Source organism: Anguilla anguilla, chromosome 2, assembly GCF_013347855.1.
Source record: "Anguilla anguilla isolate fAngAng1 chromosome 2, fAngAng1.pri, whole genome shotgun sequence".
NCBI classification, from domain to species: domain Eukaryota; kingdom Metazoa; phylum Chordata; class Actinopteri; order Anguilliformes; family Anguillidae; genus Anguilla; species Anguilla anguilla.
In genome coordinates this window covers 8,421,204-8,491,583 of record NC_049202.1, presented here as the reverse complement: position 1 = coordinate 8,491,583, position 70,380 = coordinate 8,421,204, and the positions used below count along the sequence as shown (strand labels likewise).

At 46.6% G+C, this 70,380-nt stretch overlaps 4 protein-coding genes and 1 long non-coding RNA gene across 13 annotated transcripts in view; 4 read left to right on the top strand and 1 right to left on the bottom strand.

The window, feature by feature from the left end:
* LOC118221095 (heterogeneous nuclear ribonucleoprotein L-like) overlaps positions 1–4,097 on the top strand; it is a 22,813-nt gene extending 18,716 nt beyond the window's left edge. For both annotated transcript variants that reach the window (XM_035405792.1, XM_035405793.1), the window contains one exon: positions 3,463–4,097. In XM_035405792.1, coding sequence (XP_035261683.1) covers positions 3,463–3,518 — 56 coding nt within the window. In that variant the 3' untranslated portion in view covers positions 3,519–4,097. The remainder of the gene's footprint in view (positions 1–3,462) is intronic.
* A 20,946-nt stretch (positions 4,098–25,043) lies between these two features.
* LOC118220992 (atlastin-2-like) lies at positions 25,044–55,358 on the top strand. Of its 4 annotated transcripts, none has more exons than XM_035405524.1 (15): positions 25,044–25,176; positions 37,736–38,025; positions 45,909–46,043; positions 46,598–46,702; positions 47,412–47,462; positions 47,790–47,846; positions 48,309–48,401; positions 49,861–49,999; positions 51,028–51,155; positions 51,247–51,303; positions 51,499–51,570; positions 52,101–52,532; positions 53,447–53,461; positions 53,599–53,864; positions 54,232–54,352. In XM_035405524.1, the coding sequence occupies exons 1-14, from the start codon at positions 25,104–25,106 to the stop codon at positions 53,707–53,709; spliced, it is 1,758 nt and encodes a 585-aa protein (XP_035261415.1). In that variant the 5' UTR covers positions 25,044–25,103; the 3' UTR covers positions 53,710–53,864; positions 54,232–54,352. The 4 variants fall into 4 exon arrangements, with proteins under 4 accessions (XP_035261415.1, XP_035261417.1, XP_035261416.1 ...); XM_035405527.1 differs by lacking the exon at positions 25,044–25,176 and adding an exon at positions 25,889–25,907; XM_035405526.1 differs by lacking the exon at positions 53,447–53,461.
* Positions 55,359–59,962: 4,604 nt separating this feature from the next.
* Positions 59,963–64,852, bottom strand: eif4a3 (eukaryotic translation initiation factor 4A3). Its single transcript, XM_035398642.1, has 12 exons — positions 64,588–64,852; positions 63,817–63,889; positions 63,654–63,720; positions 63,289–63,351; positions 62,894–63,026; positions 62,668–62,748; positions 62,434–62,575; positions 62,138–62,276; positions 61,629–61,744; positions 60,911–61,018; positions 60,632–60,759; positions 59,963–60,198 (listed from the first exon to the last, which is right to left on the bottom strand). Exons 1-12 carry the CDS (start codon positions 64,739–64,741, stop codon positions 60,182–60,184), a joined length of 1,221 nt encoding a protein of 406 aa, XP_035254533.1. The 5' UTR covers positions 64,742–64,852; the 3' UTR covers positions 59,963–60,181.
* LOC118216968 lies at positions 63,876–65,930 on the top strand. Its single transcript, XR_004763108.1, has 3 exons — positions 63,876–64,122; positions 65,538–65,610; positions 65,700–65,930. It is a non-coding gene; the product is annotated as an uncharacterized LOC118216968 (long non-coding RNA).
* Positions 65,931–67,145: 1,215 nt separating this feature from the next.
* Positions 67,146–70,380, top strand: part of LOC118219558 (kinesin light chain 1-like) — a 57,329-nt gene continuing 54,094 nt past the window's right edge. For 2 of the 5 annotated variants that reach the window (XM_035402790.1, XM_035402789.1), the window contains exon 1: positions 67,150–67,544. The gene's annotated coding sequence lies outside the window, so the exon portion shown is untranslated. Of the gene's footprint in view, positions 67,545–70,380 lie in introns of all 5 variants that reach the window. The other 3 variants (XM_035402788.1, XM_035402786.1, XM_035402791.1) reach the window with 3 other exon arrangements.

Here is a 70,380-nt window from a genome sequence, read left to right as displayed (position 1 = left end):
AACTACAAACTCAATTCAACAACAGAGTCGTTGAGTCTGCTGAACTGGTAACGTTTTCATGTGTAGTGCGTTTTCGACAGAGTAATTACTACATGTGAAGAAGAGCGTTTGTGTAGATGGAGTCTCTTCCCTGCACTGTGGTGTACAGGAGGGGGTCTGTGTCCTCATGGGGAAGAAATAAAAAGAAACCACAAATCCCAGGGTGCAGTGCAGCCCTGAGGAGCACTTGGGAAGGGAGAAAACAAACTCCACATTTCAGTGTGATTTTAGTGCTTCTGGCCCCACTGTGCCACAGGTAACTGGTGTTCCATTAGATGTGCGGATAGCATTTTGACACAGAATAGCTACTATGCATTACCTTCAGGGATGTGAAGAGCTGTATAAATGCAACCTGTGATTATTGTTATCATTATGAAATAGCGCACACCGAGCCAATGGGGAGTTCCTAGCATGTTTCAGCTCCTCAATGCAGAACTTAAGAGATTGAGTGGCTAACGAATCCGCCAACCTTGTTTCCAAGGTGATTAATTCGCTGCCGAATAGAAGAAATCCACAGAAATCTGCACATGCTGCGGATCTCCTGTGGCTGGAGTTTAAGACCCGTCCTCCACTCCTTACCTTGCGTTCAGTATTAGGCTGTTTTCTCCGGTAGTCTTACCTGGCGAATATTAAACACTTACACAGCGCTCGCTGGATCTTCACATTAAGAGCAGACTCTTTGGAGAGAAAAGGCAGGAAGTTCAAACCTGAAGGCTTAGCCGGTGGATGCGAGCAGACACTGAGCTCTTTTCCTTTTTCCTTTTCACTCTTTCTTCCTTCAGCTGCCATTCATTTTCTTTTTCTTTTTTTATTTTGAAAGCACCCTGTCTGTTTGTTTTGTCTGTAGGATGATCGGTGCGTGGTGTGGAAAAAGACGAGCGGCTTTCAGCTCTTGTTTGGCCTAAAACGCTCTCGTTACCTGGGCCTCCTCCTACACCAGGGGGGCCTAATTGCGGTCCTGGAGGGCCGGTGTGTGCACGCAGGTTTTTGTTTCCACCAATTACCCTGGCCGAATGAACTAATTGGCTGTATACACCAACAGTGGTTCACTTGTAGATCACAGTAAAACGTTTCATATGGGCCAGAAGAACAATCTAGGGCTGTTGTAGTTGTACTTGTAGCTAAAATATCAGATGGCACAAATGTTTGGGCTAATTTATTAATTAAGGCCAGAAGTTGGAATGGAAACCAGGAACAGATATGGCCCTCCTTGCCAACCTCTGCTCTTCCCCTCTGCTCTACAACCCTTCAGGACTGCAGTTTGAGATCTCTGCTATAGACTCTGCACAGTCTGGTATCTGTTAAGGCACTGTTCCAGTGTGTGGATGGGCCCCACAGTCTGGTACCTGTTAAGGCACTGTTCCAGTGTGTGGATGGGCCCCCTGGTCTGGTACCTGTTAAGGTACTGTTCCAGTGTGTGGATGGGCCCCATAGTCTGGTACCATGGGCATAAGAACATAAACACACACACGTTTATGAAACAGGGGTAGAAGTTTAGTAAAGATGAGTAACTTCTCTAATCCTCTACAGCACAGGAAGGGCAGTCAGTCATTTGTTAGTGAATGGGAGACACAGCTGTGGCTCCATCTTGCAAAGCCGTTTATGAAAGTGCTTCTGGTTACAGTGTCACCGTTAAACCGTTTTGCTGCCCGTAATTCGTACCGACGCCTCGTGACAGAGCGTCAAGAGCGATGAAACATAAATCAGATCAAAGTAATGTGGTTACACGTGAAGACATGTGTTGATCCCTGAAATGTAGTCCTCGTGCTGACTTGTGAGAAAACAGCGTTTGATAATGAGGAGAGGTCCTTCGGCCCATCCCGAACCTGCCACATCTGTTTCCCCTCTGCAGTCGCTAAGCTCATTTATGCCGCACGCGACTGCTTTTAATTACACTGCCAGGGTCGTGTCATTGGAACGTGGGAATCACCTGTGCAGGTAAATGATACACTGTATGATCCAAAGTACCTGGGGCTGTTTTTCATGGTTTGGGCTAGGCCCCTTAGTTCCAGTAAAGGCAAATAGTAATGCTGCAGCATACAATCACATTATAGACAATTCTGTACTTCCCCAACAGTTGGGGAAGGCTCTTTCCTGTTTCAGCATGACAATGCCCCCGGGCACACTGCGCGGTCCATATAGAAATGGTTTTGTCGAGATTGGTGTGGAAGGACTTGACTGGACTGCACAGAGCCCTGACCTCAACCCTGTCCAACACCTTTGGGATCAGTTGGAGAACCAACTGTGAGCCAGGCCTAATCGTCCAATCAGTGCTCGACCTCTCTCATACTCTTCTGTCCGAATGGAAGCAAATCCCTGCTGCAATGCTCCAAACTCTAGTATAAAGCCTTTCTAGAAGGGTGGAGGTTGTTATAGAAGCAAAGGTTCGACCAACTCCATATTAATGCCCATAATTTTGCATGAGATGTTGGGTGTTAGATGTCCACATACTTTTAGCCATGGATTGTTGTGTTTTAAACAGCTCCTAGACAGAAAAAAATTCATTTATTAAGATTTTTTGTTCACTGTTTTACTGATCACAAGTGACATAGAAACAGAACAGAGACAAAGACACAGAAAATGCTTTTGTGTGGGGGCTGGCCAACCCCCCAGAACTCTGGAGCCTGTGAAGTTTGGGAACCCATGGGAGACACACCAAGCCCAAGGGTGCACACGTCTGATTTAATCTACGTGTGCCCAGTGATATTAAACTCCCAGGAATTTATATTTCGAGATCAACAGGGCCACACGCTTACAAATCATCCTTGAGCGAGTTTCTGCTTGTAATATCCTGTGAATCAACATTCCTTCCAATTTTCTAACATCAGCTTGATTTCAACTGCATGTTTCAAGGAATGTTTTATTCAAAGAACATACCGGTGTCGTCTTTGAGAGATTCTGCGTCTGTGCACATACACCCTAACTGCCTTCAAGGGTGGTTTCAAGTGGAGTCTAAAGACACGTCTCGAATAGTTGAGTGGGTGTGATTGTCAGTGGTTGACGGGGGTGTTGGGGAGCGGAGGCGTGACTTGGTTATGCAGTGTGTGTAAGGTTTGTCTGTGGGGGACCAGTTGTCCTTTCACATGGTTTTTTTCTGTTTTTTTGTGGGTGATAAGTTGGCAGTGTTATCTTAAGATTCAAAGCAGCTGATGGTTTTGACTTGTAACTCGCTCACTTGCTCACTCTCTCATTCACTCTCTCACTCACTCACTCTGTCTCACGCTAACTCCCTCATTTACTCACTCACTCATTCACTCATTCACTCACTCACTCACTCACTCACTCACCGCTCACTCTCTCACTCACTCACTCACTCTCACACTCATTCCCTCACGTTTAGCAGGCTGAAGATTTCACACTAGGGGGAGCTATTAGCACTCACGCTGCTGCGCATCGATGACAGTGTGTCCTTGTTTTTTCTAGATGGTTCCAACCCCTACACCCTGAAGCTGTGCTTCTCCACCTCCTCACACCTCTGATACTGGGGCTGCAGCGCCACCTGCAGGCTTCGTGTGAAGATGGTGGAGCCCCCAGAGAGAACAGGGAACTGCCCCGAGAGGAAGGGCAGATGGACAGAAGGAAAGACGGAAGGATGGAGAGAGAGAGGCCTTCATCCTCAAATGGAGGAGAGAACATACGCACATAAGTCTAAAACACTGAAGCGTTGTTTTTTTTTTTTTTTTTTTTAAATACTGTTTTTTTTTTTCATTCGTTCAGTCAAAATCTAGGAGGGGCCAAAAAAAACAAAACTGGTGACTGATGGAAAAATCCCACCCCCCCTTCCCTACCCAACCTGAATCCCCATTATTTCCCAGTGGCCCTTGAGACTGGTGACTGAGATGACAACTCAGACCGAATGGAACTTGGCTTTGTTGTGACTTTAGACTGCGGTCTCCTGGGGTAGCCCACTTGGGGGTGAGCGGTCGGGGGGGCGGGGGGGGGGGGGGCAGGTCTCCCAGACGGTCACCGATGATGACTGACCATTGAACTGACCTCTTGCCAGCCATGTAAAAAAAAAAAAAAAGCAAAAGTAATAACAAAATAACAATCAGTGGACGTGAAGCCTAACTCATTCAGTACTTCTTAAGAACAAACATGTTTATAGACTGTAAAGTTTAGATCACACTGTAATATATAAATGTGTATAGTATTTGAATTGGGGTTGGGTCAGGGTGAGAGGGTGTAATTTAAGACCTGGTGTCTAAGCTAACTGAAGATTGAGGCCTTGTGCGGTTGGGAATGGGGGGGGGGGGAGGGTGTTGGGTGGGAGGTTGCGGGGGGGGGGGGGGGGGGGGGGGGGGGGGGGGGGTTGCGTTTTAGCCACTGTGTTTGTAGCTACGATGTTCACGCGGAGAAGTCCACGGTCTGTGCAGTCGGTGTTTCCTGTTCGCTGTTTCAGTGTTCGTTTCCTTGGCGCGTCGCCGCACCTTGAATTCTCTCACTACGCGCATGAAAGCCATTAAAACATTCGCCAGTCAGCGCTTTCTTTGTGTCGTGTGCTCCTTTCGTTCGATTCGTTCGATTCGTTCGTTTCGTTCCTTTCGTTCGTTCCGTGGATCGGAAATCTCATCACTGTTTTCAAAAGCCCGGGCGTGGTATTCATAAAACTTCTCGGAGTTAGGAGTACTCGTTCCAGAGCACATCCTCTGTCCAAATCGTAACCTTCTCCATTATGAACTAAAAGACCAAGCTGGTCGTAGATTAGGCGTCTGTATTCTTGAAGCAGTTTTATCTGAAATTTCTCTGATTTTGATTTCAAAAGCCTGGGCACCGTATTCATAAAACATTATGAATATAAATTATGAGTGCGAGTGCTAATTTGGGATCTGTATTCCCCTGTCAATATCCTAACCTTATTACTCTGATGCTTTTATGAATGCTGACTTTCCTTTATGAATACTGACTCTGCTTTATGAATACTGACTCTGGTCTTGTTGGCTTTTTTCAGCTGAGCTTAGATCCAAGAGCACTGAACGCAGGTTGCATGCTCTATAGAAAAGTCATGTCTTTGGAAATAGAAATAAATATTTTATCAATATATTGAAGAACAATATATTGCCAAATATAAAAAAATGATTCCCACTCAAATAATGTAGGATACTACACTGCTGAGAAATTATCAGCAAATATTTTCCAACGGGTCCACATACTTGCAGTGTTTAATATATAAAATTCAATGCATAAAATATATTGCAAGAGACCAGCGGGACCTCAAAATTTGCAATTGGAGACTGAGCTAAGTTCATGCCCAAAAACCACATGAAAAGTCTTCTTGCTGAATTCCTTTTCCTTGCTATCTCTGACCTTTATTGCTGACATTACCTTAAATTATTTACCATCCTGTACACTGGAGGTAATCATTATGTGCCAATGCACCTGGAGCTTCACCGAGGGCTCATTAGTAGTTTACATTTCATTCAGCGATCAACTTCTTGTACGTTCAGTCGGGGCGGCGTTCGAGTGAGCTGGCTAATTAATATTAATTCCATGTACACAGAATGAAGGTACGTCCGAGCAAACACTTTTTTTTTTCTGAGTTAGTTATTTTCTGTTCGTAGAAGCAGAAGTGCCTGAGGGTTTTTTTTTTTTTTAAAGCAGATGTGAAAATGAGGTGCCAGTCCAGTTGGGCGATTTAAGCGGCATGGACACAAAAGCACCACTAAGACTGACTCAGCTCGCGGGTGGTTCACTGCAGACCTGGATCACACGCATATTTCACATACTTTTAACTCTTTAGCTGCCAGTGAAATGGAGAGAAAGAAAAACCACTTCTGCAGATCCCTGAGAACCTTCAGTGAGTCCCCCTAGCCAAAATGTACAAGGGTATGAAAGAGAAGTTCTGTTCTCAATGTCTGAATGTGAGCATGGTCCGCTCCTTTTTTTTTTTTTAAATGGCAAGTAAACTGCAGGACCTTCACTGGTGTCTACAGGGAGGTAACAGAGTTACCTTTAACACACAGAACAGCATTTTGCTGAGGCTGACTTGTGTTATGGAAATCAGTTTATTCATTTATTTATCCTTAACTCTTTAGATGGTGGTACCATTTTAAAGCAGGTCTGCAGATCCTTGATTTAATTTTAAGGGAGCGTCACTAGTGAAAAATGTGCAGTCATATGGGTCTGCAGATCCCTGGTTTCATTTTAAGGGAGCGTCACTAGTGAAAAACGTACAGTCATGCAGGCCTGCTGATCCCTGTTTTAATTTTAACGGAACGATGCGTATGAAAGGATTTGAGTGACAGGGGGTCAGGAAGGTGGGCTGCTCTTCAGGTGCGCGTGGCTGTCCGCCAGCAGGAAGAGGCCAGGAGTCTCTGGAACCGCCAGAACCGGCAGCCAGCCGACACCGCGGAAGGGGTTGCCAAAAATCAAATCACCACGGCGATCACCTGACGCCCTGGCAGGTAAGTCAAGAATGGCGGGAGGTGTAAATCCCCCCCCCCAAACACTACAACGCATCAGCCAATGGCAGTACGCTGAATGATTTATTCGCCTGGTACAATGACCTCATCACATCTGCTGTCACATCCTCCTGTGCTGGGTGTTTACCAAAGCAAGCTGGGGGTCACTCTGAGACTGAACCGCTATTCCCCGATAGCTTGCTCCCGACTGGATGTGTGTGTTGCGTGTGAAGTAATTCAAAGCAGGAAGCGAAGTCGTAAGTCATAGTTTCACGAGTAAGTTTACAGTGGAGTGCAAGTGTATGTGTGAAAGCGGTTGTATTTATGATCGAGTGGCCAATTGTGAAGCCGTCTCTGAATGAAATGGACGGATCTTATTTGTGTTCATGATTAATATTTTATACCCTCGGGGGTAACAGAAAAGGTCCAGTCCAGATTTATTTGTATTGTTGCGCTAGAGACTTGAATCCTTGTGGAGTTTGTCATGTTAAAAAAAATAGATTCAGAGCCTTATACAAGCACATACACACACTCACAATCAGCCACAATTAAGCACACAATCACTCACTATTACAATCACGCACATACACTCACTCAAAATCACACTTACACTCACTCACTCACAGGCGCACACACACACTTATACACACAATACAATCACATACACTTGCAGACACTCTCAATCACATACACACATTCACAATCACTTGCACTTACCCACAAACTGACAATCAGACACTTGCATACTCATCCACAATCATACACACACTTAAACAAACACACTCTAACACTCTCATTCCCATATCCCTGAGCATCCCTGCGTGTCACAGAGTATCTGAGCACGTGCAAGCCTCCTTGTCGCTGAGTATCTCTGTTCCTGCAGCTCTCCAGCCTATGAAACAGGACTCTGTTTTTTTCCCCCCAAACCCCAGATCTGATCTGCACAGTGGGGTCGCTGTGAGGCTGGCTGAAAGTATTAGTAACAGCACTACCCTCCTGTCCGCTTCATTAAGCTGTGCTTTATGTACAGTGTGGCTTCCTGACCGCAGTCTCAGGAACAGTTAGTCTTTTTTAAAGTCTCCCTGGACAGGTACATTTTTTTTAAATTCGATCTCCAGCTTGGGGACTTGTAAAAGGGGGTGGGGTGGGGGGGGTTCTCCACTGTGCGCCCATCCACCCCCCCCCCCCCCCCCCCCCCCCCACCCCAGTGCTGTCCCCTCACGCAGTTTAATAAGATTTATAGGGCTGTCTGGCTGCTGGGGGAACTGCAGACCTGTGGGACAGGAGGCCCGTGAGCATGGCTATGTGCTGCTGTCTCAAAATACATTAGTGCTGATATGACATCTAAACTGGGCCAGGCAGTGTTCCTGCTCTGGGAACAGCATCCCCGAGAGCTTCTACCCGTAGAGCGATACCTAGCGCTCGGCTCGTAGCCAGAGAGAGATACCGACCACTGGGGTCATAGCTGGAGAGAGATACTGAGCACTGGGCTCATAGCCGGAGAGAGATACTGAGCACTGGGCTCATAGCCGGAGAGAGATACTGAGCACTGGGCTCATAGCCGGAGAGAGATACTGAGCACTGGGGTCAGCCAGAGAGAGATACTGAGCACTGGGCTCATAGCCGGAGAGATACGAACACTGGGCTCATAGCCGGAGAGAGATACTGAGCCCTGGGGTCAGCCAGAGAGAGATACTGAGCACTGGGCTCATAGCCGGAGAGAGATACTGAGCCCTGGGGTCAGCCAGAGAGAGATACTGAGCCCTGGGGTCATAGCCGGAGAGAGATACAGAGCACTGGGCTCATAGCCGGAGAGAGATACTGAGCGCTGGGCTCATAGCCGGAGAGAGATACAGAGCACTGGGCTCAGCCAGAGAGAGAGATACAGAGCACTGGGCTCATAGCCGGAGAGAGATACAGAGCACTGGGCTCATAGCCGGAGAGAGATACAGAGCACTGGGCTCAGCCGGAGAGAGATACTGAGCACTGGGCTCATAGCCGGAGAGATACTGAGCACTGGGCTCATAGCCGGAGAGAGATACTGAGCACTGGGCTCATAGCCGGAGAGAGATACTGAGCCCTGGGGTCATAGCCGGAGAGATACTGAGCACTGGGCTCATAGCCGGAGAGATACTGAGCACTGGGCTCATAGCCGGAGAGAGATACGAACACTGGGGTCATAGCCGGAGAGAGATACAGAGCACTGGGCTCATAGCCGGAGAGAGATACAGAGCACTGGGCTCATAGCCGGAGAGAGATACAGAGCACTGGGCTCATAGCCAGAGAGAGATACCTAGCGCTCGGCTCATAGCCAGAGAGCGATACCTAGCGCTCGGCTCATAGCCGGGGAGCGATACTGAGCACTGGGGTCATAGCCGGAGAGAGATACCCAGCACTGGGCTCATAGCCGGAGAGAGATACAGAGCACTGGGCTCATAGCCGGAGAGATACGAACACTGGGCTCATAGCCGGAGAGAGATACAGAGCACTGGGCTCATAGCCGGAGAGAGATACTGAGCACTGCGCTCATAGCCGGAGAGAGATACCTAGTGCTCGGCTCGTAGCCGGAGAGAGATACCGAGCGATCGGCTCATAGCCGGAGAGATACGAACACTGGGCTCATAGCCGGAGAGAGATACAGAGCACTGGACTCATAGCCGGAGAAAGATCGAGCAAACTCACATGGACCACCACTGATGTGCATATCACCCAATAGATGGATTAAGTGCAATAATAAGATGACTTTTCTTATCTGAAATGACTCGTGAGGTCTTTGTGGAGTTGACATTTCTGACAGGCTGGTATTTGTTAGCTAGACGTGCAGAAATTGAGTCGGTCAAACAATGGTGAGGGAATCGATGGATCGCACGCTGCTGGGCTGTTTGTGGCTGAAAAATATTTTGGTGGAGCGGCATTATTTCCGATTGTTTAATAAACTGCCCCTGACCCCGCTGCCCCCCCAGAAAACACCTGTTTTCTTTTAATCTGCAGCCCTCCTGCCTGTAACCATGGAAATGCCCGTGGCTTGTTCTGCTCCCCGGAGTTGCCTGGTTATAAAAACAGAGCAGGTGTACACGGCTTTTACCTGCAATTTGGACGGAGAGAAATACAGGATGCGCTCCAGCACTAATGGGTTTCAGCCAGTGAAGAATGAGTGGGAAGGAATAGCTGCAGTTTTTTCTCACCACTTTCCAGCAGTTTGTAAGCTCATTTTTTATTCTAGGATTTTTCAATTTCCGAATAACAATCACAGAAATGGTGAAGTGGGGGGCGTAAATAAAATGAGGAAGGGGGGGTCCTTGCGGAAATGGAATATATTGAATTTGCCAGTGCTTCCTGCAAGAAATTTAAAATGAGCATGCCCATTAGTAACAGTTGCTATCATGTTAAAGGCAACAGGACTGAAAATGTAATATCTGTTGTGGGTTTGCTGATTTTCGTCTGTGGCAACACAGCTAATTCATTCTCTACTATGATGTCACAGCTGAGGCTTACTCACTTTTTTCTGAAGTATCTGCTGAGGTCTCATTCGTTTTGTGATGTCACAGCTGAGGCTCCCATTCTCTTCTGTGATGTCATGGCTGAGGCTCTCATTCTCATCTGTGATAACATAATGACGAGAACAGGCCATTCAGCCCAACAATGCTCACCATTTTCATGAATAAATTGTACCTAGAGCTCTGGTTACCTACAGACTAGAAATGATTTAATATTCATGCTTTATTATTTTATTTAGTCATAATATTAGCTAATGTTAATTCTGTCATCGCATTTTTTGTATTAAACTGCAAACTAGTCTTGTGAGTGTTTTTAATACCTGTTCTGTCAGTTGTTCTGCTCCTGAGAGTTGCTGCTATATAAGGAAATAGTAACACTAGCAGCAGCAAAGCCCTGAACTAAAATGGAAGGTATTTCAAAAGAGAAGTCACCTGACCCTCTATGCGTATCCATCTGTGCTTAAGCAACAGTGCTTTTTCTGAAGTAATAAGGGCAAAACGTTCATACTTAAGGGACCCCTGTGACCAATTAGACACTTTTAATCCTCTTGGGCAAATAACGGGAGTCATGTGACCTTTGCCCTGGTGCCATGGCTGGTCCTCTCCAGGCCCCCGGCCTGGGGTAACACAGGCATGTCGGTGCCGTGGACTCTGACCAGTTACCCAGGCAACAGACAAGGGCTCAGTTATGCACTGACCCCCCCCCCCCCCCACCGCCTCCCATTTTCAACAGCTGTGGGACGCCGCTGCTCCAAACCTTTCCCAACAGGAGGCTTGGGTTGTTAGGCCCCTCCAGACCCCCATTTTGAAATTCAAGCTGCGACATTTCCGTGATGTCCCCAGCACCCCCTCCCCCCTCCCCCCAGCATTTCTGGTCCCCTTCGGACGGAACAGCTGTTTAGGGGGTTCACACAAACTCAGGACGGGGTGGCGTCCCGTCCAGAGGCTTATCTCAAAAGTGCCTTAGCCTGGCGCAGTCTCGCTGCATTGCATGCTGGGAGTTGTTTGCTGTCTAGGCAAAAAAAAAAAAAAAAAAAACATTGGCCTTTTCAGTAACGGTCTGTGAACTAGAAGCCTACCCCATAGGCATGACATACCACCTGTCATAGTCAGCCGTGACAGCAAATTACAACTTATGACATAAGGCTATCATATATGCATGACGCTGAGAAACAATTAGGAGGTGACTGTTACAATGTTCACCGTGGACATTACAACAGTGTTATGACATCCGCTACTAGCTGAAACGCGCTGTCACGCTTGGTCATGACAGGCGCTGTGCCATGCGGATGACGCTGCGCCGCGTTCTTTATGTCATACAGCGTAAGTGTTACCGCCGTTCGAAAGGTCCTGTGCGTCTAAAAGCGGATCGAGTGCCGTTCGTGGGCACGCCGCCAAACAAGAGCCCGGTGTGGGACTTTAGTTCGGTTTCGCCGTTACCGTCATTCAATACAGACCGACTGCCGCAGCGGATGCGCGCTCGCGCCAGGCTGCGCGTAACTGTATACACTGCAAATGCATATAATCACCATGGAGGAGATCAGCGCAGGCAGGATCTATGGGAATTGCAGTTTGAGCTGATTAAAATGTTGGTCGTTTGGTAAGAGGCATCTTCGCACTCTGTAAACAACAGCCCTGTGGCCTGAGGAGATGGCTAATCCTCTGGGCCGCCGCTGCTATTTGAGAAACAAAGCGTGTGGTTCCCTTGTGCTTCCCCTACACACAGATACACACACATTTACATTCACACACAAACACACACACACGCATTTACCTTCACACATGCCAACATGTAAACTCATATACACACACACACACCCCTCACGCACGTACACACACCTCACATACACGCACACACCGCTCACACGCACGCACACACACACACACACACATGCACATACTGCTCATTCACACACACACCCCTCCCGCACACACACACACCCCTCCCACACACACACACACACACACACACACACTCTCACACACACAATCACACTCCCACACACACACACACACACACACACACACACACACTCTCACACACACAATCTCACTCCCACACACACACACCTCCTCGTCAGACTCCAGCGCGAGAGCTCGGGTGACCCTGTGCTAAATTTACCAGGGTGTGCTGCTGCTGTCGGAGCCTCATATTTCACTGAGCCCCACACATGAGACTGGCTAAGATTAGAAGTGCTGTGGTGCAAATTAACTGGGCTACCTCAGGTCCCCCCCCCCCCCCCCCATACCTTTTATTTCCCTCATTTTTTATTTTTAGAGGCTGACACGCCTTTATTTTGGATTTTGGAAGGGAGCGGGGGGGGGGGGGGGGGGGGGGGGGGGGGGGGGGGGGGCAGAGAGGGGGGTTACAGGTTAGATAATTTACATACAAAGTACGCGCCCGCCTTGTTTATTTACAGTTCGCAGTCACGCTCCGTCACCATCGTGTAAATCACTTTATTGGGGCTGACTTATGACGGGTGTGTGGGTCCGTTCCCTTGTGTGTGTGCGAATAACGTGTTTCGCCTGTTAATGCGGGCGGCAGCACGGGCCCACGTGCACAAACATCTCCCACCCTGGAGAATGTGTGAACTCTAACATGCTGATGCGTTCTGAAATAACCCAAACCCGGTTTAATGCGATTTAATGCACCCATTTCAATAAGTGTATGTAATAAAAAACGGTACATGTTCTATTTAAATTGGTTTCGGCGGAACAGAAGTGGAATTCGCGCACACATTCCAGAAATGTAGTTCCTGCCACTCGCTGACACCGATCACAGCTCTGCCTCTCTCTCTCTCTGCCTCAGAGCCCCGTGGCCTACTTTTTTTTTTCCCCCGCGGGGAATTCTCAGGGCTCGGAGATTTGCGCCGAGCGCACTGACAGCGATCGCCTCGGCTCTCGGCCCGTCTCCGGACGCCCAGTACACGCGGCGCTTCGCTTCCTAAGCGCGCCGCTCTGTCCTCCAACCCGCATTCGCTCGCCGCTGCTCCCAGAATTCAGCGAGAAAAGGAGCTTTCCGAATGCTCAATCTCCCGCCATTTTGTATTAATAAAAGTTACCCGCAGTTGAAGGTCAAACAAACAGCGAGGACAAGGGCCAAAATGCTAAGCGCTGAATTTCACAACAAAAGCTCATTGTGCTGCTGCCGTCCGGCTCAGACGGATTCTCTTCCCGTCGGTGCGGCTCCAACCTGGAAAAGCACTGAAGCATGTCACACACGACGACAGTGCGCTTTCGGGAATATTAGAATTCTACCGTTAATCCCGGAACGCCAGTGGTCGGCCTCCTGGTTGCATTTTACCGGACTTTATCCCTTTATCGTTGTCAGTGACACCCCCCCCCCCCCCCCCTCTGAAACTGAATAACCTTGACATTTTTTCGGAATACAAAGCCCTGGTTCTCGAGGATGAGGTCATAATGGGCAGTCTGAGAGGGCCTTCCTCAGCCAATCAGGGGACAGGGTGCAGAGATGGCTGCACTTCCTTGTTTGTTGTTGTGGAGGTTGGGTGGGTCAGGGCCACAGAACAGTATCTGAGTTCTGTGGTGGGGGCCACACTTTTTTGGCACTGCTAATGCTAACGCCCTGTGTGTCTGCTTAAGGATTTAACTGTGGAAGTTGGCAACGCTGCTAAAAGCTAGTTAGTTTCATCATGCAGTCCTTGTTAGAGCCGAAAAAAAAGCTAAAACCAGTCACAGTCCATTGTGCCTTTGGTTGGTACTTAGACCTTTAACCATAATGCTAGCAAACTAGAAGTAGCTAAAGGGTCTTAAAATGGTCCTTTGAACGTATCAGCTTATCATGTCAGTAAGTGGGCTGGTGTTCTCATAATAAACCAATAACAACTCTTTTTTTTGCTCCAAGGCCAAGGCTATCCCATCATATTCTCTGTTAGTGAGAGGTGCCCCCCCCCCCCCACACACACACACACACACACAAACACTATGTCAGCCAATCAGCATGCCCTGACCAGTTTTTTTTTTTTTGCAGGAGGCTGATATTGCAGTTTAAAGTGGGCTTCTGCGAGAGCGACAGAACAGTAGCAGGCCAGTAACTGATTAGCTATGCTAAGTACGCTGCTCTAGCTCCCAGGCTGACTGTGACCTCGCATTAGAGAGAAAGCCCACAGCTGATCACACAAACCCGCTGCTCTGCCAATGTTGGGAAATAAGCCTGGTGGCCTTATGATCACACAGATCAGAATGGACTTACGGGGTCCCTCCAGGCTGTTCTCTGCAACACCATTAGTAGTTTATGCTAAGAAAAAAAAAAAAAAAAAAACCTCATTTACTGCGAATATTATGCAACCGTTTTTTGCCCTTGTGATTTCCATCACCCATAATGTATGCAGTACACATCACAAGAAAGCGATAAAAATCCACTGAACACGGATGCAGTCATGATGATCTTTTCATTTCTTCAAAATTATACAAAACAGAAAGCGTTCTTTGTTTTTTTTTGTTTTTGTTTTTTTTTTTGCTATTGGCTGCTCTCCCAACCAGAATCACATAATTTTTTTTTTAATATTAATGAATCAAATCAGCAACTCTATTAAGATTTAGCATCTGGCCAACTTGATGCTACAGCCTTTTAGGTACACTTTTAGTTATCCCGACAGCAGCGGTATCTCGTGGCTACCGATCCAGGAAAAAAAAAATGCTTCCAGATGTTCTCAAAATTAGAGGCACTTCAGTGATCTTATTTTTAGGTTCCCCTTCTGGAATTATTACCCCTGAGTAATACGCGCTCCTTCTGTGCCGGTCCTCATAATCCGCCCATCGACTTCTCTCTTTATTTTTATCACGCGCTCGTGCGCGTTCGGTTCCGCCGGTGTCCACAGTGATACTCGTCTCTCTTGACTCGGTTCCTTTGAAGAGATAATCGGACGGTGACGGCACTCACGCACACTTCCTGGGTAACACGCCAGCCTTTAGCTGTAGTTCATGGCGCACAGCGCGAAACAAAATGGCAGCGTAGACGTGGTTTTGCTGAGCTCGTCAAGGTCACACGAGACTCTAGAATGTGCTGAAAATGGCATAGTGTACTGTACTATAACACCTGTTTTTAGCTAATCAATGTGAAGCTTGGAACAACCCCCCCCCCCCCCCCCCACCTTCTACCCCTGCAAAAAAAATGGTGTAGCTGGGTGTGTGGAACATTTAAGGCTTTTTTTTTAAATTAAGGGAATTCCTGCTAACCACCTTCTTGTGAGTCAGAAGACATTGGTTCTCTGTTCATCCGATGGAGGAAAACATCCTGTCTCTGGGGGGAGAATGATTGACAGGGCACTGCATAGAAACACCATCCTCTTGCAAGCCTCTAACAGTTTTCCCCCTGAGTGCCATTTCTTACCTAGGTAATAGCATCGGTGATGTTTGACGGTGGCTGGGTTGGGAGACGGCAAAGTCAGTCCTCCATTACCAAACAAATCAACATGAAATGGGAGAACTGGGTGGAGCTCCAAAAGGGGCGGGCCTACCATATGTTATAACTGGCCCACTAACTAATTTGAACCAATCATGCTGTTGTGCAGTAAAGATCACAGCTGTTTTTGATTGGACCAGACAAGTCAGTGATTGGCAGCCCATTGATAGGCTGCCCATTACTGAGCTACTGACACCTCTCTCCAGTCAACTCAACACGGAACTGAAATGCAGAACAGAATGCGGACGATTTGTGGCTGACAGGTGTAGACGTTAGAGAATGAGGAGGGACACGCAATCTCACCGCCTTAAAGAAGAAAAAAAAACTAAAACCTTTGAGCGATACCGGCAAACTTAGCCAGGAGCGGCCTCATTCGCCACTGTAACAGGAGCAATCTTTTTTTTTTTACAGTTTTACAGCCGTGCAATCGGCAGTTCAAACCCTCGGATACTTCAGGGGGGAGCGCCTTGCTCGGTCTCGTTGGTTTGAAGCTGTTTGCCTCTAACAGTTTTATCAGGCTTGGCTGAGTGCTGTGTGCTGTCCTCAGTACAACCGAATGATTGGCTGGCAAGCCCTTTATCTCCCAATGGGCTGACTTTCTGAGTCTAACCTTGGGAGTCGTGTTACTAAAACTGTCCTGTTGGTAAAGTCCATGTAGCTGTTAATTGACAGGCCCACTCACGGAGGATTGACCTTTGACCTCAACACCTCCGCTTAAAGGATTTCCCTTCGCAGAACGACCTTGGCTCGACTTTCAGATCAGATCCTTCTGTAACCAGTCCAAGTTTCCACCCCGCCACATTATTCACGTTCACATGTCCTTTTGGACGCACATTCGAATTTAATTGCTCTTGGAAAGTTGGAAGAACTTACGGTCTTTGCTATGTTGTAATCTCAGTTTTGACAAAATGGAGGAGGGGAAGGGAGCTTCGCTTATCTCTTTAACGCATTGGACGGAATTAAATGGTTAGCAAGTGCAGTATTATAATATTGGATTTAAGCAGAGCGGGCGTTTCGACTGAAGCATCCAGCCTGGTGCTCATTAACAGGCGCAATCAATATGGCTCTTAAAAACGAGTGTACGAGTCTGAAGGAGCATGAGATTTCGCGAGGGTTCCATCACTGAAACATGGGTAGTATTGATCATCTAACAATCCCCGCAACATTGACATCATAAATCACCATATAATGAACTCCTTCACGAGCGAAAGGTGAGATCAATTCTGGTACTGCTGTCTGTTTTCACATCCTGGCCAATATTAAGAGGGATAATTAATTAAACATTATTAGTGCAAAAAAAACTGAGGGCCAAGCCCTTCATAAAGAACTAAGGGCTGCTAAGATTATGTTTCTTTACAGTAGTCAGTGCTAGTGCCGATGAAGTTAATATTGTAGCGTCCTCGCTAAAAATGACCAGGCGAACTGAACTGTACAGTTCCTCAGATCCTCGGTTTATTTAGAAACAGCTACTGTGGGCCGTAGTGCACGCCAGATTGGAACATCGAAAACACAGGTACCACAGCCACAGAAAACCACAAAAAAATACGGCAAAAGTCAATGGGGGTAAATGCATTACAAATAAATAAATATGTAAGGCACATTTTTAACCAAAATGTACAATCATGTGAAAGGAAAACGAGTTTGAATATTGGTGAAAATGCTTTTTTTTTAAATTGTGAGGTAATTGAAATAGTTTTAGCAGGTGTCTAAAAGGCTGAAGTCTTTAAAGTTAGGTGGCACTTTACTGTAATGGTTCGGGGAATGAGGCTTGGTATGCAAAGGCCTTTGGCTCAGTTCCAGCCGGGCTGCCGCTGTTTTACCCTTGAGCAAAGGTACTTAACCTGAACCGCTGCAGTACAAAAATATCCCGCTGGGTAAATGGACGGTGTGCGGCCTGTTTATTTCCCTCTGGAAGCGCGTATCTGTTTGGTGCCAGAAATATTTTTTTAATCAAAGCATTCAAATGGGCGTTTGACCCACGTTTGCATATTGAGGGGCGGTGTTCTCGTCCTCCGCTCATGGTCGGCTGTTAGGGATAAGCGAAGGCGGTGAGCGTCATTTGTCCTCATATGGACTGTAATCACACGAATCTCATTAAAAAAATACGGTGCCATTTAGTGGATTGTCCGACCTCTCATAAACTGATTTGCCTGACAGGGTGCCTTTGATGTATGCATTAGCATTTCGAAGGAAACAGATTGATCCAGATGGATTAATGAGGGACCAGTGTTAACATGATGTGCCCTGCTGAATTACTGCCTGCGGCAACAACAACAACAAAAAAATAAAATAAAGTAAAATTAATAAATGTCCTCTTTGTCAATTCCTCAATTACCTCTGGAATTGATTTGGAGAGGGTGGCTTGTGACTTCTCCCAGCTAAACAGCGCTTGTAAATACCACTTGTGTTTATTGGGTGCCGGAGCATCTTGGCATCTCACGCCGTGATTGGACGGTCCCGTGGTGATGTCACCCTCATTCCCTCGGGGCAAGAGTGTGGCTTCAGTCGGCCCACACCAAACTGGCACCGAGGCAAAGTTCTCCCTACTTTTTATTGTTTTTTTTTTTTCCTATTTTATTTTTGTTTTGGTCGTTTTGGCCTTTTTCCTGACGGGAGGAGTGTTTGGCTGGGATGTTGAGTGTTGAGGGAGCGGGTTTGGGAGAAGTGAGAAATGTTGTTGAAGTGAAGGCGGGGGGTTACATAACATTACATTCACTAGGCAGATGCTCTTATCCAAAGTGGCAAGCAAAAGCGGAAAACGTCAGCAGTACTCTAAGGAACACAAAAGTGTGACATCACCAAGAAGGCCCAGAACGCCTCACCTTACCAGCAGGAAGCCGAAGGCAACACTTGTGTGCGTGTAAACCATAATTGCGCCGGTGAGGTGCATCTCCTGTTTGCAGCGAAAGGACAAGCGCGCGGCACAGATTCAGCAGGCTGCTTGTTGGCTCCTTCATTGATTGAGGCGTTGATTGATTTGCTGTCTGCGGGGCCAGACGGCTGAAGTTGAAGCGCCTGGTCTCTGTGGCCCACGTGTTCTGAGTGCACACCACAAGCCCTCAGCAGTCAGACGCTGAGACGTGCACAAAGGTCCATTTCAAAACATCCCCATGTGGTGGTGTCATAGTGCACTGGGTAGGGAACTGGGCCTTTTAAATGAGAGGTTGCAGGTTTAATTCCCTGGGGCACTGCTCTACCCTTAAGCAAGCTGCTTAATTTGAAGTTATTCGATAAAATATCCAGAGAGCTGTAGAATGGACTGTATGTGAAGGAGGGGGAGGGGGAGAGGGGGAGGGGGGGCGTGTAAGCCCTGTAAGTCACTTTGGTTAAGAACAGCTGCTGCTGGGGTTTTTTTTTTTTTTTCAGCGCTCCTGTCGAGAATGCTTGCGCTCGATGAAGGCATAATTGTATGAAGATGGTGAAAACACCTGGCTGGCCTATATATTTGCACAGGGGGGAAAAAATGCTTGAGAATTATGTCCCCGTGCGAGACACAATAGCATTTTGGCCTCATTATAAATCTCTCAAGGAATGAAGACTGTCTCAGTGGCGATGCATGTTCTCAAGGCCCAGGGAACTCAGTTCTTGAAGGATTGAAAGACACACTCAAACATTAATGTTCTTATACATGGCCTCTAACATTGATGCCATCGCAGGTTGGGGGTGGTACTCCATGGGGGTAGTGCTACTTAAAAAGCTGACCAGAGCACAGTATTGCAAACTAGGCAACTTTCTTCCCAGATTTAGCAAGACTCCTCAGCAACTTTAGTTGTCAAAAGAGACTAATTACTTTTCAGGATTGTCACTGTTGTGTAGACAAGGGAAAATCCACCCTTGTCTAATAACGAAGAGGCAATCCAGTCAGGAAAACACTTCCAACTAGATCCAATAATAAGGGTTTTATTAGTGAACTCTGTACTAAAAAAGAATGATTTACAGTGATCCTTTATACCCGTCCAGAGAGGCTGAGCAACTGTGTGTCAGTACCAAGGACACCCACCTCATTAGACAGAAAAGTTTCCCACCATCCAGCTGCATAGTCCCTTCTTGCTTTTTGCTCAAGGCCTGTAGGAATTGTGGGACATATTGGCACCTGACTCACAGTTACTAAGCCAGTCTTTATTGGATCGAAAATAACAAGCAATGTTGAATAGGACAGAAAACAACAATAATAATAACAATAAAAATAATATAGATTAAAATATGTTAACTCTTCATCCGAGGCCATTGAGATTTTTAATGCATTTAGCGATTATAGGCATTATGAATGAGCGGAAAGTAGTGAGTGAAAGCTGTCAGTGGTGGTTGCCTAGCAAACAGCCCCTGCCAGGCAACCAGCGTTTGCCCCATGTGCCCCTCCCCTCCCGTCCCCCCCCTCAAGGGGCGGCACACAGTTGCAAGCTGTGACTGCTTTTCTCCCAGAACACCTGCTGCTGATAGTTTTCACTCAATCCAGTCCACCTATTCACTGCTTATTCAGTGCTCGCTAAACGCACTGAAGATCTCCATTGTGACGACAACATCACCAGAGGTGGGTAACCCGGCTTCAAAGAGTAAGAAGACTGACCATGTATTTGCTCCACCACCATGCACTAAACCAGCTGATTCTAATTATCACGACTCTACAGCATGATAGGAGAACTAATTATTGTAATCAGCTGGTTTAGTGCATGTTGGTGGAGCAAATACATTTTTACTCTTTGGAGCCGGGTTACCCACCTCTGAACATCACTGATAGCTAGCCAGTACATGCACACACTCCCTGATACACACTGCTTCTATCTTGTTTGGACTTAAATTGTCTGTAAATTGTTTGTCTAAATCAGTCTACATGCCATCCAGCTCCAATCTCATAAATAATAACAATGTAATAAGCAGTGGACAGATATGCAAATTAATGTGAAGATGTCACTCAAACATGCAAATTATCACATGCCCTCATGTGCCTGCCAACACTACCTAATGCAAGCATGACCTTTCACCAGATAATCTTTTTAAAGTCACAAACCCTGGGCCTCCTAACTGCAACTAGCTGGCCACACCATAGTCATTCAAACACTAATAAATAAAAAAATACGTACATGTAAAAATACTTAAGCCCCAAATAATACACTGTACGTAATAAGCATGTAATGACGTGTACATATTTGCGTACACTTTTGTACCTGTAGATTTAAAAACACCGTTATTTCCATGTGACTCTTTCGCTCTTCGCCATGCATTTATTACCTGTTTACCTTTTTCACAAGGAAAGCGAGAGAATCCCGTTCAGTCCTCTCAGTGTTTGTCTAACTGGCGGCAGAGGTCAAGCGCACATCCGAGTGGATTATTCACTTTTTACTGCCTGTAAGCAGATGGAGATAAGGATGTTTGCGCGCGCTGCCTGTTTTACGAGCCCCTCTCCAGGGTGTAGATAAACGTCATCATCCACACAGCCGCTGTCATCATTTTTTGTTGCAGTGCAGCGGGGTTAGGTGAAAGTGGAGAGAAGCGGCGCGTTGCTGCGGCGAGCCACGTGCGGCCTCTCCAGCCCTGGCAGCTGCTCATGTGACTCCCCCAGTTGTCTGAAAAACCAGGCAGCTTTAGCTACTGCTCCAGTGCTCCGGGGCTCAGACTCTAGCCACAGGCTGCTACGACGAACCAGATAGGCCTACGCCGTTCTGCATTCTCTCTCAACGGCATCCGAAAGTGTCCGTGCCACTCAAGCAGAACAGGCGCCTGTGTGATGCGTCTTCTGAGAATTCATTAGGGCGCGTGACTGAGCGCGGTGCCGCGGCGATGGCCGGAAGCTCCCATAACTCAACCGGGAATCACCAGCGGGTTACAAACATAGACTGTAAAAAATACAAAGCAGAGGAAGGAATGCAGGAGTTGAGTATCTGGTTGCCGTACTCGCTCTGTGTTTCCGGCTGTCCGGTCGAGTCACACTTTCGACCTCACTGTGGTTTATTTTCTCAGTTTATGAAGAGCACTTTGAGAACTGTGCTAACAGAATTTTCTTTTTAAAAAACCTTTCAGCCCTCTGGGGTATGTGGCTTTCATGCTCTCATGGTTTACCACGCTTAAAACGACATCGCCTCGGACTCTTTTCTCCTTTTTCTCTTCTGTGTTTTCCACACGAACTGTAAACAATAAGAAAGGTTTTTTTATGGGCTACGTATGGGCGACAGTTACCTCTTGTGGTCTGTGTGTTCGTGCGTATGTGGGGGTACTGATCAAAAATTTAAAATACAACTAGCTAGTCAGTGTTGTTAGTTTATTTTTATTTGTTGTATTTTTTCCACCTGAATTTTACAACAGTCCATATGCACACATATAGATTCTTCACAGACATGTATATGCACACAGTGACCACACACACTGTATAAACTATATATTTAGCTTATGATGCAAGTATTTATTTTTAGCAAGACATGACATGAACAAATGTGTATTGTATCTGTACAATGCCGTTAATAGTGTAAGTGTACAATCTGTTTATTTTCCAGGTAAAATTAGACTTTGTGTAGTCGAGGTGATGCTGCCATTTTGTCCTGCGTGGTTACGTTTGAGTCCTCTGGAGGTGCATTGCAGTAAGAGAAATGCAGTGTGTTAAAAGTCAGCTCTGGACAGGCCTTTCCTCAGCTGGAGAGACAGAGAACACAACCTTTATTTTGTTCTCTGGTATGTACCAGCGTACCTCGAGCTTAGCGTCGCTGCTCTGTGAGTTGTTTGGACCATCCATCACAGAACGGAATTTGACACTAATGTATTTCAACACGGCGGTGCTCAAACACATTCCCCAGCACCCCGTGTGTAAAACCTTTACCCAAAAGTCTTCAGTCCAGCTGCACCGCATGAATGAAAATGGTCGACTCTGAGCTGCAAGTTGCAACGGTGTATTCAAACTGTGTCCTGTTTCTTTTCACGAAATCAGCTTTCCTTGATTATTTTTTTTGATTATTTATTTAGTACTGGCTTTGAATAAACACTTCTGAATAAACGATAACAAAAAAAAGTATAATAAAGGAATTAGATTTTTTTTTAGCAGTTCCAGAAATTAAAATATGTAGCCTTCAATCAGTGATTTCGACGTGCTCTAGTTTTTCCAACACTGTGCAGTCTAGGATGTGCTGTTCTTATAGTGACAGGCAGGTCGTCTGAGCTCCATGTATTAATAATAAGAAACTTGGGCAAGGCAGAGTGGTGCAGTATGTAGAGCAGTGGACTCTCAACCTGTATGTGAATCCCCCGTGTGGCTGGGGGTTTAAATCCTGACCTTGGCATTTTCTGTGCTGACAACCCATCTCTAGTTGTAACCCTGTCTGAATAAAGTGAAAAAAAGAAATATGTCCAAAGAGGACAGGTTGTTCTTGTTCTTATAAAATTATACAAACTGGAACAGGTGTATGGGGGGTGGGGGGGGGTGGTTGGGTTGACTTGGAACCCCAGCAATTGCTGCTCACCTTGGAGGTGCTACAGTCTGATTGGTTCTAGCAGCTGTTAACCAGTATTATGTTATAAATTAGTGGCTGTTCTGTTGCTGTAAGGGGTCCGGATATAGGATGACTCCAAGGGTCCTAAAAAAATATTAGAACAAAATTTTCTGGGGAGGTGGAGCTCAATGTGAGATCTTTTCATGGGGTCCAAAATCCCTGTTGGGGCCCCTGCTTGTATCGCTGTCTCCAGTTGGATCCCAACATACACAAGTAAATGAGAGAGAGAGAGGAGGAGTAATTGTATGAGAGGAAAGAGTAACAGGACATGTTTGGTTGAATTTCTCCTGAATTTCTGCAGATGAAAAGGTGATCTTAGCCTCCAGCTCCCATCTCTATATTTGTGTGGTTTGACAGCATTTTCATTTCCCTCTCACTGAAAACATGACACCTTGTTTTCTTAATCTTTGCAAATCAAAAACACCTCAGAGGTTGTTGTGGAGTCAGCATTTATTATCACTGATGGAGTTGAAAGAGAGGACATCCTCTACCCAGTTATGACCATTGTCTTTTGCTCTGTTGTCATAATTGTTTCCTTTTCTGTGATCCCTGGGTTTACTGATAAAGACTGATAAAGGTCTAGAGTTGGAACACAAAACTTCTGTGTGGAGGACTTTGGGAAGCCATGATCTTCCACAATGATTTTCCAAATCACTGACTTCAAACAGAAGCAATGGAAGTGACCTATTCAACACCAACAACCTCTCTCTGCTCCCTCCTACTCTTATCTCTTTCCATCAGCAAAGCTAATTTCTCACAATGGATTACTACTACTACTACTACTACTACTGCTGCTACTGCTAGTGATAATAATCGTCATCATCATAATCATAACAATCATATATTATTAGAATAAGAAGAAACATACAGATTCATGAGAAAAGGGGGTGTTGGTACTGTATGTATAAAAATTGAAATATTTTTTTTCCATACTAAAATCCAACAGGAAACTATTAATATCAACTTTAAGAATAATGATTGTAATAAAACCCTATCTATGGTAAATGTTTTGTTGTTGAGGGTTTTCTTTTCAAGCACCTGAAGCCGATTCAACAGCATGTTTGAAAAATGGAATGAAAACAACTCCTACAATCACAGCTGTTCAATCATAACTGGTCATCAACCAGCTGCTTAGTAATCTGTGTTCCTTTTCAAACATTCAGCCTTGGCGAAGCCAAAATGAAAACTGGATTTGCACGCCACCACAACTTTAAAAAATGAAAAAATCAGCCCATTTAGCGTCCACCGCAAACAAACAAGCTTGCTTTGTTCTGTATGTTGTACAATGCACATGCTAGTTTCTGTGTCTGAGAAAAACACAAATGGAAAATTTAAACACAGTATATTGTATGTATTAGTCAAAAGAATACCAAATTATAAATTACTGCATGACACTACAGCAGTTCAACTGAAACCCTTTACAAAAGCAATGCAACTTGAACGTATTGCCCAGGCTTTGGATTTGCAACGCTAAGCTACTGAGAGAAACGAGGAATGTGGTTCTGCTATACAAATCAGCTTGCTCTGGGCCCTCACTCATGGAGGGTACCTTAACCACTTACTGCCTTAAGTGAGACATCTGTGTATTGTTTTGTTATTAAGCTGGTTTCACTGAACAAATCATGGAGATTTTCTGTGCCGAGCAAAAAAAAAAAAAAAAAAAAAGGATGAGGTTAGAGTGAAAAGTTTATCCTAAATAATGAATAAAGATACAGCAACTTACTTTCTGCACTTCATTCACAAATGGCCTATTACCCCCACAGATGCTGTATCTCTGGAGGGTTTGTGCTAGAAAAGAAGACAAACACAATGTAATATTAAGAGAAAATGTGATGTATTGTAGTCTTTATGATGGCTGTAATGTAGTTGTCCCTTTCTGGCTTCCAAGAGGATTTTAAAAAGCTCGAAAATATGTGATAGCATAGGCCTACATAATGCAATACTAAGTCAATGGTTTGGTGCTATAACAAGGAAATATAATTATTTTTAGACACTATGTTCCCATGTGTTGTTTATTCGAAATGTGACTAACACAGTTTAATGCGCCGTCGAAACTGTCCTGAAATAAAAATGTGACTGACAGATTCTAATGTATGCGATAAAACGTGGACGATATGAAGCTGTACAAATCACTAGCGTGGCCGCATCGAATTTAGGTTTGCTTAGGACCCAGCGGAAACGCAGTTTGTGCTGTCTGAACTTGATAAAGGCGAACGGGGAATCAGCGCTCTGGACGTCAGCTGCATTTGATTATTTTAAACAGAACAAGATGGCGGAGGAGAGCGGGTTGAGGAATCGGAATCATTCACAACAAAATTGCAAAAACCTCGTTTTTGAAGAAGGTAGTATATAAATGTATTTTATCCCACTTTCAGTTTTTTTGGACAACGGCGTCGATGTTCATGCGGTATGCGCAAAAACAGTGGCGAAATGCGAAGACGGGAGAGCGGGCTGTTCTTGTATGTGCTGCTATTTGCGCTACTCATAGGCAGCTAACGTTCACTATCTGGCTAGTTAGCCAGCTATCCGGTTCGCTAGCTATCTGTATAGCATATCACTGGCAATGTAAGCTAACACTAGCTGGCTCGTTTGCTAACGTTAGCTATCTGGTCCGCTATCTATCTGTATAGCATATCACTAGCCATGCATGCTAACACTAGCTAGCTAGTTAGCTAGCTAGACTACCTGTACCTGTATCACTAGCCATGTAAGATAGCACTAGCTGGCAAGTTAGCTGGCTTCAATTGTTTCAATGATTTGTCTCGTTTGGCTGAGCTGTTTTTGTTTCCAATGAGTAGGGACGGCACGTTAAATTCACTGATAACAAGATAAACCTAACGGGTGACTTTTTTAGACTGCCAGGGTCAAAGGCTATTGAAGGCGGTTGGGTGACTGGCTCCTGATATACGGCGTGATCATTTTTACTGCAAACCTCCTGCTAGCGTAACGTTAGCTGTAATTAACGTAATTAACGGTCCACCGTTATCGTGCCCCCATTTTCAGTGTGGTAAACCTTGGCTAGCTTGTTAGCGAGCTAGCAGCATATTCGCTAGATGTCAGCGTTAGCTATAAGGTATTTGGGGGAAGGGGGTGGTTGGTTATGTCAGATGTTATGTAGCTGGCTAAGATGCTTTGTGGCTAATGCGTCGATTTTAGCCACTTTGAAGAACGTTAGTATAGTTAACTGAAATTGGGTAACGCTAGCTAACTACTACCGCAATCTGCGTTTATAGAAATGGATCATCGGTAGCTTCAAGCCAAATGTTTTTAACTCCAGCTGTTCGATTGTTGGGACTAGCCATTATGGTTAGGGCGCCATCGTAGCTAGTCCATATCTGTGTTGTGATCTGTTTCACTGACAGGTGTCCTTCGCTCATTTAGACGACCTATGATACCTGCCCTGCGGTAACCGTTGACTCTCGTTGACTAATCGCTAGTTGCATCTCAATAACTAGTGCTATTAACGGAGTGCTGATGATCATTTTATTGGTAGTTTGACTAATACATCTGTAGCCAGTTACTGTAGCTGAATAACTAATAACACTTACCAGCCTAGTTAACGTGTTTCTGTGTGCTAACTCTGCTTACAGTCTTCTGCTTCCCTCAATGGATATATCTGGCATTCACGGCTGTGTTATCGTTAAAATGTAAAAAGGGGCATATTTATACTCAAACTGAAGTTTAAATAGACTGTTAACATTTCCTGATTGAATTGCACTTAAATTTTTTAAATCAATTTGCAGTGCTGAATTCTTGTTAGGGCGGGAATACTGTTACCTCAAAGTTTGCATATTACTAATGACTTGGAGGCTCTTTACCTAGAATTTACATATTTCCTCTCATCCTGGGAAGTTCTACAGGTGACGTCAAAAGTTTTGTTGCCAAAGACCCAGGGACACGTTTTTTCAGCTGGCGGGAATGCCTGAATCTGTGAAATTGAATTTAAAAGTGAAATAAAAATGAATGTATCGCATTTATTTAACTCCACTTTGTGCCATTTTGGCAGTCAAAAAATAAATCCTGTATTAGGCGCAAAGTGGTAAAACAGCCTTCCATGTTTACAAGTGGCAGCTGTTCAACCTGTACCTTTGCATTTCTGTCAGTCGTGCAAACATTGCATGTCCTTTGAACATTGGACCTGCTTGGCTGGGAACCATCCCGAAGTTGCAATAGGCCCCAACAGAGAGCATTTGCTTGTGTTTCGACCTATTCCTTTGGTGACGAAATTTACCAAATTTAGTCTTCGTCTGGAACTGGGGAAATTGAGCTGAGGAACAGGATGATGGGGTTAAATTACTTTAGTTATTGCAAAAGGAAAAGCTCCTTAGATGGAGTATAGCCGGGGGACCAGTGTTTCTGCTTTTCTGAAAACTGGGGCAGAGAGGGGGGAAATTTGTGTTTTTGGTCTCACTGACCTTTACGTCTGTTACTTGGTGTAGAAAGCCAGTTCGTTCATGAAGCTCCTTGTGACAGATATGTTGGTTGGATACCTCCAGAATGAACACTGTCTGCATATGCTGTTGTGTGTGGCGGTAAATTTTCAAATCCTTTAATTTACATTGGCAGTAATTTCCACCAAGCTTTGATGCCTGATTGCTTTTGGACCGTTTTGACTTTGTGAACTTTGTCTCAGCTCCATGAAACTAAAAGCATGGCCACGTCAGGTAGCACCTTATTGTGTGTAAATATCCTACCCATCCCTTCCCCAGAAAAGCGGTTGATGGAAAGTCTAATCCAGGTCACATGGCGGTAGGTAGTAATGCCTTGGCGGTGTTTGACGGCGTTGCTTCCCGCGGGTTTGTTAGCGGGGCGTTTGCAGAGGAAGCCGCGTTCGCTGGAGCGCGCTCACTGGAGCCCGGGCTGAAGAGTTTCGCGGCTTCCACGCCGACGGGCGATTTTCACGGGGCGTTTATAATAAAATGCGGCCGCGTTCCGAGCCAGCGCGTCGGCAGTCGCCGCCCTCCTGCGCGGTCACCGCGCCTGGCGGTGCTGGTCTTATCTCCCGGCTGATTCTGATCTCACCAGGACAGGAGTCCATGTAAATGATCTTCGCGGATCCGGCTGACCGACCTGCCCCCTGGTATCGTATGAACCGAGCGATTTCTGGCTTGGAAGCCAAGTGCGGCAATGGCTTGGAAGACATGTCCGAGAGCTGTACTGCAGCTTCAGTAATCCTCTGCAAGTCTGGCGTGGAAGTATTACTTACTGTTGAAAAGCAACAGCGCCATTCATTACTTTCAATGTCGCCTCTTTTTAATGCAAGATGGAATTTTATTTACTTTGAATTTGGCGAGTGTGCATATTTTTTACCGTGCACCATGCATGAGGGACAGTTTTGGAGTCTCAGGCTGTATCGTGGAAAAACACAGGGAAATGAGCGGCATCCTCCTGGCTTCGCGGTCAGTGGGAGTGCAGAATGCGGTTATCCGCCTGCACCTTCTGTTCCATTTCAGTGCACTCGGCAAGTGGCCCAAGCTCTAGAGAGGCTGTGCGTTATCCCAGTTTTGTCATGGAGTTGGATGAAGCCGGACTGTTGCCTGTTTTGCTACGGAGTCTGAAGCTGGGCTGTTGGCAGTTTTGCTACGGAACTGGATGAATCTCGGCTGTTGCTGTGCAGTACGGATACGAGCTCACAGGTGTTCTGTAGCTACCCCACAGGTGCCCCAGTTGCTGGTCTGGGGCATTTGGACTGGTCCCGGTTACTGAGCCACACTGGGGCATTTATAACCTGCCTCCCCTCTCGTCCGTGCTTGGGAGTGACATCTGAGTGACGTATGCTCTCCGTCTGTTAAACGGACAGCATACGGTCCACGAGGAAGTGCCAGATGAGAGCCATGTTTAATGTGCTCCAGACATCCCCTGCTCTTACGCAAAATTTAGCACAAGGGTCCACGGTGAATTTGTCAGTAATAAGTGCAATATTTAAATCCTTGCCAACATTCGCAATTCTTTCCACCCTCGCCAAATGACTTTTAGATCGACCCCAGTGTGTTTATTTGCAATTTTTTTTTTTTTTAAAAACATTCTGTATTTTTAAAGCAATTGGTTTTAGTTGCAGTAAAATAAAATGTTCTTAAATTGGTCATTGGTATACCAATTAAAAATTATATATATATTTTTAAATCTTTTATTTAATGTATAAGATTGCATAACCTGTGTTTCTTTTTAAGGCCAGAGTGCTGCAGTGGCCAGAGATAGTCGCAGTGTTGCTGCTGTTATTATCTTTTATGGCGGATAAACAGGCTAAAGTTCCTGTTTATACCGATTCATATCTTTAACATTCCTACACACATTTTCCGTGATCCTCTGCCCCAGCCTTCTCAGGGTAGTGTCTGGGCAAACCAATGGGGAAGCTAGGTTCTCTTCAACTGCAGTGAAGAAGTCGCCTCATAGGCTGAATATTTAAAGTGGTGCTGTTCAACCTGGAGACCTGGGGGACCGAGTGCGGCCCAACAGCGATGAGCTCCTGGTCCTTTGATTGTTGAGGGGAAGAGCAAAGAGAGCTATCAAGATGCATCATAACACGATCGTGTCCAGTAACTGCGATCTGCAGGGTTACGGTCAGCACACCTCCCACTGCTGACCGAATAGAAAGTCATGACTGTGCCTGTTTTCAGAAGGCCTCTGCTTTGTTTACGCTCACGTACTGAAGTTTTATTCATACCGTGTTTTCACACTGGTATGTGGGAAATGTTTGGCTTCCCTGTACTATTTCAAAAAAAAAAAAAAATGTACAGGCAGTATAAGTTGAAGAGCCCAGGTAGTACACCTTGGGCCTTTTTCAGTGGAGATGTGGGGTTTTGGGGGGGTTGGGTGTTTCATGGAGGGGAGCTGTGTTGTGTCCTTGCGGCTGAAAGGCCAGAGAAAGCCGACCTGACTGTGGACACAACGTTATTGTGTGATGTGGCTTTCTCATCCTCTTTATTACACTGCTGTGGCTGCAGGCTAGTGGGGCGTGGGTCTGGCTCCACAGCGGGAGCCTTCCGTAGATGAGCCTGGCTTGCAGGTTATACAGCCAATGGGAGGGGGGTAGCAGCGCTCCCCTTCAGAGCGTTCCAAACGCACGGCCTTGCTGTTCTGCAACCGGAGTCGTGTCCTGAGTCTGGTGTGCGGTTTTCTGAAGACGTAGAGATCAGTACTATGAGCAGCCATCTGTCGTCTCTGTAAATTCCTCTCTTAAATTCTCATATAATTCCTAACGTGGGAGATGCTCGTAATGTCTTACGGTTCAGTGACTGCTATGGTATTTGTGACGACGTCATCTTGTATTCACGATCATGAGTTCAATGGTTATCAGTTGGCATAGTTAAGGCTAGAGATCGGTACGGGTAATGGATTGATTTTATTTTCTCATAAAGGCTATGCATGTACAGCTATGTGTTGGAACTTTTCTCCATTATTAATTTATCATACAGCAGCCTATGTAAAAGAAGAAACAATAGAGTATAGTTCTTCATCTAATTTGAACAGAATAAAGCAAATACATATTTTGAAACAGATATTTTGAGACGCATGTTTTGATTGTATAAGCAGTATAGTGTTTGAGCAGCTGAGCATTATGCAGTTTGAATGCTATGCTGAGGGAAATTACCGGCAAAGGCGAATTTACGGTCTCCATCAATTGTAATGAAAACATGCGTTTCAAAATATGCAGTTCCATTGCAACGGAAACATTGGCCTACTTGGGTATTGTAGCAAATATCCCATGCCCTCAAGGCTGCCACATACCAAGGAACGGCTCTTTCTAGTAGACTACCTCAACCGGGTTACCTAATGATGAAATTACTCCATAATAATAATAATAATACACATGTCCCAGCCAATCAGAATTGAGTATTCAGCCAAGCAGTTGTGTATTGGTTTTGTGGGTGGTCAGCATTTGCGAGTTGAACATAAAGATCTTTGCGTCGTATCTTACGCTGTGATTATTGACACAATAAACTAAGCTTGAAGACTTTATTATGATGGAAAAACTTGGGTACTGATGTGCATTGTTTTGCGTTCATGCATTTTCTATGCAGCCAGTGGTCCTGCCCGGGGCTTAGATGTGTTCTAAAATAGATTCTTCATCGTGCTAGGAATCGCACGTTATGCGATCCCTTGATCTGTGAACTAACTGAAAATCACCATCCCTAGTTAACACACATTAGCCGTTTGGTGATGTTGCGCCTGTAAGCCAATAACTCTGGTTTCAGTGTGTTGCTAACCAGGTCTGTATCACAGTGGCTTGTATAGCCGCTGAAGTCGCTGGAGAAGAGCGTCTGCTTACTGAATGAGACGGACATTTCTTTCATTCCACTTGTGGCAAAACGGGCTGTCAGTGTAGTGTAATGCTTCAGGAACTGGGCTTGTAACTTTTAAAGAGGTTTCGAGTTCAATTCCTAGGTGGGGTGACATGGGGTGGAGGGTGGGTGGCGGTCACTGCCGTGATACCCTTGAGCAGAGGAATGTGTTCAGAACTGCTTCCGTGAATATCTAATTGTGTAAGGGGCCTGTGTGCAATTTATAAAAAATGTGAGCTATGCAAGCTAGCTGTGCTGAAGAAGAGTGTCTGCTAAATGAGTGTGTTAATATAAGACTGTGATGCAGCCAGGAGATGGGGACCGTCCCCACATGAACCTTCCTGGTACTGTTTTACAACCCCCCTCCCAGACCATAACCACTGAATCACCTGTCCCACCCCCCGCCTACGTCCCGTGCCACATTAACGACCTGCTGCTTTTGGGAAGAGGCTGAGCAATCCACCTCTCCTGATTCTCCTCTATGTGGTGCTAAACAGACAGCGGTTTTCTCTCGCACAGGAACGCCAAGGTCTGTGAGATCAGCGAACACGACCAGAGAAAGGTCAAAAAACGTACATCGCCGTGAAATGCATTTCTATTTCCTAAGTGTCTGTGTTTACAATGCATTAAAGTGCATTCCATTCCAGTAGGGGTGTTCTCCGAATGCACCTCAGCTCTCTAGGGTTATGCAGGCCTGGAAACAGGATGTCCAGAGTAAACATTGTTTCCAGCAGGATTGGTTTTGGAAGGTCTTCCGCTGACTTGAACGTGACCCCTGGCTTTACCCAACCAGGGAAATGAAAGGGGAGTTCCATTGAATGATTGCCCCCCCCCCGCCCCCCCGTGATTTGGTATGTTCCTGTTTTTAATGTCACGTGAGTTGGTGAAAACACTGTTGCATCTTCAGAGATAAACGGTCTGTGTGTGTGTGTGTGAGTGTGAGAGTGTGTGTGTGTGTGAGAGAGTGTGAGTGTGAGTGACCGCCAGCCTGGGCTGAGTGTGTCTGTGTGGATTCTGCTCGTGTGTTCTGGCCCCGCCCCGCCGCTGCGGTGAAACCCGCTGAAACCCGCCGGCGCGCTCGGCGGGGCTGTTTGCTGGCAGCGCTTCTTTGTCGTCCTGTTTTTGGATTCGTCTCAAGGTTGTTTTTCGGTTGCCCGCTCGTTAGGGTTCACTCTGGTGGGGCGGGGGCGGGGAGGGGGGGTGTAGCTGCCCGCTCGTTAGGGTTCACTCGCTGAGGTGGGGCGGGGGCGGGGGGGTGCAGCTGCCCACTTGTTAAGGCTCACTTGCTGGTTAGGGGGAGTTGCAGCTGCCCACTTGTTAAGACTCACTCACTCACTGGTGGAGGGAGGGGGGGGGGTGTAGCTGACCACTTGTTAAGGCTCACTCACTTGCTGGTGGGGGCGGGGGGGGGGGCAGCTGACCACTTGTTAAGACTCACTCACTCACTGGCGGAGGGGGGGGGGGGGGGTGTAGCTGACCACTTGTTAAGACTCACTCACTTGCTGGTGGGGGGAGGGGGTGCAGCTGCTGGCCTCCCATGCAAGATGGCGCATATCGTACAGAAACAAAGCGCATTTAATGCTAAGTCCTGCACGGTATCAGCCACCATTGGCTTTTACTCGCTTCATTAGCCTGAACCATTACTGATCTTGCATGTCCTTATGAATCTGTCGCTTGTGCCCAGTACTCTAAAAGACCGTGTTCAGCAGTGTGTGTTGAGGTTAACTAATTGGTCTTATTAAGCAAGAGTGTACAGTAAATGTCAGACACACCTTGCCCATGCCATACCAGGCCAAATCCCATGCCATCCTGAAGTCTGTAGTTAGTCATCTGTCCTTTATTAAGTGCCAGGTCTCTCACACTGCGTTGTTTGCGTAATTATCTGGGATTAGTTTTGATATCGGGCAGTGATTTTGCTGCTTTGTTTGAAGCGTGGCAAGTTTTCGCGTGCCTCTGTGTCTGGAAGTTACTTGGTAGCCGCGTGCGCGCGACCAGTTGTTGCTCCGTTGTCGTCTCCTGCTTTGTTTGATTAAACCCAGCTTGGGGTTCGCTGGACCTCAACGCTGAAGTCAGTCTAGCGGTCCAAGTCACAAGGTCACTTTAAAAAAAAAAAAAAAAAACTTTAATGGCCTCTGTTCCTCCTTTTGTTCAGGATTGGAGATTTTCTGGCTCTGTTGTCCAGTGTGCCTTTTGGGGGCGGGGGGGTAAGGGGGGAAAGACGTTAAACCCCCCCTCTGACTTGCAGACGCTCTCTTTTCTCTTTTCTCTTTGGACCTGGAGGCCTGGAGCTGTGCCCTGCCAGAACTGCTTTCCTGCTTCCGCTCGGCTCCAGGCCTGGCCCTGGCCCTGTCTCGCTCGCTTGTGCTGTTTGTCTGTTCTCCTGATCTCTGTTGTTTTTTATGCAGGAACGGCCCCTTTACCCTCTGCTGTCCGGGGGGTGTAGAGGGCCTCATCTGAGGCCTGTTTAGTTATTTCCTCCTCACGTGCACGTGCACACGCACATGCACGTGTACGGTAGGCCCTGGCCTCTGCTATTTTCTCTGGCTTGTCGTAGGGTGCGGATTCCTCAGGTATCGGGTGTTGGGTCGCACACAACAGAGAGGAATTGGATGGAAGTGAAGCTTTCAGTCTGCCGGTCCATCAGGAAGTGAGGTTCGCACTCCGTCTCGACAGGGAACGGGAAAATGGGAGCAGTGTTTGGTTGCAGACCCGCGAGCTCTGGTGAAATGGCCTTGTACGGACAATCTCATCGATGCGGGGCAGTCAGTTACCGTGTCTATTGTGGGGGATTTATTTTATGACAAAAAAAGAAAAAAGAACGGGACATTGTAAACGATTCGCCCTGCGTTTGGCGAGTTAAGTTAAAATAATAGTCAGTTGAGGGAGTAGCGGCAATTCATTTCGGAGAAGTACCTCGGGTTGTCTTCGAGCGATCGATAAATGCACTCCCCCCCCCCCCCCCCCCGCTGCGCATCCCCGCGTTGCCTGATGGGTGTGTTGTGCGGGGAAGGCGAGGGGCGCGATTTAAAGCGGGGGTTTTAAAGGCTTTGGTTCTGTGAGCGCTGAATGAAACCCGCTAAGTCCGCCATTCGCCCCTCGCGCCTGCAGACACGTTCCCCCGCCGTGCGGGGGGGCGGGACCACCGCCGTGGACCTGATGCTTTATCGGTTACATGATCGGCTCGTGTCAGAGAAAAAGGAGAGGTTTTGGCGAAGGATCGATAGCAGTGAGCTGGGGAAGATGGAGACTGGAGAAGCCCCGGCTCTTTGAGAGCAGCGGGGAGCGGCGTCTAATCGCCCCGTGACCGTCTCCCTCCTCTCCCTGCCGCTTCGCCCCAAATATCGCTCCGGTTCGAGCGAAAGGCCTAAATAATTCAGCGGCCGCTTCGCTGGGGTCTGCGGCGCCCCCTGGAGGTTTCCAGAACCGCGTTTTTAACTCCCTCTGCTCCTCCTCCTTGTCCTGTGGTTGTGACTGAAGGGTGTCCACGTTCCTCAAACCCGGCTGGATGTGGAACGGGAATGTCAGAGGTTCCTCAAGTGCGGTCGGACCGCCTCCATTTTGGCTCTGCTGCCTTGGCTTAGTCGCATGATGCGACACCGTGTTTACCATGGCTCTGTGTCGTGAGCTGATGTGGAAACACGCAGTGCGCGCTCGGCGTCGGCGGAGGAGGGCCGGCCCACAGCGACGCCCATTTTACTTCTTAAATGGATTTCCCAGTATCTCCCCATTAAGTATTTATAGAGCTCCAGGACTCTGTCTGTGTATGAGGAGAGACGCGGACTTGCAGGGGCTGCTTAAAGCTTTTCCATCAGAGGCCCAGTCAGGGTTGTTTGCTCACCGTGCCAGAAGGTATTAGCGTCCCGCGCGCTTGCCCGTCGCCCGGCCTGGGCAGCGGTCCTTCGCTGGCCGGGGTCGTCCGGACCGCGGTAAACAATCTGCAACGCGGTGGCTTTTCGTTTATAGAAGCTGACTGTCGCTTTGATCTCGGTGTTATCGCGGCACTTGGAGGGTGGAGAGGGTAGGGGAGGGGAGGGGGGGGCCTGTCGGAGAGGGAGTCTGCGTTATTTCCACGGCGATTTGGTCAAGGTCGCGCAGACGGGCCTGCCAGCCGAATCTCCCTTCTGAGGCTTCGAAGGGAGGGCGTAAGGACAGGGACCGTGTGGGGAGACGTGGGGGGGAGGACCCACAGGGTCATCGCTGGGTGTTATTCTGTACGACGACTCATTAGTCCCGAGCGTACCCTCTCTGGCTCGCCTGCTAATGGAGGAATTTGGACTGTCCGGCCGAGGCAAAGGGCATCCCGTCGTCCCGGTGGGCCCGCCCCCCCCTGCCCCCACCCGCCCCGGCGCCCTGTCCTCGTCTCACTCCACCGCCCGCCTGATTGCGTCCTTCTCCGTGTCCTTGCAGAACACCGCCTGCTAACCAGCGCGACTGCATAGCCTCATGTTAAGGGAACTGCGCTTGTAAATCAGAGGTTGCCGGTTCAGATCCCCCGATGGGGCACTGCTGTTGTAATTTACTGTTTTTTTTTTTTTTTTCCATTCATACTTTTTAAATGATGTTTGTGACCCAAAGTGTTTGAACGATTGTCTAAAAATGGCTCTTAATCCTATGAGTTTAAGAAATTGTTGCTTTGCACAGAAACAGTTTCCACTGACAACTGCCATTTAGAATTCTGAGAGATGGCACTGATTGACAGGCAGCCCTGGCAGCCAATGGGAACACTTGGCAATTTGACGTCATTTGTGGAGGGTTGGCCTTGTCGATGGAAATCCCACCACATGGCAGTTAAGACCCAGCTGATTGGTTTAAAGTGTGCTGATTTTCATTACTGCTGAAAGATGGTTTCTAGCCAACCAGTGGAGACATCAGAGTGATTCTGATTTAGTTTTGGCTTTGAAATAAAACTGAGTAGTCTGACAAAATGCCTGCCTGCAGTTAAAAATCCACCTAAATCACTCAACTCAATGTTCTTGTGATTTGGCAAAACATTAATTTGTACCATGATATTCAATCCCCGCTTTAGTTGAATATTGGGTTAAAGATTGGCCTTGATAACGGTTTGGCCTGGATCGCTTTCGTTGCCGTATCAGTCATAACGCAAGTTGGCGAGCAGAATTGAGAAATTGAGAAATCTTGTGCCCGCATTTCCCTCCCCTGCCACTGAACCTTAGTCACCCGGGAGTGTTGCGTGAGAGAGAGAAAGCAAGGCGAAGGGTTTTGGTTAGACATGCTAAACATTTGTAGCTCCGCCAGTGTCGGTTGTATCCGAAAGTTGACTGACAAAACCTGTTCATTCGCTTTCGTCTCGGATGCATCATGTTTTTCCCGGAATAGAATTGATTTTCCCTGTAGCACTGCGAGATTCAGCCTGACCTGTGGGACACGTTTAAGATAAGGAAAGCCGCTGACCTTAATGGTGTTGTGTGCACCTTAATCCGTTAGGGGAATGTAGCGCGCTTTCTCCCGCCTTTCCAACGTGGAAACGAATCACACGGGAGCGTCTGCGCGCTAGGACTCTGTGTGATTGACAGGTCTGGATCTCCCCACGAGCCCTAATTGAACCCAGACGATTGGTGGTTTGAGGGAGGCCCTTCTGAGGTTAGCTTTGGCGTTGCTAGCGGTCGTTACCAGTGTGCAGAGTGCCTTTACTGAGCTCTACAGAGAGAGGCGCGTGCAGATTGTTTATTATTATTTGCCTCGCTCAGTTGATGGGCATTGTGGTAAGTGGGTAATTAATATAGTCTTCCCTGGTGCTGGTTTGACCTTGTAAGACTGCGTTTCCTGTTGGGCTGACGTTCTCCATTTGTCTTAATGTTGATAATCATGATGTAATTCCATTGTCAGGTGAGATGAATGTATTTGCTCCCCCCTCTCTCCTTGGACGTTTAAATGCCTTTTTTTCCAGAGTTGGAGTCAGCTGCCCTCTCGGTTAGCAACCCGCGCTGGGCTTCAGTGTTTTTGAAGGCGCGCGTAAAGGACAGATGTCAATGAGATGCGTCTTTTCGCGCCGTGGTTTTGCAACAAGCTGTGTTTCCACTGCTGTCTTGGAAACGGAACGCTTCTGCTTTATAGAGATTTCCCAGAATGCGGACCAGTACTGGTGATTTCCCAGGAATGCATTTACACCTCCTAATGACTCTATATTAGGAGGACCCTATATGTCTTAACCTGTGTGAGAGGACTTAGTCGTACGTAAATGCGAAAAATGAAGAAATAGCCGGTCAGACCATGAAAATGAAGGTTCCTTATTCACATCCCGGGATTTTTAATCAGTCAGATCAACTAACGCTTGGCAAGCGATTCTCTAAGAGGGGTCGCATTTTTAATTAAATACATTTTCAGTGGGACACCTGCTCATGGATACTAAACCGTTCGTGGAAAATGAAAGTGGTGCTCACACTGGACGAGTTCAAGAATAGGACAAATGGCAACAAGCCAAACTTGCGTTGTTAAAATTAGTGAAACAATTATGGTACAACTTTAGCACATTTATAACTACCATAATTGCTGTATTGGATGCTACAATCTGTAAAAAAAAAAAAAAAAAATGTATTTTTTAAAATGTAATATCTAAAATTTGGGGGAAAGATAATCACACTTCTCCATCCCTACACAGATTGGAGTGGAGGTGGAGTGGAAGAGCTGCCCATGCCCGACTCAGAGACGGCGCCCCCCGGTGGCGTGGAGGTGGAGGACGAGCCGTGGGACGTGGCGGCCCGGCCCATCCAGATCGTGCTGGCGGACGAGGACGACCACAACTTCGAGCTGGACGAGCACGCGCTGGAGCAGATCCTCATGCAGGAGCACGTGCGCGACCTCAACGTGGTGGTGGTGTCCGTCGCCGGGGCCTTCCGCAAGGGCAAGTCCTTCCTGCTGGACTTCATGCTGCGCTACATGTACAACAAGGTGAGGGACCTTGCAGCCTTTATCACTTCAATTTTCATGTCACAGATTGGGCTAGTCTTCTCATTGGTCTGGTTCATCGATGCCCATATCACCATGGAAACGCTTCCTCTTCTGTGGATCATGGTGAATATTAAGATTTAATCAGTGGCTTTAAGACCGCTTATGGACTGTGCAAGAGCAACGCTTGCGGAAAATAATGAAACATTAAAAGGAAACGTAAACACGCGCTGTAAGAGAGAAACCTGGCAACATGAGGCTCATATGCTTCATAATCATCGATTGTCAATCAGTTGTAATGTTCAATTGCTGTTGTACAGTGGTTTTAAAAAAGGCAAGATGTGTTCTCTGAAATCATCAAGGATTTGTGATCCGCTAGAGAATGTCTTGAGAATCGTCCACATTAGACATGTCTTTGGACTGTGGGAGAAAACTGGAGTACCCAGAGGAAACTTGCACAGACTGGGAGAACAAGGTCAAGCCATTCCACATCAATTTTAAGAGAAATTCCAAGCAGAGTTTCAGTTAAGAGAGTTTTTGTTATGTAAGTGAAACCATACAGGCTGTGCTCATACCTGACTTTCCAGCGTCACATAGCTGTGGAAATGAATGTGATGATCAGGTCTGTGCCTGTTGCATGTTGACGTGTATTGGGTGTGTGGACCTGTGATATGAGTCATGTCCAGCAAACTGGCAGAAAATGAAATTGACTGACAACAAACACTGAGTCTGCCTTTGTTCGCACACTGCCAATCTGGTTTAGGTTCTGGAATGTTCCATGGTCTCCATTGCATCGGCATGAAGCCTTTTGTTGATGTACAAAATGACCGGGTTCTTGGATAGTCTACATTTGCAGAAAAGCCCCTTTTTCGTTTGAGGTTTTTAAAAAAAATGTATGTACTTATTTATTTTGTTTACGTTTTCCATTCTGGCTCGTATGTCCTACAGGGCTCGTTTGGATGATTGATTTCCACCCAATTCCCCCAAAAAACGCAGGTGCCTCTGTCTGGGTGGCAGTGACGGGCCTGTGCTGCGCGTCGGCGCGTTCGCGGCGCGGGTTCGGGGCGGGTCGGCCCGGTGGGTCGGCGGGCGGGGCGGGACGGCGTGATCGCGTGTCTGTGCTCCTGCGGCAGATGGCTTTCATGCCGGGCGATACGCATTTTGAAAGCGCGACGAGGCCTCTGGGCCAGCAGGGGGGGGGCGGTGTGTCCAAAGGCCGGCTCCGCCAGCGTTCCGCCTGAAGATAAACACCTTTCCGTCTGTGGCTGAGACACGCGTCCCATTTTTGTGCAAAGTCACGGCGTGTGGGTTTTTTTAGTGGAGTACAGAGACAGGCCACCACATCCTCTGAATACATATGGAGTAGGCCTTGGGCAGTATGTGCCACAAAATGACTGTGTATCAATGTACACAATGTGTTCTGCTTGGAAAACTACCTGGGTCAAATACTGCAGGTGTGTGCTGTCCAAAATGGAGGGAATAAGCTGTTTTCCTTCCCAGAACTGGTCTTGTAGTTTGTGAATTTGTTTCTGTTTTTCATAACACCTTTGTGAAGTTAGTCATAACATTTTGATGTTGATAATGTGGCGTCTTGCGTGTCCTGAGGGGAAGTGACAGTGGGACCACCGTCTCGCGGGGTTCCTGTTTTTTAAAAGCTGCTCTCCGTTTAAAAAGACGGGACCGATGAGCGGGGGGCTCGCGGTGGCTCGGCACGCTTTACGAGCGGCCGTTTCTCGTTATAGGTCAAGTGGCTCGGGAAGCGCTATTTTCGCTCTGGCGCTAATGCTGTGAAATGAGCCCAGATTTACTTTTTTTTGGACGGTGACGCCGGGCGCCCTGCTGCTTTTTTCGGCGCCCTGACGCTTCGCCGTGACGCGTGGGTGTTGAGGCGAGAAGGCCTGACGGCGGACGTTTTTGTTTGAGCCGGGGGGGCTCGGGTTCCGGAAAAGTCCGTGAGCCTGGAGCTGCAGCTGTGACCTTCCCTGTCAGTGAAACGCCTCCAAAACATGCTAAAGTCATGCTAACATTCTAAGTACATGCTAACATGCTAAAAACATGCTAACATGCTGAAAGTACGTAGCAACAGTCTTAGTCTACTATTAATGTGCTGCATACTAAAGCCTCATAAAGACAGTTCATCAGGGCACTGGCTGTACAGTAGAGCAGGTTGTAAATATTTACTTAACCGTCACGTTATTTGCTTGGTAAATTCCTCGTTTTTTTAAATATCGTGATGTATGTGGACGTTCCCTGAAAGAATTCAGGGCTGGCTCCTTCCCGAAGCAGACTGTGGTTGTCTCTCACAGGGTTAAATTCGACAGCTGTCTGTTCAGACACCCTCACTTAATCAATCTCGCTCGCAGTGGCTGCTAAATCCGTTGCTGAACGCTGATATGGACATTTTCCTGCTGATGGTTTTAAGAATGTGGCCGTCGTGCACAACATTGAATTTTGCATAGAAACCGCCTCAAATTAGCCATCTATGTGGAAAATACAAGTTTTTCTTGTATGTTTAAAAAAAAAAAAACACACATGAATAAATGATGCCCTAAAAGCAAATGGGAAGTAATCTACTCATATCCATCCATACATTATTTAACCTGCATGTGCCTGGTGCCACAGGGAGAACATGCAAACTCCACACAGAAAGGCCCACGGCTGTGACTCGAACCTGGGACCTTCTCGCTGTGAGGCGACGGTGCTGCTAATTTCTCTAATATCTAATACAAATGTGTGTGAAAAGCACATGCTTAGGAATGGTCCACTGTTGTTGCTGGTGTGGGAAGTAAGATTCAGTTCCCAAATTGGCCGCAGATTGCAGATTCTTTCATCTAAACTACCACCGTGCTGCAAAAGACGAGAGACATTTAAAAAAAAAAAAAAATGCGTTTCTGCAACATCCATGTAACGCGCGAGTTGACTGGGGCGTGAGGAACAGACGCGGGCTGTGGGTGAATGGATATCGGAGGATGCCGGTGTGGTCTAACTGTGTGCTGTGAGCTTCAGTAGAAGCGGTTGTGTTTTCCTGTGTGAGGTCGGTGCGTTCCGACTGCAGGGGGTGTTTCTGCGTCTCCTCGGTCGCGGGCCGGAGCCGGGGGTCTGATTGGATGTTCAGGTCTGTACCGCGGTCGAAGCGATCGTTACGAATCCACGGAGCGATTGAGCAGCCCGCGCGGCTTCTACGTGTAATTAGTTTCATCCTGGTGGGTCCCCCCTCCCCCCTCCCCCCCTTGTGCCCATAACTGCTACTGTTCACCTTTTGTTGGAAGATGCAGAGCTGTCATTTTGAAAGTGAATGTGAATGGCCCTGCGTGCTTCTCAGTGGCCGGAGCGGTGTTGTGAAACGCCTCGATTTGCGTCAGGCAGACACTTTCACTTTCATTACCGAAATCAGCGCGTGCACCTTTAACTTAGTTCTGTGTTCTTGTCCAGTAAGACGACCTATTCTTATAATGCCATAGTGCAGTGTTTCTCAACCTCGATCCTGATTGATTTTTGTCAGTGCCAGTCTCTTGATCAATACACGCTGTGGGAAATCTTGTTCCGCCTTTCTCGGGTGGTTAAACTTGTTTTAACGCGACGCAGGTTTGGCTTGTTGTCACTTGCTGTTGGTAAACTCCCTCCATGTCACACGGATGGTTTCAGATTTCCATTCTCACCGAACAGGACCCAGCTGATTCCACCTGTCAGTTCGTAATTGAATCGGTTAAAATGGAAACACTTTGAACTGGAATCAATTGCCGTATACTGCATACAACATAGAACTGTTATTCATTTCGTTTTTTCTAACTGACTGACCTTCCATTCCAGGGATGTGAATATGGGACATTTGTGTAGCTCTTTCTGGCAAAATGTGGCTTGAACAGAGTAAATTGCCCTTTAATTGACTGTAGAACTGTCTAATTGAGAACAATTAGCAGTTCATTACAATACAGAGCTTGTTATTATGGCTGGAACAAAAACCAGCACACACAGTAGGTTCCCAGGACCAGGGTTGAGAAACACTGCCATAGTGGATGCTGCTCTACCTCAAGGGTTCTTGAACTCCGCCCACCCCCAGTGACATCACAATCCCCCTGTGCTAGGCCACGCCCTGTCTGAGGCCCAGCTGTTCCCTGTTGAGCTGTAGGCGAGTCCTGTGATGAATGGCCTTACCTAAGCTCTGCTAATGCTAGAGCGGTACTTCCAGCCCTGAGCGGAGCTTCAGTCACGCCTTCTCTGTACCTCAAACCTGTGTGATTGGGCCTTCAGACGCCTCCTACGCCCTCATTGGCCAGGTCAGGGTAAAGGGGGTGTGGTCATTGTCAAGGGGTGGGGTTATGGCAGGTAGCTTGTTATCCAAATACACAAGTTAACTGGAGCCTTTCACTAGGTGTATGGTGTTGGCACTGAAGAGTGGTCATATGGGAGGGACTTGGCGATGTTGACACTTCTATGGCCCAGTGGTAGATGAGCAAGCAAACTGCGTAGCTGACTGAAGGCACAAACTCATTCAAGCTTTTGGCTCGAGCTGATTGTGTCCCCTGGCCCCTTTCAAAGATGATCTGGCTTTAACCAATCATGCGACTGCTGACACCACGTGACCTGGGTGTAACCAATCATCAGGCTGCTGACACCACAGGCGACCTGGGCATAACCAATCATCCCACTGCTGACACTACATGTGACCTGGGCATAACCAATCGTCCGACTGCCCTTGTCGCAGAAGAGGCTTAACATTCCAATCTCTGAGCAGCAGTGCGTTTGTGTGCAGTGCATACATAGCATTTTAAAATGCAGACATGGATATTTGTGGTTAGCTTTTCAGGATGTAGAGACCAACTGTGCAGCGTTTTCCCCGAAAAGTCCCCAAACGCCTAAACGTGGTAACGTTTTCAAAAGGGCTATCCCACAATGCCTCATTACCATTGCGTGCGCACATTCATCCAAGTGAAACTGCATTCTGCTGCCCACTAGAATTTACAATCCGTTCTTTAGCGGAAATCTGAAATTAAGAATGCAAGGGATTCTGCTGCTGCCCAAAAAACAATACTGTACAGAGAAAAACATACACTTTCACCGTCAGCTAAAACAATGTTTTCACCCAAATACGAAACCGGGAAAACATTTCACACAGCTGCTATTGCAACCACCCCGAGCCAAGTGGTTGAACACAGTAGGTTTTGCGTTTGTTTTTTGTTTTTTTTTCCTTCCAAAATACTTTGAACGTGAGGTGGGAAAAGTATGAATGCTTTCATGATGCAAGGAAAGAAGTACTCTCCTTATTTTTCATTTGTTTCCGCCGGTTTCCTTCCTGCTCCTGATTCTGCGTGAGTAGAAGGCGTCTCCTGAGTTCCCTGAAAATTTGGGACCTGTCAGTCACGGCCCACGGATGCGTGTAAAATTCAGTTTTTGGCCCCTGGTTATAATCTGTGTGACCTGGTCTTCACACGCATGCGTTTCGGACGCGTCAGACAGAATTCGCGAGCCCCTCTCCCGTTTGGCACACCTCTGGAATCGGGACCTAAAATGTGTGCCGAATCTCTCCTCGCGGCCGTTTCTACCTGGTCCTGACCAGCTCCTTTCTGTAAACACTACCGGCGTCTCTGGTTATTCGTGATTACCTTTCCCAAGGTTCCTGTGTGAATTTGCATATAAATTGCCATTTTGTTTTTATAAATGGCCGAGCTGCCGGCCATTCTGCTTTTAAGTACACTGGTGCCTCTGACCTCCTAGTTTGTGTTAGAAAAGTTTTGTTTGAATGGTTTTCTCAGATAAGATAAAACCATCGAGTGAAAGCGTGGAATGAATATCTTTTGATGATATTTTGAGGTTGTGTTTTGTGTTCTTGCTTCCTGAACGATATGATAAAATCTGCCGACCTTTTTGCTTTTTGCACCGAAAGGAAAGGCAGTATTTTTTTGTTTTTGTTTTGTTTTGTTACCTTGTTCTTATAAAGCAGTCTATTGGAAGGAATTTGGGGGATTTTATTTTATTTTTCATAACGTTTTATTCCATTTGATGAGGGCGCACGGCTGACCTGATCTGGGTGATGCCCCTGGAGTGCAGCGGCTTTGGCGATTAATGGCTGCTTTTGTTCCTCCCTGAAAGGCCCTGTTTGTTCTGCTCCGAGAGGTTTCTCAGTCCCGTTATCTCAGGGTTCTGCGTCCAAAGTGCCATTAAGGAATGGCTGAGATCCAGACTGGGCTGATCTACTGGTGCTCTGCATCGTCTGGAGTCCCCACTCACACCCCACACTCCCCACTGCCCCCCCCCCAGCCACCCCTAAGCCTACACTGGAGTCAATCAATCAATCAATCAAATTTTATTTATATAGCGTATTTTACAACAGTTGTCACAATACGCTTTACAGACAGCCCTAGCCTAAACCCCCACAGGAGCAAGCCTAAGGCAACAGTGGCAAGGAAAAACTCCCTGTGGCAGATGGGGAGAAACCTTGGAAGGAACCAGGCTCAAGGGGGAAACCCATCCTCCTCTGGTCGGCTCAGGGTGCCGACTGGTGACCAGCATGTCAGCCAGAGTCCCACTGTCCCCCAATAACCCTGAACCCTTACCTTACACTGGAGCCCCACTGTTCCCCCAATAACCCTACACTGGAGTCCCACTGCCCCATCCCTGCACTGGAGCCCCCGCTGTCTCCCCCTAACCCTGCACTGGAGCCCCACTGCCCCCCCCCCCCCCCCCCCCCCCCCCAACCCTACACTGGAGCGTGTGCGTGCGTGCGTCCGTTAGCTCCAATGCTTACATTATCACACACGTACAGCTGCCCTGTGTTGCTCTACTCCACTTCCAAGATTGTTTAGTATGGAGCAGAGCGGGCTGTGGTTCTGACGGGCTTTAGCATCCAAACTCGTCTCCTATTCCAATCACCGTTTGATAATGCGCCCCAAACTTACCCCCTCCCTTCCAGCACCACTGGATTACCATCCATTTATATTCATGGGAAATCCCCCCCCCCCCCCCAAAACAGATTTAACAGCTACAAAAAATCTTTCCTGTGTGAAAAGAATATTTAATGAATTACTTTTTTGCCCCTGGACCAGGCGCGGCACAAATGAACTTTTGATTGCAGAGGAGACTCTGAATAGGACAGAATAAATCAGCTCTTTGAAGAATTTAGCGCCTTTATTCGGGCAGTAAATTGCGATTATCCGTCCTCTTCTCTGTACGTATCTGAAGGCGGCGTTTGAGGGACGCACGCCGAGCACCCATCTTCCCCGCCGAAGATTTCCAAAAAACTGTGCCTGATTGTGACAACTGCCTGTGATGCGAGATCCCAGTGTTCCCGGAACAGTGGCTCTCTAGTGCCCTCCTGTGGCACGGTTGCAAATTGCCGCTTCAGTCAGTCTGTCCGTCCGTCCTACTTTTTGTACAGACGGTATGTCACACTGGCAGACTGCTTGCTGCAGGCGTTTCCAGCGTGTAGCTTTATGAACAGTGCGACTAGCACAGTAGAGTGCTGATGTAGACTGCAGGGGACAGGTGTGTTGTACTGTACATGAGGCCAAAATAATTTCTGCTTCTCCTTCGGTTTGGGGGAAGGTCTTTCTGACACTTGGGAGCCTGGAAGCTGAAAGCTCTGCTGCTGGTTTTGGTCTTGGAAATTTTGGCATGGTCAGATGGGCACATCTTGTGACTGTAATGTTCGATTTGGGTGATATGTGGAAATAAGGTCACTTAAGTGTGCTTGTCTGAACCTGTTTAAATGAAAGAATTTCGATTTCCAGTCCTGGAGGGCCACAAGGTCTGCAGGTTTAACTCCAGTCCTGGAGGGGGCACTGTCTGGGTCTGTCCCAGTGTAGCTGTCTATAACACCACCTGTAGGAGAGGCAGATTCATTGATCTTTGTTCTCCTGAAACCCTGTCGTCTCTCTGTCCCGATTTAGACATCCGAATGCTGGCTGGGGGGTAGTGAAGACCCCCTGACCGGCTTCACCTGGAGGGGGGGGTGCGAGAGGGAGACGACGGGGATCCAGGCGTGGAGTGAGGTGTTCGTGGTGGACAAGCCCGACGGCAGCAAGGTACGAGCCCTCTTCCTCTTCCTCCTCCTCCTCTCCATTTAATCTACACTCTGCCTCTTGGGGTTTGGTTTCAATTCCATTCCAATTCAGGAAATGAATTTTTTGTGAGGGGGGTTGAGAAATACTGGCATTTTATTTGAGGTTTTGAATTGGATTTTGGTTCTACCCCTAACATCCTATCCGTGCTCTGTGTTTTTATAGCACTCTTCACACACAGGGATCCCAGGGTACTGAATGGTTTACTGAACACTCTTCTCTTTCTCCACACTGCTTTTCCCTTCCCTAACGCCACACTCCCCCCCCTCCTCCCCCCCCGGCCGCACACAGCTTTAATCTCTGAAGGATGATCTTGTGTGCGTACTGTAGAGACTGGGGTGGAGGCAGCTCCGGAAAGCGAGCCTCTGGGAATTAATATTTAACGAGGCCGGGGAGCCTGCGGAGTCGCGCCCTGTGACTGTGTCAGGTGGTCCGCGCGCCCGCGTCGCGGAAAGACGGCGTGCGCTCGCCGTGTTCCGTGTTCCGTGTTTCGACCGGGGGTCTGTGTGTCTCCGCAGGTCGCCGTTCTCCTAATCGACACTCAGGGAGCCTTTGATAGTCAGTCAACCATCAAAGACTGCGCCACCGTGTTTGCCCTGAGCACCATGACCAGCTCGGTACAGGTGAGCACCACACACAAACTGTGTTAGGGTTCAGGCTGAGCACCATGACCAGCTCCGTACAGGTGAGCACCACACACAAACTGTGCCACAGTGTTCATTTTTAATTATATTTAAAAAATGCCATATTTGATATCAGTGTTTCCAAATGCACCAAAGCTGGAAAATTAAGGATAGAAACCTCTTAAAATCACATGTAGAACAGTGTTTGATGGGATCCTCAGCCCTGGTCTTGGAGAGTCGCTGGGTCTGTTGGTTTTTATTCTCATTTAAAACCTGCAGTTTAGACACAAGATAACAGGTGAGGTGAGTTAACTGTGTAATTACCAGTTTTAATCGATAAGCAGCCACAGAGTAATTGGAAAATGAGCAGGCCCTGTGGCTTTTCAGAACCAGTGATGAGAAATCCCTCTTAGGACTGAGTGTCTGGATTTGCACAAACCGACCTGTTGCTCACGCTAACCCTGAGGGTCTTTGATGCTTGGGTGAGGAGTTTTACATGCACAGGGACGCTTGCTGCAGCTATAAACAGTTTCTTTGCAGGCTAATTTAGCTGAAGCCCTCAACCACAGTTTCTGTGTGTGGAAACCTCAATTGGTTTCCTGTATCCAGAACCAATTACTGTATGTAGGAAACTGGGTTTGGAGATCTCCTGAGGCATTAGAGGTCTTGATTTAATATGGTTAACTGATTCATGTTTGATGTCTTTCAGGTCTATAACTTGTCCCAGAATATACAGGAGGATGACCTTCAGCATCTTCAGGTACTTCATTTAATGATGTGTTTTATAACGTGCATCTCTGAGCATCTGCAGGTGTCTGTAGATTACTCTGAGTGTGTGTGTGTGTGTGTGTGTGACGGGCTGTTTTCACAGCTGTTACGGTACGCCTCTAATCTCCAGGTGTTCGTAGATTATACTGAGCGTGTGTGTGGGGTTGTTTTCACACCTGTAATGGGACACCTGTAATCTCCAGCCGGAGACGGGTAGTCCTGGAGGAGGGGTACGACTGAGTGAGAGCACCCTCGATCTGTCCATGTTATTTTCCATTCCCTTTTGTTAAATTTTCCTGTTTTTGATTTTTCCCTCCAGCTCTTCACGGAGTACGGACGGCTCGCCATGGAGGAAATCTATCTGAAGCCCTTTCAGGTGCGTACGCTGGCGCTGCCTCATCACTGAGCCCCAGACGGGCTTAACCACGCCCCGTCCAGCCGCTGCGTCCTGGCCGACTGCTACACTGATGCGGGCAGGCTGCAATTCCCCAAATGACCACAGGGGGCGAATTGCACACTGCCCTGCAGGATGGCCAGCCAGTCGGCTTTGGTGCAATAGGGGAATTCATTCTGTGCCGTGGGACTTGTCAAAGGGCAGTGCTCTCATCCTGATACCTCCCCTGTTTGGAGGTTTTATTTTGTTTTCAGGGTATCCATTACTATCGGTGTTACTCCAGTCATAAAAACTAAGTGTCCGTGAGTCTTTGAGTTAGAGTTTTCAGTCGATGCGTTCGTAAAAAATCTGCTACAAAAGGGAACAAGGGAAACGTTTTTGTGTGTTTATTCAGCGTTGTGGCTGTGTTTTTCACGCACTGACTCTGTGTCCCCCCCCGAACAGACCCTAATGTTTTTAATAAGAGACTGGAGCTACCCGTACGAGCATAATTATGGATTGGACGGGGGGAGGCGGTTCCTGGAGAAGAGATTGCAGGTGAGTTGCCTCATCCAGCCGGGGGGATTCTCACACTTTTAGGGAAATGGGGGGGGGGGGGGGATGTTAACATGTCACCGGTGACTGTCAGATCACAAGGGGGGGGGGGGGGGGGGGGCGTGGGCAGAAGGTCTTTACACGGATTTAAACAAAGCGGTTTCGGCGGCTTCTGTCGGGGGAGCTCCCCCCCCGCCCCCCCAGGCTGATGAGGTTTTTGAGGACGCCTCTCGCCACGAACCGTTTGATCCCCCGCCGCCGATACGGAGCGCTCACCTGTGGCGGAACGGCTACGCGGTACAGAACCGCGAAAAAAAACGCTCGGAATGTAACCGAGGCGACGGAGGAACAAAGGACAGAAGGAGATAACCCTTTGAGCTTCGTTGTGGAAATTGGATCTTGAGGACCAACGGAAGCTGCACTGATTTTGAATAAGTGCACACTGGAAGAAAGAGGAAATGACACAGTGGACCGGCTTCATGCGTGCATCCGAAATCCTTTCTTTATACCCAGGGGTGCGCAACAAGGACTGATCCGTTTCAGGATTTTGTGCCAAATTCTGCTCTTAATTCTTTAACTAGCTCATCTTGTTCTGACATTTGCATAAGCAACAGCTACAGCCACCAAGTGTATCCTTGTAATTTTACTGTGCTCAAGTACAGTAGTGAACAGAAGCTGTCCCTAAAACTAAAACTAAAAGGTAATTGGTTGGAACAAAATCCAGCGCGTAGACCGACCTTCCAAGACCGGAGTTGTGCACCCCTGCCTTAACCCTTCAGACAAAGCTTAAATCCTGCCGATGCCTCATTGTTCATTTTAATAAGGATAAACCGATTTCATTTCCAAAGAATTAAAAGCGCGGTGCAGATGTTTATTTGCGTGCGGCAGATAAACGCGGCTCATCTATTAATTAGCCTTTTAAAGACCGTAGTCTGGAGGTGTGCGTTTAACGTCCGACTAAGTGCTGTCTCTCGCTTTTTCATTTTTCAGATACCTATTAACTTTTCCCAGGAAAGTTCATTTTAATATTGCGGTGCCATAATGACGTTCATTACGTTAAGTGATATGAAATGATAATCCGCCGGTGAAGAGCGGGTAATTTCCCCGAAAGTGCCCCCCCGTGTGTGCGGTGTGCGCCGAGCGTAGCTTCATCTGCACTTGACATTTTGTTGAAGGAGGCCGTCCAATGGCGGAGGCTGTTTCGTGTGCGTTCTCTATTCCGCATTAGTGGCTGGCTTATCCTGCCAAGGCAGACAAAAACCCTCTTACCGCCAGCGATAGAAGGCGTGGTCTACCTGAGAATCGGGTGCGCTTTGGTGGAGAATTTTGTGACCTTAACAAATGATTGGATACTTGGTGGTAGAGAGGGTGTGGTCTGACGGGGAGGGGTGGGGATGTGGGGTTTGGGGTAACGTGAGTGGGTTGTAGGATAAGCCCCCTCCCCGGTTTCTCTTGTCCGAAGGTGAAGCAGAACCAGCACGAGGAGCTTCAGAACGTCCGGAAGCACATCCACTCCTGCTTCTCCAACATCGGCTGCTTCCTGCTTCCGCACCCCGGCCTCCGGGTCGCCACCAATCCCAGCTTCGACGGCAGGTTAAAAGGTGCGACCCTCTGACCTCCGACCCCCGACCCCTGACCCCCTGTGCCTTGCCCCACCACTTTGGCCTCGGCCTCGGCCTCCGACTGAATTTTGAATCCGAAACTCAAGGTGAACTTGTGGCAGTTGAGCATCGCGTAACTGTGGGCATCGTCCAGGGGGAGGTCGTGTCTGAACTGGACTGTAGCGACGCGGTCGGGGAGCTGGGCGTGTGACTGAGAGAGGGTCCCAGCTGGGGCTCTGCTGTGGTACCTGTGAGCGAGGCACTTCATCTTAATTGCTTCAGTAAATATCCAGCTGGGGTAATTTACGAAAGCAGTTCAGGTTAAGCACTTTGGATTATGTATGGGGGGGCGGTGGGGGGGGGGGGTAGTGAGCTTCATAAATCACTCTGGATACGAGCGGCTGCTTGAATGTAAATGCGCTACATGCAAAACAAAGAAGGCACACTGCTGCTCTGAGAGATGTTTTATTTGAGCAGAAATTGCAGTGCACGTGCACTCGCACACTCACACTCTCTCTCTCACACACACACACTCACACACACTCACACTCTCTCTCTCACACACACACACACACACACACACACACACTTTCACTCACGCTTTCACTCACACACACGCACACTCGCACTCACACCCAGAGGAGGGTCAATTGAGTGAATTGTCGCTGCCATTTCGGCTCAAGGCGAATCTTTCCAAATGGCGTTTCACACTTTATTTCAGGCTAATGAAGGGGTAAGCTGCAGCACTGTGACGGCTCATTTGAGCCGGAATTATTATTGCTGTGCTCCCTCCTCCAGCAATTTAAAGGAAACGCGGCCATTTAAGCAAATTCATCATTTCTGTCTCAGAGCACTACACGAGTTTTGAAAAAACGATCTGTTTAACACGAATAAATTAGGTATGACCGCTGGACTTTTTGTCACATTAATCAGCGTCTGTAAGATCCTGAGGTTTTTTTTTTAACAGATGCTCAAATGAAGATCTGGGGGAGAGTATTGGGGATTTGACGGAGAGGTTTTTGCTGCAGATATTGACGACGAGTTTAAGAAGGAGCTGAAGCACCTCGTGCCGTTGCTGCTGTCCCCGGAGAATTTGGTGGAGAAAGAAATCGGCGGATCCAAAGTCACATGCAGAGATCTTGTGGAGTATTTTAAAGTAAGTTAGATGAAAGTTGGATCGCTTTCATTTTCTTTTTTTAAATTCTATCTATTGAGGACTGAAATGTTTTGTTTTTTTTCTCTTCTAGGCCTACATCAAAATCTATCAAGGTGAAGAATTGCCTCACCCGAAATCCATGTTGCAGGTGTGTTCCATTTAAATAAACGTGTTCCTTACTGTGCCTCCAAAGGTCAACAGCAACTGCAGACCAGTTACCAAGTCTGTTGGAGTTTATTGGATGTCTGGTTGGACGTGTGTTAAAGATCTTCAGGTAGGCTTTGTAGAAGTGAAGGGAAATGCTAGCGCTAGGCTAACCCCTCTGTGTTCCGCTGTTGTCCAGGCGACCGCGGAAGCGAACAACCTGGCCGCCGTCGCGGGAGCTAAAGACGCGTACAATAAGAACATGGAGCAGGTGAGCGCAGCGGGGCGGAGCCGCCAGCTCTTAGCCGCCAGCTTTGAGCAGCTCGGTCGGCCAGGTCACCGATGGTTGGAAAACGTCTGTTGCTAAGAGCTGGAAAAACCACTTGGTGAATATCACACTACCAACAGCTTTCTGAGTGGTGGACTGAAGGGTGAATTGATTGGAAGATTCAATGGCTAATTGGTTTACCGATTCACCACTTGATTGGTTGACTGGTTGTGGTGTGTGTGTGTGTGTGTGTGTGTGTGTGTGTGGTGGGGGGCAGGATGGGGGGGGGGGGGGGTTGGTTGATTGGACTGCTTAGTTGATTGATTGGCTGCTTGACTGGTTGCTTGGGTGACTGGTTGCTTGGCTGGCCGGTTGATTGGCTGCTTGACTGGTTGCTTGGCTGGCCAGTTGATTGGCTGCTTGACTGGTTGCTTGGCTGACCGGTTGATTGGCTGCTTGGCTGACCGGTTGATTGGCTGACCGGTTTCATCGGCCGGCTGACTGGTTAATCATTCCCGTCGGCGCGTCCCCAGGTGTGCGGCGGGGACAAGCCGTACATCGCCCCGGCGGACCTGGAGCGGAGCCACGAGGAGCTGAAGGAGTGCTCGGTGCGGCAGTTCCGCGCGGTGAAGAAGATGGGCGGCGAGGAGTTCTGCCGGCGCTACCAGGAGCAGCTGGAGGGCGAGCTGGACGAGGCCTACGCCAACTTCATCAAGCACAACGACAGCAAGAACATCTTCTACGCCGCCCGCACGCCCGCCACCCTCTTCGCCGTCATGTTCGCCATGTACATCGTCTCCGGGGTGACGGGCTTTGTGGGACTGAACACTGTGGCCGCGCTCTGCAACCTGGTCATGGGCGTGGCCCTGCTCTCGCTCTGCGTCTGGGCCTACGTCAAGTACTCGGGCGAGTTCCGAGACCTGGGCACCGTCATCGACAACGTGGCCGAGACCCTGTGGGAGCAGGTAGGTGGAGCCCGGCCCAGCCTCGAACCCCCGCCACGTTCAAATTTTATTTCTTTTTTAAATGTTCCTTATACTTTTTTTTTATTTTTTAATTGATTCCTCTCTCATTCCCCCTCCCCTAAGTAGTATGTGTAAACTGAATCCCCCCCACCCCACCCCATCTCAAAATCAGAGGTGGAGAACTTTGTCATAAGCACTTTTGCACTCTGACAGCTGATGGCCAGAGAATTTTCCGCCATATTAACTGTGATCTTCTCCAGTCGCGCTTGCTTCCTTGAAAATGTGTAAGCCACTCGTGTGCATGTATGTAATTTGTCATTGTCATTCTGCCCTTATTCCTCCCTGTTTGGATCCACCGCCCACTTGGGTGTGATTTCTGATTTCGTCACGAAACCCCCCCCCCCCCCGTCCTTTCAGATCGCAGAGTCCGTCTCACCACCCGAATGATTTCAGCACCCCACGATCCGCCGTTTCCCCCACGCTGACCTGTCTAACGGCCAGTTCAGATCAAAAACTCCTCAGCCGAACAAGACCTTTTGTTTTTCTCCCCAGAAGTTCTCCAGAGCGTGAACGACTCCGTTTTAGGACATCAGCTGTGATTGGCTGATTGGTTTGCCGATTCAGCAATTTATTTAGCTGATTACTGTGGTCGTCTCAGATTCAGCACATCAAATTTTTCTCAACTTATAATTGTTGTGGGAAAAGGTTGTTTAATTAGTTAATTCTTGGTTTTAGACTATGTAGTCTTTACTCGGCAACATTCTAAGATTTATTTAGTTTTTTTTTTTTAATTGCCAGTCTTGTCTCATATGCTCTTGCAGTTTTTTTGATCTGAACTGGGCCTGTCTTGTGTCTCTTGCTGCTTTTCCTCCTTCCTAATTTCCTGTTTCTCTGTCCGCTGTCTGCTCACACAGAGGACTCCAAGAAAGGTGAGGGAGATTTTTTTTTCCCGCCCAATCATCCGTCGGCTCCTCCTCGGTGCTCGACTGTTCTTGTTTCACGGTTCATTTTGAACTTTCACGCAGGTGCTGTTCTGCCGCTAACCTCCCGCAATTCCGTTTTTTAGGTGTTTACCAAACTCTTTGAGCTGGCGAGGAGTCGAATCTCCTGGCGCTCCTTCTTACCGGCACAGAGAAAGAGACTGTCCTCAAACAACAATATCAAGAAGAAAAAATAGCTACTACTACTTTTTTTTTTTTTTCTGGTCTCAATTTTATTTTTGTGCGATTATTTTTCCATTTTTATTTAATTTAATTTTTCGTAGTACATGGTCGATAACCATGCTGGCCTAGATTTAATCTGAAATTGTTTTACCTGGGTTGCACACTACAGGTTGGCACCTTCAGCTTTCATTCTTTTCCACTCTTTTTGTACTGTGAGGGGACTGGTTTGGTTGGGGGGGGGGGGGGGTTGCTGGCATGTACAGTCATATTTTTGCATCACATTTTCAGTTCACATTTCAGCTGTCTCTGTCTCCACGTTTCCCTTAAACGCGGTGATTAATAGGATGTGTTGCATGTGTACGTGAAATCCTCACTTTCTTTCCCCTTTCTTTTTGTCCGCGATCATGTTAAATTTGAGTGATTTATCTTTTTTTTCTTTCCTTTTTTTCCTTTTCCTTCCACTCATTTTGGTTTCTTCCATCTCCCTCTCTCTCTCTCTCCCTCTCCCCCCTGTCTGGAATCCTCTCCCTCTCCAGGTGTTGAAGCCTTTGAGCGATCACTATATGGAGGATAACATTAGGCAGAGTGTGGCAAACTCCATCAAGGCCAGTCTGACCGAGCAGGTGACGCAGCACGCCAAGTTAAAGACAAACTGACCGCTCTCCCTTCTAGAGAGAGAGAGAGAGTGCGAGAGAGAGCGCGAGCTCGTATTTTAGGCCCACGAGCTGCGCCAACCAAAGTTTACACACCCTCTGTTTTAGCTTCACCGAATTCCGCCTCACCGCATTGGATGATGCCCCTCCCCCTCACTCACTCGCACGCATTGCAAGCGTGTTCCCAAGTCGCATCTCCCAGAATCAGGACCTTTGCTGTGGCGAAGCGGTGTGTTTTGTAGATTTTTTCCGCCCCTCCTCCTGTTTTTGAAAATGTGTGTTCCTAATTAAGGGTTGCTGTCGTAGGTTTTTTTTTTTTTTTTTTTTTTTTTTTCCCCCACTGTCATTTTCTACCATTTTCTTTGTTTTAAATTACACCACTGCATTGATTTTTATTTCAGTGCTATTTCAGGGAAAAGGAGACTTTGTTGCTGCTTGGTTTTGACCTAGCCTGTCTGTCTCCGGTCTTACTGCACCGAAGTGAATCTCTCTCCCAGTATCCCATGTTATACCCACCCGCTCGTGTGAGCAAATGGTTCCGTCACCGTAGTAACGCACATGGCAACAACCGACTGAAGACACAGTCCAGACGCAGCGGTGCTTCCCGTTAGCTCTGGACGAATAAAGCACGATAAAACTGGCGTACAGCGCAGGCCACTCGATGCGTTTCACCTCTTTTCCACCTCAGTTTACAAACGAACATTTCAAACAACTGTTAACTGCATTAACTCCTCGTTAACGTTAATCTAGCTAGCTAATTGGTACACGGTAACGGTAGCTATTGAACAAAACGTACGGCTAGGCTAATTGAATTGATACTTTCCCAGTTTCTACGGTGAGTATACGGTGTGGCAGAAGCAGTGAACGCAGTGACGTAGGCACTTTCATGACCTATTTATAAGCAGGCCAGTGAAGATCTGTGTGATCCTTTTTTTTTTTTTTAGCCAGGCTGTTATATGAACAACGGTCCGTGTACCAGGCAAGGTGTAGGAGTGAATTGGACATGGGGGCCATTTTCCAAAAGCTGCTTAAATGCTAATTTCTCGAGACTTAAGGAGAGGGTAGCCTACTGATCTACGTGTGGACTGACGATTGAAGTATATTAATTTAAAGATGTGGGGGGCCTATAGAAGCTCACAGCCTAGCAGTTTTCAAAATGAAACTCCTGTGGGGGAAGTGATCTTATTATTGATAGGGGTGGGGGTGGTGGGGGGTTCCTGCTTTGGACATGTCCTGCCTGCCCCCCACTCCTCCCACCTAGGCCCTTACATCCCTGGTGCCAGTGTTTTAACGCTGCTTGTGTTCAGACCCCCACAACAGAGGTGAAGACTTTTGAAACTGTGCATTGCCTTTGTCTTTCCTTTTTAAATCGACTGACCTGCCCTTAGTGCATAATCAAAGCTGTCCTAATCTGACTTACAGCCCCTCCCCTCTCCAACCCCCCCCCCCCCCCCCCCCCCCCCCCCCCTCAAAAGCTATGGCAATTTCCACAATTCCATCCAAAACACCCCAGTTTTGTGTGGTTAAATTTTTTTTTTTTAATTTTTTTTTTTAATCAATCACAAATTTAGGGCATGTATATGATATAAATATATAAATATCATTTTTTTGTATACATTTTTGTAGTTGGACAAAAAACAAATCCAGTGGTTCTGTGGTAGGATGAAGTACAGGTTATGTAAAGGAATGCTTGTTTTTTGTGGATTGTCACTGTCAGGTTGCATTTCTTTTGATATATTTGTAAATTTAACTGCTCTCAAGCACCGTGATTTCACCCCTTCTAGCCAAGCATCTTGGAATGTCAGTAAGAGTGTCTTGAATTATTTTGTCTGTCTTCTGTTGCATTTTAAAGTTATTTTCTGTAATTTATTTTCAGTACAAGATTAAAACGAACTACTATATATTAAGTGATATAATTGATTTAAAAACTGCAATGCACAACCCTTAAAACGATGCTTCTTACAGGAACTTTTTAAAGGGCATCTTGAAGTTATTGAAACATTGAATCCATAAAAATAAAAAGACAGTTATACTTGTATTATGAAGAAATTAGTAGCGTCATTCCATTGTCTGTTTTACCCATTACCTGTGTGTGTGTATATAGAAAAATGGTTTCAGAGATGTTGGTTCAAAATATTAATGCCAGTTTTATAGCAGCAGCAAAGACCGTTGAACATGTACAGTACTGTTATATTCTCGGAAGCCATCAGACTTATGACAGTTTAAGCTCTGTATTCAGTGAATACATTTATCACAGATGGCCATGAGAAACTAGACATCACATGAAAGACCTACAGTGGAAATTAATGAAATCAATCGAGCTACTTAAGATATTAATATTGGGGGGGGGGGGGGGGGGTGTTTGAAGTGTTTTTCCTGCTCAGATGTATGGGTTGTCTTTGGTCGTTTTTTTGTTGGGAGGGGAAAGGGGGGAGGGGGGGGGAGAGTAAATGCTGGACATTGACATGGCTGTCATCTTACCTTTATGATGTATTTCTCATTTGTCTTTTTTATCTATACAGCTAATCTCCGTAAGTAACTACAGTCCAGTGCCACATTTGGCTGTGTTTTTGCGGCTTGGCTGACTGAAGACCGTAGTCGATACTGTTTGGTAGTGAATGACGTTAAATTTGACCATAATGGCAAACACAAATTGTGCGGTATTGTCCTCGTTTTATTTTTAATTATATGAATGTTGTCAATATTAATACTGTATCCTCTGCCTTGTTTTAAAAAGAATAAAGTTGAAATTGAATAAGGATGACTATTCTCTATAGTGCACATGTGATATTTGCTTTTATGTCAATTATATCTAATTGATGTTATACTCTCAATAATTTAATTTTTTTGAATGACCATTTATTTGGTCGTTGTGATTGAATTGCTAAATAGGACCATGAAGGCAGAATTGGAGTGCCTTTGGTCATGAAGACGGTCTTGCTTGCTTAAGCCCAAAAACGCAGCCTTTGCATGGGCGTTTTGTACCTTGGCACCCTACCAGTGGCGCGTCGCCACGGCTCCGTAGCACAGAACTGTATGGTGCGTAGAGTGCAAAAATAATGCAGCTCTGTGGATTCTTCAGGAAGTTACATGACAACGTGGAACACTCGGTTTTGCCCGCTTGGCGCTGGCTCTCGTTAATATCTGGATCAAAGTTCACAAACCCGTGGAGAATTACACCCGCAAATACTCGAGTGGTCTGTCTCCGATTCGGTTGGCATTTTCCCCAGGTGGTATGGGTAACGCGCACGTCTCTTGGCTATTAGAATGGCAAACATTGGAAGAGCAAATCAGTATTGTGTGTGGAAGTGCATAATGGCTGCATGTTTTGTCACGCACAGTGGTAAAACGCGTGAAATATAAATGTTCCCTTCTTACCGTGCAGCCGAATTGGCGCTCTGACTACATAAGTGTCCGCACATCTTTGTGAACGAACACTTAAAAATATATATTTTTTTTACTGAGCATGGTTGAACATACTGTGGATCGATGGAAGTACATGTGTACAAAACAATATTGTGATTAAACCGTTTGTCAGTGTACATACCTGTGTAGGCATAACTGTATATAATAAAGTATATCGGTATATATTTTACTGCTTTTTCTTAAGATAGATTTCTTGCGCAAGTGGTCAGTTTAATTTTCAGAATTTGTTAAACCGGCCTTCAACTTTGGACAGACGACAGCACTGTGCTTCGAGGACCCTAATCGTCAAACTGGGCGGCGAATGACGGTGAACGACAGCAAATATCTACGCTACAGCAGCCGCTGTAGTCACGGTATTTGCCGCTCTGAAATTGCACTCGTTACTTTTGTGCCCCCTTGTGTCCATATGTGTTTAGTAGGATACGGAGACGCTGTAATCCATGCAGTTGACGTCTGCATTTATCACTGTTCAGGTAGGCTTGCCTTAAATGTGATTTTATTACGTGTAATGAAATCCCATCTTAAGCAGGACTCTAAAAATGTTTAGGTGGGAACTGTTCTTACAGTGTATTTCGGAATCTTACGCAGTTTACTGGAACACACCTGGGTCAGGTAATTTTCCCCAGACGTCAGTGGAATTCCTGCAGAATGTGTGCTGAAAAACCTTTAGAGGACAAAAAAAAAAAAAATCTACCTTTTTAGGTTCGTGTTTGTTTTTGCTGTTTTCATGGAAATGACTCGGGATTCTGCAGCTGTGTTCAGATTCATAGGGCTGAAGTATTTCAGATATGCATTTGTCTTACTTGCGTATTTGTTCATTAGCTCTGTCCCCGGTGTTTTCAAGCCACATGGGAATGTGTATATATGTAATGACGCTCATATTTCAGGTATGACACCTGGGTGTCGGTTTAATCCAGCTGTTCACAAGACCCCACAGGAGCAGTGCAGGCTTCACTGGTATGTTGAGATTAATGCTAGAAGACAGCCTCCATTAAGACAAAAATGGGCGGAGCTCCATATCAGTGACTCATCAATTGTCATGATTGATGGCTCACTGTAGTTCCTCACCCACTGTGGAGCTCATGAAAGCTCACTCCCATCACTAGTGAAGATAAATGATCGATCCAAGAATCTGATCAAACGTAAATGCGTTTAAAAATGGTTACTGCAAACGCAAAGCTGTAAATTAACATGCACGGTGCCTGATGGTCTCCTGTATTAAAGATCATCTTAATGGACCATCTGCTTGGTGGGCAGTTGAAGAGAAGCCTTGCTTTGGCCCCAGGAAAGGAAAAGCATAACATTTAATATGTCTGAGTTTGAGAGAATTATGCATTTATAATGAAAGGCCTAAGGACAAGTCAACTATATGCAAACTCTGACAAGATTGAAATCCCCTGAAAGTTTTAAGTGGAATGCATAAACAAAGACTACATGCACTTAACATTCCCCCCATTTAAAAATTATGTACCCTGGTGGTGACTGCTGAACAGTGAGGAATTTAATAGAACAGGCCAGAAAGGTTCAATCTTAATGGATTTTTCAGTCCAGAAGCTTTTCCTCAAACAAACTTTAATTTAGACCCAGGCACATACTTCCACTCTGTGGTCCCTTCATTAAAGTAGAATTCATATTCGTTCGATATGAAAATACTGAACTCTACTGCAGGAATGCTAACCCACACTAGACCCTTGCAACACATCGCAAACACTTAAAAATACAAAACATAGCCCTACATTGGCTTCCCATCAAAGCTCATATCAATTTCAAAATTATTTTGCTCACCTAGAAAGCTCTCTATGAAGTGGCCCCTCCCTACCTCACTCACCTGCTGTGTACACTCCCCCTTGCACCCTCCGCTCCTAATACTGGCACTCTACTTACCATCTCTAGGTTTGGTGATAGGGCTTTCTCTGTGGCTGCTCCCCCTCAGTGGAATGTGCTTCTGATTTTAAAATCCCTACTAAAGACCCACCTCTTCACTAAGTTACCCTTAGCTCCACTATTGCCCTGATTTGTATGTTTGCGTTTGTACTTTATTCTGTACTCGTTTCTGTATTCCTGTCCTATGCATCCGTTTTACCTTCAGTACCTTCTCTTTATCCTTTTAACTTTGTCAAGTGACACTGGACTCTGGAAAGGCGCAATATAAATGTATTATCATCTAACAGAATAACATCACAATAAGTGGCAGTTGACAAACCAAATCCTTTATTTACAAAATCAAACTGACATGAAGTGTTGGCCATTATCTAGAGAATGCGTCGCCCTGGAAACTCAGGCTCTCCTCTGAATACAGTCATAAAAACACAAGCTCAATAAAACGGGACTTTGTACGGAATAGGAAACAAAAATTAAACAAAAACAGGTCGTCTCGCGGGACTCCCCCGTCTGCCACCTCTCCCCCTCAGATCAAGTCCGCAACTGAAAGAGAGGAATGTTGATAGACTGGTGAGGGGATGTTCGTGGAGCAGTTGCCAGATATAGCATTTCAATCTGGATGTACGGCAAAGCTACACTTGCAGAATGGTCTCTTAAGGTAGATGCAGAGCAAATCTGTAGCACAAGGGGGCTCGGTTGGAGGAAGTGCATAAAACCCAAAGTGCGTGACAATTTGCCAACTTTCAGTCTTGTCATTTTGAAATTAAATGATGGTTTGATTTTGTAATTTTGCCAACCATCTTCCCTAACCCAAAGCCTACTCAAATTCACAGGATAATTCCTTCCTTTATCAGACAAGTCACATGGCCAGGCGTCGCCTATGAAAACAGTGGACAATGCAGCCCTCTTAGCCCGAACTCAGATAAATTTAACACCGCTTGCTTGAACACGACTGGATATTTTATGCGATATTTACCGTTCATTGGCATTTCATCAATCTGTGTGGAGTAGTACTGCTCAATGTCGCGAAGGATGCGGATGTCGTCGTTCTTCACGAAGTTGATGGCCACACCCTTGCGCCCGTAACGGCCTGATCGGCCAATCCTGCGAGGGCGACAGATCGTCAGGGCTCAGGAGAGGTGCAGGTGTTTTTTAAATTTAATAGCATCAGAAGAGTACAGTTTTTCGAACATGCACCGGAGGTTTGTAGCCTGGTGTACAGTGTCTGCTTGCGTTTGGGTCAGGTGAACAGTACCTGTGGATGTACAGCTCTCTGTTGTTGGGCAGGTCGTAGTTGATGATCAGGGACACCTGTGGCACGTCCAGGCCCCTGGCCCACACGTCTGTGGAGATGAGCACTCGGCTACAGGGAGAGAGAACAGAGACGTTCAGCCAGTATTTAAACTCCTCTCTCTACTCCTCCACTCCTAATCCCTAACCCCAGTCCTGGAGGGCTGCAGTGCCTGCAGGTTTAACTCCAGTCCTGGAGGGCCGCAGTGCCTGCAGGTTTTAACTCCAGTCCTGGATGGCCGCAGTGCCTGCAGGTTTGATGCACCAAAACCCAGCGAACTGTGGCCCCTCCAGGACTGGAGTTGAGATTGCTGGTGTTAAAGGCACTGGCCCATTTTATTGTGAAGATGAGTACTGGGCTTCAGAGGAACAGAGGTGCTATAGCCAGAGTTATAAAAGGAGACAGATCGCCATAGCAACCGCGCTGTTCCAGCTACGACACCCGCGTGAAATGGGCAGTAAAAGGCAGGACCACTCCAGTAATTAATTTAGCGCAGAGACCATGACGCCTCTCGCTGAAGTCCATTTTCTAAAGCACGAGAGCGGGCTCCGCCTGGCCCACAGCTGCCTCGGGCTAATCTGGCTGCAGTCTCTGCGCAGACGACGTCACGGGGAGATTTAAACCGGTCTGAACCGGTCTCCGCCCTGTGTGGGTGATTGACGGGTATGTAAATGAGGCGCACCTGGCCCCGGATCTGAACTCCTTCATGATGGACTCCCTCTCCTTCTGAGGCATGTCTCCGTGCATGGAGGACACGGTGAAGTTTGCCTCCCTCATCTTCTCGGTCAGCCAGTCCACCTGCGGTGAAAAGTAGGGGTGAGTCACGCATGGCTCGGCAGAACGCAACACAGCACCAGTACCTCACAGTACCTTCACTCAGCTGCTGGGTCATACTACCAACCCAAAACGGAACCAGCTCCACCATACACATAGGCCAAAGCATACTGTGCATACAGATTGACTTGAAAGGCACTCCATAATTTAAAATGTCCTACTAATCCTCTTACTAATAAGTACCATAATGATAAAACCAATTTTGTACAACTGTTTTTATTACTAATTACTATTAATTGTTTTTCTCAGTATATCTCCAACTTTACATCCGTTCATATTTGATTTTAGCTGAGTTAGCATAATTTTTTATTATTGTCACTAAGTGTGATGGCAGACAGACGGAGAATGACCTCTGACCTTTCGCTTGGTGTTGCAGAAGATGACGGCCTGTGTGATGGTGAGGGTGTCGTAGAGGTCGCACAGGGTGTCAAACTTCCACTCCTCCCGCTCCACGGCCACGAAGAACTGCTTAATGCCCTCCAGCGTCAACTCATCACTGCAGAACAGAACACAGCGTTAATGCCTCCAATGCCAACTCATCATGCGGCACAACAACAAGCTTGTCTCTACGGGTACATGCACATCGGCACAGCTGGAGTGTGGAGAAACCCAGCGGTTCTGCAGCGGACGGGCTCGCCAGGCCGGGCTCTTACCGCTTGACCAGGATGCGGATGGGGTCGGTCATGAACTTGTTGGTCATCTCCAGGATCTCGTGGGGCAGGGTGGCGCTGATCAGGCACACCTGGGTGGCGGGGGGCAGGTATCGGTACACGTCGTAGATCTGCTCCTTAAAGCCTGCCAGGAACGAGGGGACCGACGCGTTTAACATTAAAAACATGGCCTTTGCTCTTACTTTATATTTAGCGCTTTTCCCCTCTCTGCTGTACCTTTGTTGAGCATTTCGTCGGCTTCGTCCAGCACCAGCATCTTGATGGCGCGAGTCCTCAGGCTCCTCCTGCGGATCATGTCTGTGGGAGAACCAGCGCCAATTAACCAATCAATCAACCAACTAACCGTTCGGTTATTCAATCAACCAATCACTTTTGCAGCAGAAACCCTGTTGAGAAACCCAGAGAGAGCGGGGGGGGCGGTGCTTTTTGGCAGAGGTCTCACCGAAGACGCGTCCAGGGGTCCCGGCCACGACGTGCTGGCCGTAGTCCAGCTTGCGGATGTCCTCCCCCACGTTGGTCCCACCGATGCAGGCGTGGCACTGCACGTTCATGTAGTCTCCCAGGGCCAGCAGCACCTGCGGGGAAAGCACGCCTTAACCTCGTGCACTAGCCTGTGCAACTTCAGAGACATCGGGCTACTTCTGCAAGGTGGAACTGCACTTTAAACTGGTTTCAATATAAGCTACTATCGCCCTACAGGAAAACAGGACTTTCGCCACTTTAAAAGACACTGAAATCTGCGTGCGGGTTATGTGGGGTATGCAGCTTTTCGAATCTAAAAGATAAATATCAGTATTGTCATTGTGCCAAATGCAAGGGTACTCATTGTTACCGTACCTTCTGGATCTGTCCGGCCAATTCTCTGGTTGGTGCCAAAATCAGCGCCTGTGTTTCCCGCACCTGTGAAGGGTCATCAATACGCCAATTCAGTTACAGGAGCTTCTTACCTCAAACTGTTATACATTACAAGTAATACCATTGAAACACTATAGAAGGGTTTGCAAATACACGTGTCCACAATCATAGTGTCATTAAAAGAGTTAAAAATCCTGCATGTATCCACTTCCTGCAACTGCCTGACTTGGTCTCATAAATTAAGCCTTTATATCCTGTGAGCTGCTGTTCAAATCCTGTTTGATATGTACCTAGGTATGTAGCACTTTATTGCACTGGCAGGCAGATTTTTTTATGAGATCAAATACCTGGATATCCAAGCACTGCAACACAGAGACGCAAAAGGTGGCGGTCTTTCCTGTACCGGACTGTGACCTAGAATGGACCAAGAAGACAGCCATTAGTCAAACCCCTCTCCAAGAAATTCAGTTGGGCTACCCCAAATTCCCAAACAACTCGTGCAATACTTACTGCGCAATTACGTCTCTGCCTTTAATGATCTGTTTGATTGCTCTCTGTTGGATAGCTGATGGTTTCTCGAAACCTGCAAAAGAGAACGTTAGCCATTTTAGTACGCCGACTGGATTCAATTTACATTAACTGAACAACTGCGTTATCTGGACACCTAGCTAGTGTAACTGGGGCTTAGCCGAGCTTGCTAGCTAAATCAGTCAATTTAGGCGCCGTAAACTAAATATAATCATATCACAGCTCCCAAACGGATTACTTTTCAGTATTAGGGGCTTAGTAGCTACATGCCTGAGAAGGCAGCTAAAGGTATGTTTGTTTGTACATATAAGTGATGTGTGTAGCTAGCTAGCAAGCGACGGCTATTGTTAGTGAGCTGCAAATAGCTGATCAGCTAGTGGACTATATCTGAAGTTTAGCTGTAGTAGCATTTAATCAACTACGCTAGTAGCCATCGCTAGATAACCACGCAGCTTTGAACAAAATTACTCCTACCAGATTTGTTGAAGTTTCCAAACATGGCTGATTTGTCTCGCGGCACATACGTAGAGCTAACTACTTAGCCACATTGCTAGCTCCTAACGTGCTACGACTGCAAGCTAGCTACAAACCTAACAAAATATATATCTCGTTCAGTGTTAACTGACTATGTATCATTCACGAAAGAAATGCATAGCTTTCCAACCGTTTAGTCATCTCGCGGTTACCATAAGAACTTTTAAGACGAGCTCCCTACATGCAGGCCCACCATCACCACCAAAGCCTCGGGCTCACCGTAAGCGTAGATCCCACGGAGCAAGTCCTCTCGTAGGCCCATCGTATCAAAGGTTGGAGTAACATCGACCTCCTCACTCGTCTCGAACTCGATTTTGGTCATGTCCTCCTCCTTCAGAAGACGTTTTCTGACCGGTACCGGAGCTGCTGCCATGGCTATAGCGAAGTGAAGAAAATCGAAAGATTAAGCCAAATTTCAGCCGCGATACAAGCGGGCAACAAGGGCTGAAAAGGAAACGCGTGCGACAACGTTCTGATGTCATAAACAAGGGACGATATGGTTGTCGTGACGTAGTTACGTAGTGACGTTGTGTTTTCACGTTCTGAGTGACCAAAAAACACTCGGTCAGCAGCGAGGCTTGGTGTTGGAATAGCTCAATATTACAGTGGTCTGATTATATCCGCGGTCCAGAATTTGTGACATTGTTCAACGCTATGTGGATAGTTTTCTTTGTGAATCTAAATAGCTCCTCTACTCACATTTGGCCACCCACTGAAAAGCAGTTTTCCAGGATAAGCCTAAATTGGGCCAATGTTGGACTAAGTTGGTCCACTGTCATCAGCTAATGTTAGGGATGGGTTGCTGTTTAATGCAATACAATTATTTTTTTCTGGCATAGTGCATATTATCATATCATATCATATCCATATTGCTGGTAAAAGTTATCAAATAAAAAAGCAATATTATACAAACTCCGCTTTGTTTCTAGTGTGGCCTATTTATATTGTAGCTGTATTCCAGGGGTGCACAACTCTGGGCCTGGAAGGCTAGTCTGCGTGCTGGTTTTTGACCCAACCAGTTAGTTTTAATTTTCTGACAGCTCTATAAACCTGGTGTTAATCATGTGTACATCACAGAACTGTAAAATGGTCTTTTCCTCAAAACTTCTTCATTGCAATTGCTATAGATGCTAAAGAATGGCAATTGTCCCACTCTATCACCACTAGAGCTTCAGCTCTCTGTTTGACCTTGAGGGTGGCATGCGATTCTTCCTACCAACCAGAAGAGTTTAGGCTGTCAACGTGGGTAAAGCTAAAACCAGGCATTTCTTGAATTTTAGGCATTAGCCTTTCACATTCTTAAAAGCAGGTTGTTGGCTATGTTTTACCAGGAATGTTGCAACCCACATGGTCACCTGATGCGCTTTGCCTGACCATCGGACTCTGATGCCACTGTGAAGATTGAAAATGTCGTCTCTGCAAATTTGTGCCATCTGTTTGGCTCCGTATCTATGCGCCGCGAGCGCTCTCAGACGCTCCAGATTTCATATAGCACAACGGCATGAGGCCGCTAATTAGCGCGCGCAGCATGTTGCCTGGCTACTATGAAGCTGAGAACCTTCCACAACACGTGCTCTTTTAAAAACAAAAATAGAAAATTAAACGTGTGATTTTTTCAACTCACGCATGTTTTTTTTCCTATTAAAGTGAACAGAATCCAGCCTGTCCAGAATGATTAGGCTATAGACATTATATATAGACGGAGGGAAGGGAGAGGCTCAGTCATACCCCCAGGTTTTAACTGAAGGTGAAAGAGTGGTCAGGTCTTGCATAGAGTTGGTTTATCAGATAGAAATTAAAAATAATATACAAAATTAATGAAGGTTCAGTTAGTTTATGGTGGTAACACTTCCTATACGAGATGTATGATTAACACAATATAATTGAGCAAGAAAACTGGGAAACAGAATGGAGAGGGACATTATGTGCACTGTCACTGTCTGCATAGAAGGTATATGAGGAGCTAAGGGACACGAATGAGCAAATTTAGAGACTTGGTATCTCAATAGAGAGAAGTTAATGAACACGTATACATTCTTGTTTGGGATGGCAGGTATGCCATCCCGCCAAGTTACCCTTAGGACATCTAGCCAGGATATGGAGGAGACAATACAATGTCATGTTATATAGTTTAACAAAAATTAATGCAAAACTTGACATCGATTGTAATGTACATTTTCACCACCAGATGGCAATATAGATACATATCTATAACTGAGGGGAACGGCCCATTGTCCGTACGGAATGATTTATGGATAGCTGCAGTAAACGCTCAAAGCATGGAAAACGCTCGCAACGGCCGTAATCCATGTATTGTATTTATTTCGAATTAACTTTGACATGACTATTTATTTTGAAAATGATGCAGTGCAGGGTGTGTGTCATGAGCAATCTAGGTTTTAAAAAAAGGCTGTATTCCCCTTGGTGGATTTTTTGTGATTAGAACTGAGGATCATGGATGGATAAGCTATTTTCAAAGTAAGTGTTATTAAGTCTGTACTGTAGGCATATTAACACAGGGCCATTCGAATTCCATTGTAACCCCCTTATGTCCCATTATTCTTTAAGAATATACATATATCTGCTATATCTTCAATATTAGCCAGATACTCCAAAGCTCTCGCATGTTTACTAATATTTTTGAAATAATAAACATCTAACATCTAAAGCTGCCAACACATAAATCAATCTTAGTAACCAAGTAGCTGCAACTGTCAAAAGCAGATCTGGACCCCGCCCTAAGACCAAACAATCAAATAACAAAACGTCATTCATAAACGCGCGCGGGGGCTGCTGGGAACACAGTCACGAGCGGACATCTTTGATTTAAAGGGACTCGGGCGGAAGGCGGTTGTGACAAAAGTCACAGTTTCAGGGAGTCAAGACAGCTTGCGCAGTCTAGTATTTTGTTTAAAACGTCGGGTCATTATAGAAGATGCGTTCAGTGTCATAAACGGGTTGTTCGGACGAAGTGTTGTCTTGAGAGGAAAAAGCGCAGCGCTGACAGCTCAGTAAACCGGGGCTGTGCTGGCCGGGAAGTTGAAGATTTGCGAGGGAGTGACCAGACGGTGTGATGTAGCTTTAGCTGGCTGATACAATATTTTCTATTGCTGTGTATTATCTGAAGAAAAGAGAGTGAACTGCCAGACACGCCCAGTTTCCGGATACATACTAAGGTATGGTCAAATGCATTTTATATTAAGTTTCGGCCTAAGATATTATGTTTTTTTGTTAGCGTGCTAGCTGCATTATGTCATACTACGGTAATGTAAAACTTGCAGACCGTGAGCATTGCAGTAGAGATGGCAAGCTTACAAGCCATGCGTTTCATAAATTAATGTAAAAATCAAGTCTTGTTACTATAACAGCTGTTGTTCTACTATATATCGATATCTATGTAGATATATAGCTGCATAGACTATCGTCTAGCTTTAACTGCACAATAAACTATGTAACTACGATTACGTCGCCATATATTTTATTTATAATTGACACCAACGTTATTTGTCTGTGTTATATCAGAGAATGTTGAGTGTAAGATGTACACATTATTGCGATCTGTTAACCTATTGCCACTCCTTATTTTGAAAGTGAAAATGTTCTTTTCCCTGCTGGACATTATTTGGCTTGTGACGAGTGTTCCACTGTCATATCGCATTGAATATTAAAAAGCAGAGTTCCAAGTGTTAGCTCGATAATTGTCCGTGCTTGCTCTGCATTTGCAAATGAAATGTCAGAATGACCACGTAGAAATGGTCCCTCCTGTCTATTTGGCTTCTCGTGCCATTCTTTTAAGCCAGTTCCAGTGCACATCGCGCGAGATCAAATGGGTCCTGACTCCTGCCGTAAATTGACATTAAAGGACATCTCCACTCCTGTCATTGTGACATGGAATGCTGGCGTCACGGTCAAAACCGTCGGCTAGTTTAATGACGACGCCGTGTATTTCAGTTTTGAACGGGAAAACGATGCATTACCTTAATGCAGTGGTAGTTTCGATATTTATATGAGACATAGAGACAGAGAGAGGGAGAGAGAGAGAGGTATTGATTTCCTCTAATGAGCCTGAATGTACCCATCGGTCATGACGTCCTAAATTAGGTAGAAGAGCCAGGACAGTGACAGCGTTAGCTGTTCAGCTCCGAGGGTACCAAACAACACAATGCACCGACAGTCTTTTCTATTCACTTTTCCTTGACTCGGGGATTTATTAGGCTAATTATACGGTGTATTCAAATACGTACATTTGTGAAAAGTTTTATGCTTTTCTTAAAAAATTAATAAAATAAACATCCAATGTGAGTAATAGGAACTACATAAGGAACGAGAGGAAGGATTATTTCGGCCGTTTTTCGGAATGTCGGCATCAGAATGGAAGGCTGAGGGGTTTTTCTTTGGTACCGAGTTTACGTTTCAGACACTGCTTCTCTGTCCTTTAGGAACGTATTGGCACGAATACATTTTGAGGTTAGTGAGATGTATTGAGTGACCTATGACCCCTAGTGACAGCCAATTCGGGGCTTTCCGTCAAACCTGCATGACCGAAGAGGAGTGAGCTGCCCTACATTTGAGTTCATTATAAATATGAAGAAGAAAAACCCCAACTGCGTGAAGGGCGTTCAGGGGAATCATTTTTGCATTATTGTGGAGCTTTTGGAGCATATGGGGAACATGTGTATTGGAAAGGGCTTTGCCTGTTTTCAGCAGTCATTAGCTGATACAGTGTGATTCATTGCATGACCTCCTGAAAATGACGTTTTTCCACGTAATTTCTCATTTTTGATTCACGAGGCTAAACAATCTGTTTCATAAACAATAAGAGCCTCACCAAGCTGCTGATACTTGTGTCCAGGATGATCATTTTTGCGGTGATGTGGTTTGATGTTCTCCTCATGCAAAGCATTGATAATCTAATCACTGGTCATCATGAGTGTTAATGCAGTGTTGAAAGACTTGTTTTATTTTGAATGAAACAAAACTAATTGTCTTTAAATGACCAATCAATAGTAATAGATTTTTACAAATTAAAGACGGATAACTAGATATTCAGAATGGAACAGGACCTCCGAGTGATGGGTGGCTACCTGCCACGGTGGCTGGTAGAGCAGACAAACTAACTGACCACGGATAAAATTTACTGGCGTTTAGCTGGTGGCTTGTGTTCATTTCCTTCCCCGATCTTTATCTTGAGGCTTAATGAGGGCTTCAAACGCAACAAAGACAGTGACTGCACAGGGCCCTTAAGTTGGGGTGGTGGGGGATTTGAAAGGGAGCCCACAGAGCAGAGGTCGTAGGGCAGTCACAGGGGGCGGAGGCTTTCCTGGGTAGGCCACACTCATGTTCAGGGGACCGCTGAGCATCATGGAAGCACTGCGCAAAGAAAATTAGGGCTTGGTAAAATAGTAACGTTCAAGGTTACCTAAATCCACATGATGTTGAGCCTTTTTTCAGACTTTCTGCACAGTTAATTAGGCAGGTTCTTTTTTGCCTGTCTCTCGGTTGGAAGCGAAGTCTCTTTTCACTTGGTCATTAACAGATGTGCTAATTGCTCGATGAAAGCGATTTTCTTTTTTTAAGACTTTTGACGCCGTTTTATTTTTTTCCTCGCCAGCAGGAGAGCAGGTTTGGTGTAGTTGAGCTCCATTCCTGCAGGGTCCATCTGGAGTCGTTCTTGTGTGTGTGTGTGTGAGTGTGTGTGAGTGTGTGGGGGAGTGCGTGTGTGCAAGTGTGTGTTTGTGTGTGCGATTGTGTGTGTGTGTGAGTGTGTGTGTGTGCGTGCGTGCGTGCGTGCATGTGTGTGTGTGTGTGTGTGTGTGTGGGGCAGTGCATGTGTGCAAGTGTGTGTGCGTGCCTGCGTGTGTGTGTGTGTGTGTGAGTGTGTGGGGGAGTGCGTGTGTGCAAGTGTGTGCGCGTGTGTGTGAGGGAGTGCATGTGTGCGAGTGTGTGTATGTGTGTGCGAGTGTGTGTGAGTGTGTGTGCGTGCCTGTGTGTGTGTGTGTGTGAGTGTGTGGG

Coding starts and splice junctions, on each gene's coding strand:
- LOC118220992 (XM_035405524.1), top strand. CDS start 25,104: ATGGCGGAGGAGAGCGGGTTGAGGAATCGGAATCATTCACAACAAAAT. Junction 47,463..47,789: donor ATGACCTTCAGCATCTTCAG/GTACTTCATTTA, acceptor TTTTCCCTCCAG/CTCTTCACGGAGTACGGACG. Junction 51,571..52,100: donor ACAATAAGAACATGGAGCAG/GTGAGCGCAGCG, acceptor GCGCGTCCCCAG/GTGTGCGGCGGGGACAAGCC.
- eif4a3 (XM_035398642.1), bottom strand. CDS start 64,741: ATGGCAGCAGCTCCGGTACCGGTCAGAAAACGTCTTCTGAAGGAGGAG. Junction 63,027..63,288: donor TGGCCGGACAGATCCAGAAG/GTACGGTAACAA, acceptor CTTTCCCCGCAG/GTGCTGCTGGCCCTGGGAGA. Junction 61,745..62,137: donor TCTGCAACACCAAGCGAAAG/GTCAGAGGTCAT, acceptor TTTTCACCGCAG/GTGGACTGGCTGACCGAGAA.